We start from the raw sequence: 65180 nt of genomic DNA, 5'->3' as shown, positions 1-65180 counted from the left end.
CAACTCCCAAAAACCCACTCTTTGGGCTCTTTCTACTTTCTGAGTGTAAAATGGGGGGGGGGGGGGGGGGGGGGGGGGGGGAGGAAGCCCTAGAAGTGAAAGCAGTGCTGCCTGCTTTCAAGCCTCTATTGTGGAACAGGGAATGAGAGTGAGACTCTTTCACCAGGACAGTGTGGGGAGGCCCTTCTTGGTATCCTGACTGTGTGACGTCCTGGTATCCCATGGTCCCCCTGTGAGTCGAGGATCCCTGCAAGCCCTGGGGTGGCCCAGAAAAAGGATCCTGAAAGCATTATCTCCTCTCCTCCAGCTCCCATGCTGCATCCGCAGCCTCCCCTCTCATTTGACCCTCTCATCTTTCCTAAGAAGCTGAGCCAAGCTTTCCCACAGACCCAGACAGCTATTAGGGAAATATTATTACCAGATGGTTTGGTTTTTTCCATAAGAACAGAGGCCAACGTTGGTGAGGTAATGGGGAAAAAATTAACCCACCACACACCAGCCTGGGCGCGGGGATGTGGATTTGCTGGTGGAGCTGTGCCATGTCCTGGCTGTGCCAGCATGGAAGTGGCCTGCAGGGTGGGGTGGCAGGGGGACACCTGCACCCCATGTGTGCTGGATGAATGGCAGCTGGAAACCACCTGTTGGAGTGGCGGTGACCCCCGAGGTGGCTTGGGAAGGGAAGAGTGTATCCCCAGACGGTGCTGGGAGGGAGGGAAGGGTCCCCCCAGGCCAACTCGGACTGGTGAGAGCAAAGCCCAGCTGGCAAACAGCAGGGCAGGGGAGTTTGTGCCGGGTCAGCAGTTTGGAGAAGCACCATGTCCTAGCTGTGCTGCCTCTTGTGGGGTCAAAGGAAAGGGGCCACTTAGAGTAGGGATATCAGAGGGTTTGGAAGATGGGCTGTCTCTTCCACTGGGTGTTTTTTGGAGGTGGATGGTTGAGTGCAGGACCCTCCCCTAGTGCTGCCAAGGCACACCCTGTGCCCATGGTGAGCTGCTGGCATGGCAGTACCCACTTGTGCTGGGAGAGGTGATGTTTTCCTGCTCAGAGGGGTTTCTCTGCTGCCTCCTCCTGCAGAGAACTGCTGTGGGAAGCTAAATTATCATGTGCAGAAGCACCACAAGCCACATTCTTTCCAGTGGGGTTTGTAGTTTGCACAGTGCTGGCCTCACACCACAGCTGCCCCTGTGGTGGAGGTCTGAGCATGGAGGTGGGGAGGACAGTGGGCTGGAGGGTGAGCCATGGGGGAGCTGGGCTGTACACCTTGGAGGTCCTACAGCCAGTCTGGGGAGGAGCAGCCCTTGGTAACCAGACACATGGAAACCTCTCCCAGAGAACATCCATCATTCCAAACGTTTCCATCGCTGGGCACTCATGTCCGCAGGAGTGGGGGGAAGGTGACAAAGATGATGCAGGCAGTTGTCAGGAGACCAGCGTGCTTCATGTGGTTACAACCAGGGAAATTTCGGTGCTCCTTAATTGTGGCATTTCCCAACACCATGTGAGAGGACAAAGTAGTCCCAGCTGCAGAAGATGGAGCTGGAAACCTGACATTTGATCCTGCCTTCCAAAGCACCCTTTGGTTATGAGCACGCTGCCAGGTTCAATGCTGGCTTTTACCATGGGAATTCATTTTAGTTCCTTTCCATATTTTCTGTGGAAGCACAGTTTTCCATTTCCAAGTAGACTTGACTAAAGGGAAGGAAAGGTTTCATGAAAGAGTTAATATCAGAAAAACAGAGCAAACTCATTCTTTTCTCAGTCTCTGGGAGGAGAAAAGCAAAAGTTCTGTCCCAAGTGTATGTTCTTTTTTCTGCACCCAGTTTTGTCTGGAATTGGACTAAAAGTTTATTGCAGTGCTGTGGGCTGGGACTTGGGAAGGAGAACAGCCATTCCCTGGGGCACATTGGCACCAAGGAGGGAGCTCCCCTTGCCCATCTGCATGGCACTTTGGAGGGAGGCTGATAGATGGAGGAGGTCCCCTGCTCCTGGGAGGGGCAGAGCCATAGGACTCAGTTTCCCTGGCTTCCTCTGAAGAGGAAGGGAGAGGGAACGTCCTTCACAGGCATGTGTCCTTGGATTTCAAGACATGATGGCATGCTGCTAGTCCCAGTGATTTGGGAATTTTTTTTTTACTGCAAAATTAGCCCACACTTTTCCAAGAAAATGGCTATTTGATGTCCTGGGGATGCTGCTGGCTGTTGGCCGTGGTTTAGCACTACAGAGATCTGGAAAAGGCAAGGATTTAAAACGCTTTTGGAGCTGGACACAGCTCCAATCCCGCTGTCCATTCAGATGCTCCTGGGACATTATGCCTGATAACAGCCCCTGGGGTTTGGTGTGTGGGCTCTGGGCAGAGACTGGGGTCCCCAGTGAGGTGGGAGGAGCTCCCCAGGGCACACAGGGTCTGAGAGGCTGCAGCTGTGGGGAGCCATGTACGGTCAGCAGGCGCCTTACACAGGCCATACCATTATCATTAAGTCTTTGCCGACGCAGCCAACTGGCCTCCAGCTTGCAACAGCTCTGCGGAACTGTTCCTGAGCGGGATGTAGTTTTCTCTTCCTGTAGGGAGAGGGAGATCGGCTCTTCTGCTAGTTGGGATAATTCCCTGTGAGAGAAGGGGAAAGAGGAAGAGAGAAAGCTTAAGAGGAAATGCCTCTGGTGTGCAGGTTCACAGGATGACTCTGCTAAGCTGATGCACGAATACAGGTCCCTTCCCAGCTCCCCCCTTTCTGGGAGCTGCTGGCTGGTTTTCAAAGCCCTGAGTGAGCTCCCTCATGGGAGCCTGAGGAGCTGTGCTGGAGAGCCAAATTAGCATCTGATCCCCCATTAAGCGTCATGTAGCTGGACTTGTCCCTGGGCATGCTTGTTCTCTTGGATAGTATCTTCAGTAGGTTTGAGAGCTCTTGAAAATTTGCCTTGTAGTGTGCTCACCTCCTGGTGCAACCTGTGAGGTTCAGCAAAGCCCACACACCTCAGTGCCTGGGTGGTTCATTACACCAGCCAGGTTCACACTCATACTAAAGCTTTTTAGCTGGGGGAGGAATGCTTTCCTCAGCACAACCAACCCCTTTCTGTTCTGTGGCCAGAATGTCTCTTCCCACCCTCAACAATGCTGCCCAGCCAGCTCCGGGGAGCTGCCCTGTTTTTCTGGTTGCCCCTCAGCCAGAGCACATGGCACCCTGAGACTCTCCAAAGTCCTAGAGAAGCTGTGGGGACAGGTTGCAGGGGTGATCAGGAGTCATCCTGACACCACTGTTTTCTTCTCTTTGCTTTAATATCAGCTTCCACAGATGCACCTAAATTTGTGTTGGAGTGAAAAACGGCACCTGCTTTTTGGGTTCACAAGGTTTCAGTTCAGCACAGTCTGCAGGTTATTTTCCACTGATTTTGGATGTTGTTTATCCAAAGAGTCATTATTTGATGCATCTGCCTCAATAGTGTAGACAAGATCCTCCTCTATTGTAACTTGCAACCCGTGGGGCTACTGGGTTCTTTTGCATTGTCTCAACTTGAGACACATCTGATGTCCAAGCCTGCGATGTTTCCTCCTGCTCATCCACACAAAGGTGCTGTCAGAGTAGTTGTGCTGACAGCTAGGATGACAGAGGTGGCAGCCAGCCCTACGTGGCAGGTCTCCTGCTGCCTTCATTCTACCAGCTTGGGTGCAAGCCATTTGTACTGACTGGATTTGTGCTGTCAACTCTTTGCCCTTTAGAAGCATCCGGAAGCACCCATCAACTTTTTATTTAATGACAGCTTTTGGTCCCCTTCCTGTGCTTTTGGGAGCAGGTTACAGCTGCAGCTGTGAAAAGCTTGAAAGCAGGGTCAACCCTCAGGTATTTCACCTCTACCTTCCCCTAGCAATTAATGCTCCCACTGTGATGAGGGGTTTGGCATAACCTGGTACTTGTCTCTGGTTCTGGCCATGAAGAGCAAATGGTCAATACCACCTTGGGACTCCTTGCTGGGGGGGTCCCCACTACTACAGGTCTTCAGGCTCTCCTGCCATCCTACAGAATGGGAAGATGCTAATTTATGGGTGTCCCTAAGGACTTGTGCTCCTATTTCTACCTCCTAGGCTTGACAGCTTTGAGCCTGTCCCCACTCTCTGCCCTGAGTATGGGCCTGGGGAGAAGGGTTGTTCCCAACCCGGGGTGTGCCTGTGGGTTTCTTCTCAGCTTGCTTCTCATGTTCCTGACTGGGTTGAGCAGAAAACCCTGAAACTCAGGGAAGAAAGTGCTTCTCCAAAAGTGTGGTACCTCCACAGTGCCCCAAATCCCTGTGTGGCCTCGGGACAGCTCCAGCTCTGCCATGTGGTGGGGACTCCCTGGGACAACACAGACCAGCTCTCATGCAGATTGGGATGCGTTGGGAATGCCTGTCCCCCTGTCCCAGCTTTCTTGGCCCAGGAGCTGAGAGGAAGCTGCTGGCAGGTGCCCCAAGCCCCCCTGCCCCAGCGAGCAGGCTGAACCCGGGCAGGATGCTGACCCTGGGCACTGGCTGCACTGGGGCTCCCTGTGTGAGGCTTGTAGAGGTCCTAGGCACTCGTGGCCAGGCTGCTATCGCAGGTACAGTGACATCCATAAAAAGGGTAAGGAGAAATGCTTCATTAGGTTCTGACTCACAGTTGACAGCCCCTGATCCCTCCCTCCGTCCTCGGGCTGGAGAAGTCTCCTCCTCACCCTTACCCTCCTGCCTGCTCTTCCTCCCACGGAAACCAAGGGGAAAGCGGTAAAAAAAATATCTTCAGCGACTCCCGCCTCCGGGCTGTGGCCTCTCTCGGCTGCTGGGTTCTCCTTCCCTGCTTTTTTCTTGGATGCAGCTCGATGGTAATCTGAACGAAGCAACATGAGGCTGCGAGACTTTCTACTCACTTTGCTGCTCCCGGCCGGCTTCCTGGGGGGGGGGTCATACGCTCAGCAGCATGTGAGCCCAATCTCCACACGAGTCTCGAGTGCAGAAGGTAAGCCTGGGATGCTTTCCAGGGTGGTTTTTCTTCACGGGACCAGCAGAGAAGCCTGACTGCTGTTCCCCTCCCGAGTGGATGCCTCCCACTGCTGAACACACCGCAGACCTGTGGGGACGTTTCGGCTTGCTGAGGAGAGCAGCGTAGGATTAGAGAGGATCTGCAGGATGTACCCACTTTTCATGTTTTTTGGCTCTCTTTCCTTGGCTCCGTCTGGTCAGGACTTACCAGTAGCACTGGGATGCAGGAGAGGGGGATAACAGCTGATACCAGTTCAGCTTTCTGAACTATTTAGGATTTGACTCTGGCTGTTAAGGAATGGTTTTGTTATTGCTCTTTCCTAAAATTATATTTTTGACAGGATGTGTCAGAAAATTGGTGGTTTCTCATAGCATGAATTGCTAAAATGTCTTGGTTTAATTTTTTTAAGTGGCTCTTGCAGCTGCATGTTGTTTTTTATAATAAGTAGTATAGGACTTGCAAAGATATCCCTTGAATGGAAATGTGGAAGACAGTATAGGAAAGTGTTAAATGCCACCAATGTTTTCTGAAAATGTAGTCTGCTTACCCTCAATGCCAAAAGGAGTTAGGATGTCAAAGCTTTCCCCTAAGTCCTGATTCTGGGAGGCTGCTCGGAGGAAAACTTTGTGGGCAGCACGGGAAGCCTGGGATGGGGAGGCGACACAACAGGACTGCTGGCCAATTCCTGCCTCTCCACTTCTTTCCAGACTGCCCTGTGGACCTGTTCTTTGTCCTGGACACTTCGGAGAGTGTCGCCCTGAGGGTGAAGCCCTTTGGGGACCTGGTTACCCAAGTGAAAGATTTCACCAACCGGTTCATTGATAAGCTGACCAATAGGTACATCTCCCAGGGGTTTATCTGGGCTGGGTTTATCTGGGCTGGGTTTACCTGGGCTCCATCCTTTAGGAATGGAGCTGACTGGGATGCTGAGACCACCCTGCATGTCTTTCCACAGATGGAGAGGAGGAAAGCAGGAATGCTGGGGAGGGAGATGGGAGCCTCTCCTCCCTCTCCCAGTCCTCAGCTGCCCTCTTTGCTCTCTGTGCTGAGGGCAGCAGTGTGGCTTGAGCAGGGCTGCCTGCACACAGCCTCAGGAAAGAAAGGAATTCCTGGAGTGGCAGACATGGTATCCCAACCCCACCACCTCTGGCTGGCTGTGTGGTTATTCTGCAGTGCCAAAGTAAAGCTGATGCCTGTGCTCAGGCCCAGAACAACCCGGGTGCTTGGGCGGCAGCAGAGCACCTCTGGTGTTTAAACCCAGCAGTCAAGAGCACTCCACAGAGCAAATCCTCCTTTGCAGCTGGTGTACCCCACAACACCCAGCTTTGGGTGCCCTTTATCCACCCCATTGCCCAGCCCTTTATCTGCCACCTCCTCACCTACCTCTGCAGCCACCAATCCTTGTCTGACCATGGCTTTCCCAAGGGGAGGTCATGCAGAGATGCCCAAGAGCACCAAAGCTCTCAGATCCCAGAGGGGGTGATGCTGGGCTTACCTGCTGGCAGGAGATCCAGGGATGCACAGGAGCACCACAAGTCCTGGGGGCACATGGGTCTTCCTGAGCTCCTCGAGACAGCAGGAGATGTGTGCTGGTGCCCAGAGGGGCACCATGGGGATGTTCCAGTGGTGCACCAGCTGGAGGGGCAGTGCCCCATCTCAGGATGGGTAGGAAAGGATTATCAGGTCATCAGCTCATCTGCCCATTTCCCAGGCAGGAGAGCTACATCACAAGGCTTTGAGTGACCAGGAGCCCTGTGCCTGGGAACAACCTGCCAGGCCTCCCTCAATGCAGCATCACTCTCCCCTAAGCAAGGCTCTGGTCTCAGTCCAGAGGCAACTGGCAGCAGTGGGATGGAGGGAACAGCAATGGACAATGTTCAGGTGGCATTGGGAAAGGTGTCCTGCTGGGCAGAGAGAAGATGAGCTTGAGGAAGTAAGGTGTGCAGCACCACCCCTTTGGGATTGGTCCCCACATCCTGAAAAAAAAATCACATCCCTTTAGGATTGATTTCTGGGGCAGTGACCAAAGCACAGGTGGTGCCTCTGTCCCAGGGAGTCACAGGTGTTGGATGTGCTAGCGCACAGGGCAGGGCTTCAACACATACACTCATCCTTCTCTGAATCACATCATCCTTCAGAGGGAGGTATCCCTCTCTGGTTTGAATGCATCTAGCAGTGGAAAACCTCTGTGTGGGGTGTTTCAGTGGTTACCTGCCTTGCACTCACACACTTGGCTGTCTGGCTCAGCATCTCCTGCTCAGCTGCAACCACTGCAGCCTGGCACCTCTTCCAGAAACCTCTCTGCCAAGCTGTTTGATCCTTGCAGATGCCCACCAGGTGCCTCGCTTTGCCCTTCCACCCGCTGGACAAGCTCCCCTGGTCCCTTGCTGTGCTTTGCATGGCAAGCATGTCCCTGCCTTGCAGGAAAGCAGGGAGCCCTGGTAAATCCCTGTTTCGCAGAGCGCTTTCATGTTCCATGGTGGTGCAAGTGAAGTGGAGGTGTCAGTGGATCTGGATGAAGGTGCTGGAGCATGAGTCCTGGTGTGTCCGCACAGGTACTACCGCTGCGACCGCAACCTGGTGTGGAACGCAGGGGCTCTGCACTACAGCGATGAGGTCGTGCTCATCAAGAGCCTCACCCCGATGCCCAGCGGCCAGAGCGAGCTGAAGAACCGCGTCTCGGCAGTGAACTACATCGGGAAGGGCACCTACACCGACTGCGCCATAAAGCGGGGCATCGAGGAGCTGCTCATCAGGTGAGGCAGCAGGGCAGAGAGGGACGTGCTGCTGGCCTGGCTGTGGAGAGTGCAAGCTGGGAGCTTCTGGGTTAGGACATGCCTGTGCATTGTGTAGAGCTGTCCTCAGGTTGGGAAAAGAGGTCACCTGGGCATGGAATGGGCAGAGGGGTGGCAGTGCTCTCGCTTTGCCCTGACCCCAGGATGGGGTGCTACCTGGGGTGAGTGCCCCGAGGTGCCCAAACCACTCCTCCCCAGTGAAATCCTTGCAATGTTAAATCCCATGTTTAAACCCTTTCAGTGGTTCCCATCACAAGGAGAATAAATACCTGATTGTGGTGACTGATGGACATCCCTTGGAAGGTTACAAGGAGCCCTGTGGAGGCCTGGATGATGCTGCCAATGAAGCCAAACATTTGGGGATCAAAGTGTTCTCTGTTGCCATCTCTCCCAATCACCTGGTAGGGACCACATGGCAGGGATGCTCCCTGCAGGGGTCTCAAGCGGGACCATGAGACCCCTAGTGGGGCAAAGGAGGCTCTGAGGGGCACTCCGAAAGGAGAGTGAGGGTTCCCAGGATGATCTCTGGGGACTGACCCTGCACAGGTGCCCACGGGTCTCATTCTTCCCTCCCCACCCCGACCTTAGGACCAGCGGCTCAATATCATCGCCACAGACCACGCTTACCGCCGCAACTTCACCGCCACCAGCCTGAAGCCAACCCGGGAGTTTGATGTGGAGGAAACCATCAACACCATCATCAACATGATTGTGAGCACTGCCTGCCTCCTCCCCACGCCCATCTCCTGCCCAGGCTCACCTGTCTCTCTCAAACACCCTCTCTTTGCTTTCCTGTCTTGCAGAAACTTAACACAGAGCAATCGGTGAGTGTCCCCCTGCGCCTGAGCCTGTCCCCTGTGGGTCACCCACGGCCAAGGGGGGCTCAGTGGCACAACTCTGCCCTGAGGCAACTCCTGCCAGCCAGGGGAACCCCCTCGAACAGGCTGCAGTCTGACCCTGCTGCTTCCCACTGCTCTAATGCTGTTTTCTCCTTCCCTCTGGGCAGTGCTGCTCCTTTGAGTGCCAGGTGAGTCAGACTTCTGAGACCCCTGTTCCCTTTCCTCGCATCCCTGTGGTCCCAGGCTGTGCCTCTCTGGCTGGTCTAATCCATACCTCTCTCCTGCAGCCTCCTCAAGGGCCCCCTGGACCACCTGGTGACCCAGGCCATGAGGTGAGGGACTGGTTGTGGCTGTGCTGTGCGACCTGGGCAGTGGGATGGGCTTACTGGGGATGCTCAGAGACTTAGAATCATTATCAAAGAGTCATTAAGATTGGAAAAGACCTCTAAGATCACCTTTGGGGCATGGGTCCTCAGCATCCTACCACTGCCCCACAGAGAAGTGGATGAGGACCTACACTGTCTTCCCATGTGGCCAGCATCATCTGGTCCCCATATCCTTGGAGCATTGCTGCTTCCATTCTTCCTGCTCTCCTTTCAACAGGTCATTGTTCTATTCCTGGGGGTGATGAGCTAACTGTATTTCTGTCCTGTATTGCAGGGAGAAAGAGGCAAGCCAGGTCTTCCTGGCCAGAAAGGAGAAGCTGGAAGCCCAGTAAGTGAAGGACCAGCCCTGGTGACTCTGCACAGGGGCTATTTTTTGGCTGCTTGTGGCCAGACTTCTCAGGCGCATCCTCACCAGCATCACCCTGTTTCCATGGGGTAGTCATGGCGTGCAGGGGGGTGGCTCCTCCTCTTGCTACAAGGCTTCCTTGTTCCTCACCCAAAATAGCTGTCCCTCCTGAAGGACACGTCTCTGACTCATGTATGCCAGCCCAGGGCTGGACTCTGGGCTCTCTCCTGCATCCTCTGACACAACAAGCACAGCACTGTTACAGGGAAACCTTTGGTAAATAACAGCCTAAAAGCATGAGGGTACTATTTCCCTCCTCCTCCCTTTTTTTTTTTTTTTTTCCTTTACTGGGCACACTTTATTTTTGGGAGGCACATTTCTCCTGCACATGTGAGTGTGCAGTTATCCACCTTGTGCATCCCCAGCTTGGAAACCCCGTGCCGTGCATTTTTCCTTCCCAAGGGTTTTTTGCCCTTCCCTTTCATCCCAAATGATGTGTCCCCAAGTGCCCAGTTTTCCTCACCCCTAGGATGGGCTGGAGATGGTGGAGGTGAAGGCAGGTCCCCTTGACCCTCCACAATGATCCCATGCTCCCAGACCAGGAAAATGAGGAGCAGAGTTATGGGAGAGCCTCTTGTGGGACAATATGGTGGCTGGGCATGAACCCCACATCAAGAGTCTGGGGGGACACTATCCCATGGTGGTGTAACACTATGTTTGTGTCCCCTAGGGCAAGCCAGGGGACATGGGACCTGTTGGCTACCAAGGAATGAAGGTATGTGGGGCTGCAGGGTCACAGCCATGGTTCCTTGGTGGGCCATGGGCTTTGAGCTGCAAGTGTTCTCATTCTTCTGTTTCCCTCTCTCTTTTCCTCTCTAGGGTGACAAAGGAAGCCGAGGAGAAAAGGTGAGGACAGCAGGGATGTTTGGGGAAGATCCCTGTGTCCCCCAGCTTGGTTATCCTGGGCTACCTCTGCAGCTGGATCATGTTGGGGTCTGGTATGTGCCCACGATTCCATGCCTCCTGCCAGCACTGCCTGAGCCAGGAGCAGGGATCCAGTGGGATCTAGTGGTATGCAGAGGAATGGTGAATGCCTGCGTCCTGGGACTGAGCTGGTGTGGGGACTGCAGTGTGGTGGGGGGATGAATCTGCTCGGCACGGGGGTCTGACATCTCTCTTCTTCCCTTTGCAGGGCTCAAGAGGAGCCAAAGGAGTCAAGGTCAGCCTCTGCTTTTGCACCATTTATTCTCTCTGGTTGATGCCTGGAAAGAGAAGCATCTTTGGGAATCTCTTCATGATCCTTATTTTCTGTTTCAGGGTGAGAAAGGCAGACGTGGAATCGATGGCATCGATGGCATGAAGGTAAATCTCTGCTCCAGGGCACTTTGCTAGGCCTGAGGACCCTGTCTTTTGTCCCTTCAAAACCATTGTGGGATCCAAGAATGAAGCTGGTGGGGCAGCGGAGCTCCCCTCCTGCAGAGCCATCCAGCTGCCAGCCAGGGACAGGACTGGAATGTCCTTTCCAGGGTCTGGAATGATGAATGGGGTCTTCCCATGGGTGCCACTCATTGGAGACCCCTACTGTGTCTGCCTGACAGGGTGAAGCTGGATACCCTGGATTACCTGGATGCAAAGGCTCACCTGGATTCGACGTACGTACCCTTTGGGTGCCCCTTGCATGCAAATCAGCAGGTCTTCCATGATGGTGTGTGGAAATGGGGAGCCCCCCAAGACAGGGAGCTGTGGGAGGGAGTTTCTTGGACACATGAAATGCTGGGATACCACACATGACACCCTGGGGATGTCCCCAGGGCAGTCTACCTTATCCTTGCCTGGAAACTGTCCCCCATTGCACGGGTCTGCCTGGGATGCTGCTCTGGAAAACATTATTCTGACATTGTATTTCTACAGTTTTGCTGCTTTTTCCATGCTCTCAGGATGACACATTCGTGGTGGCACCAGTGTCACTGTGGTCCAGCCACAGCAGGCCAACAGCCACCTTTTCTGCCCTTTTGCTCTGAGCTTCAAAAGTGTTTCAGCAATGTGGGCTCAGTGTTGCTTGTTGGCTCCATGGTGTCATGTCCCTCCTGTCCATCCCAGTAGAGAGTTGTGTGCTGGGCTGCTGGGATGCTCAGTCCGTGCCCAGTTTCCTACAGATAGTGTTACCAGCGTGGATTTCAGTGATGCTGCCTTTAACTTCAACAGGGAGCTCAAGGCCCACCTGGACCGAAGGGAGATCCTGGTGCTTATGGACCCAAGGGAGGAAAGGTGAGTTGCAATGCCCAGCCTCATGCAGGAAGGGTGCTGACACCCCTCTTCTGCAAGACGGAGAGGTGGCAATTCCTTGCACTACTTGGGGCAAGCCTATCACAGAATCAGAGTGGTTTGGGTGGGAAGGGACCTTAAAGCCCACCTCGTTCTACCCCCTGCCATGGGCAGGGACACCTTCCACTAGACCAGGTTGCTCCATGCCCCGTCCAACCTGGCCTGGCCTCTACTCTAGAGGATGCCCTCCTTAACCCCCAGTGTTCCCAAGGTTAGTGGGTGCCCACAAGCCTGGAATGAGCATCCCTGAGATATTGGGGGGCTACTGTGAAAAAGTTGGCTTTCACAAGGAGTGGAGTAGGGTGGGATCTGCTGAGGATGGGGAGAGACCACAGCCCTGAAAGAGGCTCGGGGTGCACCGGGGCTCCTGATAATCCCTGTGCTCTGGGATCCAAGATCCACCACTGGGTGCTGAATGCAATCTTGATGGTACCTTGTGTCCTTATGAAGGGGGAGCCTGGGAATGATGGAAAACCTGGCCGACAGGGGATTCCCGGCAGCCCTGGAGAGAAGGTGGGTGAAGAAGTGCCTGTGTGAGAGGGAGAGTTCCCTTCTTCAGCCTGGGCTTTGAAGCAGAGCTTTCCCAAAGCTCTGCAAACATGAAGGGTTTTGATCCAAAACTTAACTTCTCATTTGCACCTCTGTGCCTTGCTCATGCAGGGTGCTAGAGGGAACCAAGGTGAGCCTGGACCAGTAGGAGAGACTGGTGATGAGGTGAGTCCTCTGCCTGTGATGCCCCTGTGCATGATTGCTGGCCATTCCCACTGCCTGACCACCCCTCTTGCTTCTCCACAGGGTGCTCCAGGTGCAGATGGTCCTCCAGGAGAACGGGTAAGTGAGGGCACCTCTTCCAGGCACCCCACCAGGGTATGGGCAGGGGCTGGTACCCTCTAGAAGAGGAGGAGGGGGGCTGTGGCTGAGCCCACTCAGAGGTGGGCAATGAGGGACAGCTTTGCTCCTGCTGGGAGCAGATCCTGATTCTGTGATCCCACCGTCTCTTTGCAGGGCAGCAATGGAGAAAGAGGAGCACCAGGCTTGCCGGGTGACCGTGGGCTGAGAGGAGAGCCGGTAACTGCACCCGCAGGGAGCTTTCAGAATCTGCTTGCAAATGGGGGGATGCTTGGAAGCCAGGCACTGGAAATAGGTGCCCAGGGGCTAACTCCACCAGCCTGTGGGCCAGCAGGCAAGCTCAGTGCCTTTCCTGCCAGTTCGGGAGGGACCTGTCTTTGTCCCCCAGCAATTGCCCCTTTACACTAACAGCTAATCACCAAATAACCAAAATCCAGGCAAGAGTATCCCCAGCAAGCCAAGAGCAGATGAACAGTGGCCAGTTCCTTCCTCACAGCTGGAAAACCAGCTGATGAAGAGAAAAGAGACAAGTGTCCTCCCCAGGTGCTCAGGGACTGGGAACGAGGGCACAGGTACCATCAGCAGCAGGGCAGAGTGAGTGGGTGTGGATGGAATGGGAGCGGGGAATGCTCTTCCCTCCCCTTTTGGGTGGGAGTCACTAGGAAAGTATTTTTCCTGCCTGCCAGGGGTGAGTCAGCGAGAGTGAGTGTGGGAGAGACAGGCAAGAACCATCAGCGGGCCAGGATAAACATGTGGCAAGCGACAGACATGCCACACGCCACAGGGAGAGACGAGGGGTGCTGCTGTGCAGAGTGGGGGTGGTGGGACCCAGGGCACCCCGCAGCAGCATCCGGTATTCTCACTGCTGGGCAACCACCATCGCACCACTCATTCCCTGTCCTTGCAGTGAGGGCAGTGAGGACCCACTACCAGCTTTGAGGGGGGGCAGAGTTTGCCTTGGGGAGGGAGCAGCTCTGGCAGGGGGCTTCTGGCAGCCTCCTCCTTCCTGTTTACTGCTTAGGGAGCATCAGCACTGCCGCACGGGGTGTGCGGGGCAGATGTGCGCGGGACATGAAGGCACGCCAGTGTCCTGGAGTTAAATTGTTCAGCAGATGATGGGCTGCTTCCTTCCAAGTTTTAGTCCAAGTACAAGGCTGTGTAACCTTGCCAGAAACGTCTTGGGGCCTTTTGGAAGTTGTGTTTTGTATTTGCTGTTTGCCTTATCCATCTGGAAGCTTCTAGGTTGCAAACAACAGCTTTAGGTCACCAAGGTTTCAACTGCTTCCCTCAAAGTTCACTCTCCTCTGCCTCCCCAACTTGCTCACTCCTGGCCATGGGTCTGGATGAGGAAGGTGCCACAGAGTCAGCCTGGGTCTGGCAGGCACACTGCCCTTTTGGGATGCAGCTCTGCTGGGCTGGTGGAAGGCTGTTGAGTGAAACTGAGCCCAGTACTGTGGTATTTCCTTTTGTTGGAACGGGTGAGGTGCAAAAACACTGAAAGTCAGGTTTTCTGGGCTCTCCTGGGCTGTCAGTTTTCTGCAAGCAGCCCTAGCCTGGCTCAGGGTGCTAAGTGTTAGCAAAGGAGAGGGGAGAACATTGGTAATGAGAGGTGAGGGTGTCCCTCTTCATCTGCTGGCTCGTTCCCTTAGGAATCACCTTGGCTCCCCAGGTATGGCAGGATGGAGGAAGAGGGGGTGGAGGAAGGATGCTGCTATCCTGGAGGCTCCTCTTCATGCAGATTGCCTAGGGCAGGAGCTGCTCTAGAGGAGCAGCTGTGGTTGCAGAGTGTGGCTGGTTTGAGTTCAGGGCCAGGTCTGTGTATCTGCAGAAGGCTTAGAAGGTGAATCTCTCCAAACATTTATTTTTCTGGCACAAAATGGGCTGAAACATGTCACCTAGAGGAAAACTTCAGAAGGTTTTCCTCTTAGGGCTATCTTCTTGGGTTCAAAGTGGCCGCACTAGCCTGTCTTTATCTCCACACATCTCAGTTTCCTACTCAGCTTCTGAATCTGTCTCAAAACTCTCTCTGTTTGGATGGCTGCTCCCCATTGCACACAGGTCCCTTTGTACCCTACATCTGTCCCTCTTTTTGTTTCTTATGCCCTCTCTCTGTGTTTTCAGGGAGAGCCTGGACCACCTGGTGACCAAGGGCGAGAAGGACCCCTCGGACCACCTGGTGACCAGGTAAGAGCTTGTACTAACCTTCTGGCTCCCAGATGGAAGTGGTTTGGACAGTGGGGAGTGGGGTAGGGTGTTTAACGAATGCCACAGCATCTTGGGGTAACTTCTCAGCATCTTCCAGACCAGGAAGCAAAGCTGTTGAAGAGGGGCAGGAATTTCTACAAGAACCCAGGATATGAACAAGGCTGAAAAAATGGAGACTTGGTTGCTGGGCTGTGGGCAGAGCAACCTCCACAGCATTTCCCAGTTCCATGGAAACAGATGTCAACACATATGACAGAATTGGAAACTGGCAAGTGCAAGCTGCAGCACTGCACAAAATGTTCAGGCCTGGGGCCAGAAGCTGCTCACCTCAGTCAGGGGAGTCAATGACACATCTTGTGTTGGTGAGGATATCCCGACGTGGCCCCAGCAGTGTCCCTGACACCCTTGGCATCTGCAGAGACAACCAAAGCCAGCATTCCTCAAGCCTGCTTGCTGCAGGATGTGGCCCTCCTGCTCTGGGGACTGCTTGTCCTCAAGGAACAGATCTCAGACTTCATGGGCTTTCTGGAGAGCAGAGTTGGCTACCTCCAGCCTGAGGAAGGCTTCTGTCCCCTGCACAGTTAAAGGCTTTTGCTTCCCAAAGGTGTACCTGGGTGATAACTTTGGGTCTGGAGGTATTGCTGGGTCAATCCTCCATGTCAATAGCACAGGTTGTAATGGCTCACAGGGTCTTTGCACCTGAGCAAGCATGCTTTGACATCACCCTTGGAGGGGCTCTGTGCGACAGCTCCCCTTCTACCCATACCATCAGAGTTCTGATGGATCCAAAGACACAGAGATGTATTGAGATAACATTCCCACACTGGTGGAGCAGGACTTCTACTGGATGTGAAGCATGGAAACCAGTGTGCAGACAAAAATGAGAGCTTTTGAACTCCTTTATGGTCAGCCAAGTGTTGAAGAGCCCTTGGAGGAGATCCGGAGTACAGGACAGGCATGAAGGGGTGGCTGTTGCATTCACATTATCCCCAGCATGGGTGACCCCCACAGCAGACCTGCTCCATGCCACAGCCTGGGGAGAGGCTGTGCTTGTGCCAGGATTGTGCTTGCCTGAAGTTGGGCTTCCCTTGAGCCTATCTCATGCTAGTGAGGAGCACCAAATCCTCACAGGAGGATTGTCCAGCTCCTACTGTCCTGATATTGTCCAGATGTCCTATTGTCCAGATCCTGTAGCGGAGCTGAGCTCCTGCCACAACCGAAGAGCATCTGGCAGCATCCAGCTTGCTGGGCATTGCTGAGGTGTCATTTTGAGGGGTGGCCCTGCTGGAAAGGCAGCTCTTTGGATGTGTGTATTGGATCTGCGCTGCAGATAACGCTGGCAAAGGAGGCTAAAGCTGGAGCTGCTCTCCATGTGGTAGAAGGCTCATTCCAGGTTCAAGGCAGGAGGAAGACCATGCAGAAAACAGAAAGTTGGTAGGGAGCCAGGCAGAGATATATCCTTTTTCCAGATAACCTTCACTGTTGGGGAGGAAGAGGAGAAAGAACCATCTCCCTGCTGTCTCAGCCTGTGGGATACCAGTTTTCCCTCTCCACCACTGAACTTGAGTCAAATCCCTGTCAGAGAGAGAGAAGCATTACAAAAGCAGCTCAAATGCCTTCCCGGACCAGCGGTCACCTCAGTGCCTCCACCACTCCAGGGAGATTTGAAAAGTAGTTACAAAGTGAGGATGATTTTTCCATAAGCTGAGGAAGAATGCTTTTTTTTTTTCCAAATTAAAAATAAATGCATAATTGGGCTTGGGTAAGAGTAGGACTTTGGCAAACATGAATATTTTTCAAGCTGTGTTATCTGCAAGCTCTGGATCTTGGAGTGTATTTCTCTTGGCAAGGGGAAAGGGCTCCCGCTAACCTGTGACTCCCTTTCATCCTGTTTCTATCCAAGGGAAGCTAAAGACCAGCATACTCTTTCCCTGATCCTCATGGACAGGTTTGGTGGCCCTTCTCTCTTCCTGGCCATGGTGCCCGTCCCTCCTGTGGTTCTTGTCACACCCAGAAAAGTAGTGGACAAAGATTTCCTCACCCAAAATCCTGCATCATCATGAACTCCTCCAGGGCCATGAGAGATTTGTGCTGTGTGCTGCTACAGTGAGGACATGTATGGCCAGTGCGAGCCAAGGGTACAGCGGCTCCAGCCTTGGCTGGTATGAGGGATCACAAGTTCCTGTCCCTCCTTCCAAGATTTCTCTCTTCTGGGCTTTTGGGCAGAAATAAGGTCACATGCCTTAGAGCAGTTCAGTACTCTGCTCTGTGCAATATTAAGTCTTCTGCACCTTTCCTTGGAAGAAGGGCATGTACGGCATACGTGGATGTTTGGCACCAGCTCTCTGCCTACCTCTGTGCTCTCCATTGCCTGGGGGGCCAACTGTGAACCCAGCTCCATGTGAAATGCTGCCTCACTTGAACATTTGGACCAATGGGCAAGAGCATCCCTGCCCAGTAAATGTCCACCATCATTACCAACCTCCCAGAAAGCAAACCCCACAGAGGGCTGTCAGCACCGAGCAGAAGGTGGACATCTGTGGAGCTCTTGGAGAAAAGAACCCTCCTCCTGCCTCCTCTTGTCTCTTACTGTCTCTGGCCAGCCCTACAACTGATGGAGCAAGTTGCCCACTGCCCAGATGGGATGTGGTATAGTGACAGCTTTGGTCCCTTCCAGCACCAACTGCCAGAGCTCTGCAGCCTCCTGAGGATGGAAACTCCCTGGAGCCACAAAAGGGCCTCTGCCAGCTTGGCTGTGCCCCAGACATGTCTGAGCCTCCAGATATGGGGAGGCTTGTGTCACCTTCAGGATGATGTGCTTGCACCAAGGACCGACCTCTGCCCCAGGGGCACCTCTGTCACAACCACTGTGCAACCCAGCTGTGCTTTGATGCTGGAAAGCACCAGCCCTTCCTCCCCAGTCTTATTCCCACCAGGTCATCTGTTACTGGGGCAACCTGTGGAGGAGAGGGATAGCTTTGGGAGCCTCAGCCACCATTGAAAGCATATGATGTTTAGCCCAGACCTGTAGTGTCACACCTTGCCCTAGAAAGCTTCTTGGTTTGGTTCATGCTCAGCAGGGATCTGCCTTCGACAGGGTTTTGCAGAGAAAATAGCATAAGGAAGCATGGGGAGGCAGGAGGGCACAGGGAGAGCCAGGTACAGCTCCTGAAGCATCTCCCCCTTAGCATTAACCCTTGTCAGTGGGTCCTTCCTTGGGATGGCTGAGTTGGAGGTGACTCACTGGTGGGTGCAAGGCACAAGGCAGGCACACATTATGAAATGAAGGGACCAGCTGCTTCAGTGCAGGAGCAGCACCAAGAGAAAAGCCCTGCTGAGTGAACTCTTCGTGTTTCCCTAGGGTGAACCTGGACCCCCAGGACCCAAAGGCTACAGGGGAGATGACGGCCCCCGTGGCAGCGAGGTTAGTGCTTCTTCATCACCACATCTTCGGGGGGGGGAGGGGATGAAGGGACTACCAGGAGATGCTGTCCCTGAGGGCTTTCCCCATATCCCTTGGATACTGGAAACCTACTGTAGGTACAAACTGCAGTGTTCCTGGCAGACACATTGAGGCATTTCCCACGGGTCCTTAAGGCCATGACTGGCTTTCCCCCCACTTCCCATGGGTCATTTCTTGGAGAGGGTATGGCCACACCATAAACCATGTGGCTTCCCATCACAGATGCTGGGAAAGATGCCCTCTGGGGGCAGCCACCTCAATCTCCCAGCAGGTTTGATCCCCAGGGCAGGGAGCAAACTGAATCCCAAGCCCAGATGATGGCTTTCATAGAAATCATAGAACAGTTTGGGTTGGAAGGCACCTTAAAGTTCATCTTGTTCCAGAGATGGGCAGGGACACCTTCCACTAGCCCACGTTGCTCCAGACCCTGTCCAACCTGGCCTTGAACAATTCCAGTGATGGGGCAGCCACAGCTTCTCTGGGGAACCTGTGCCAGGGTCTCACCACCCTCTGAGTAAAGAACTTCTTCATAACATCTAATCTAAATCTTCACATTGTTCTTGTATAATCTCCTATGCGGGCTCATGTTGGTAGCTGGTTACCTCAGCTGGTTACCTCATCATCTTCCCAGCTGAAATTATGTGCAATGTATGACTGCTCCTTGTGCTCCCTCCAGGGCCCAAAGGGATCACCTGGAGCACCTGGGCTGCCTGGAGAACCTGGTCTGATGGGAGAAAGGGTGAGTGGTACTGCTGTGGAGATACTCGGTCTGAGGAAAGCAGGATCCTGCTGCCATGCTATCTGAGGGGTCTGCTTTTCTTTATCTCACCTATGTCTCTCTTCCTTTCCAGGGAGAGGATGGCCCTCCTGGGAATGGCACAATTGGATTCATAGGTGCCCCAGTAAGTTTTTTGTGTTGCCTTGAAACTGTAAAACCATTATTTGTCCTTGTCCAACCTAACGTGCTTCCTTTTTTTCATCCCCAGGGGCAACCAGGAGACAGAGGTGACCCTGGCATTAATGTAAGTGTGCTCCTTCCTCATACACCCAGAATTTACCCTTGGTTAGGCACTTAGAGCCTCTCCATCAGCTGCATGGTAGAATGGGCTCCATGAAGCAGCCTGCTCCTCCAAGGCCCTCTTTTCCTTCTGCCGACCTCTCCCTACAGTGGATACTTCTGGTGGAAGTGTCCTGCCTTAGTAGTGACACCCAAGGGCAGCAGCCTGGGCTGGGTGCTCTCTGATGCAGTCCTAGAGCCAGAATTTGGGGGTGGGAATGCCAACCAGGGGGAACTAGACGATGCTCTGGTGGGGACATGACTTAGTGATGGACTTGGCAGTGCTGGTTTAACAGTTGGACTCGATCTTAGTGTCCACGCTAAATGATTCCATCATTCTATAGCACGGAAAACTGCCTAAGAAGCTCTCTCTCCTTCAAGAGCACTGAAATTTGGTGCTAGGGACACCTTACACTGCTCTCCACCCCCTCCCAAGCCAGCTCTCACAAGGTCACCACATGCCAGCACCAACTTCACCACGCTAACCACAACCATCCATGCAGGAGTCTTCTCTGTATTGTTTTTCAGGGAACAAAAGGCTATGTTGGACTTAAAGGTGATGAAGGAGAAGCTGGAGATCCTGGCAACGATGTGAGTATTCTATGTAATGGTGAATCCTCTTTCCCTGTGAGCACAGTGCAGGAGCTTTGGGCTGGATCTCTTACACTGATGGGTCAGAGCCCATCAGACTTTGTAAATCTTCACACTTTGCTGCTGAGCAGTGTCTGAGGGATGGCAAGAGGAGCTCTCTCCAGGTGTTCATTTTGCGTCCTAGAGGTGACAAACCTCCAGATTTGTTAGCCTGAGGTCGGCATCACCTCTGCAAGACTTTGTAAGCTTCCAGGTAGCACTGATGGTTGCACCTGTGCTGCACCACTGTCCCATGGAGGGAGATTTTCCCAGTGTCCATCCTGACCCTTCCAAATCCTGGTTTGGTTGGGTACAACAACCTCAGATAACATTTCTGTGGTGAAACAGGGCTCATCAGGCACTGGAGGTGAAGGTACTGCCCCCTGACACACGCAGATTTGTGGGATTTGTTTTTGCTTTCATTCCAGAACCCAAACCCTGGCCCCAGGGGCATCAAAGGAGCGAAGGGCTACAGGGGACCCGAAGGTCTCCCGGTAAGTAAGGACCCTGGCAGGATTTGCACTGACAGCATCCATCCATCCATCCATCCCCTGGGTGCTCTGGGGGCAACACTGAGCCATGACACACACACTGTGTGTGTGCTTGCTGCCTTCCTACCTCAGTGTGCCTGGCACATGTGGAAGTGGGTCTCTTCCCCCACCTCCGTGAAGCACCAGGGCATCATGCAAACAAGCTGATGTATCTGATCCAAGCCCAGTGCAGGGGCCAGCAACTGGGAAGTCAAAAGGCTTTTCCCAGCTCTGCATTGCTTATCAAGGTATCAGCAGACAACGCCGCTGATAGGGCATGACTGCTCTTGTAACTCCTCTCTCCTATGCTTCTGTTTGACAGGGACCACCAGGACCTGTGGGGCCTCCGGGACCAGATGTGAGTGGGACAGGACTGGGGTGCTGCTTGCTGGCCTGGTCTGTGCTCCCCCTGGCTCCTGGGAGGGGGGACACTGCTGTGGGAGCCTCCTGCTCCTGGGCTCAGTGGTGGCTGTCCCCCATTACTGTCCCAGCAAGTCTCAATGGCCAGGTTTTCTTCATGCCAGTCCATCACTAGCCAGACCCCACTTGCACAGCGCTCATTTCCAGATCAAGACTTTTTTTGGGCACACAGAGCAACAGCAGGGGTGGTGGGTAGAAAGGAAACTGCCTTTGTTATTAATCAAACATTTCTTTTCCTCTGTTTTCAGGAATGTGAAATCTTGGACATCATCATGAAGATGTGCTGTGAGTATCCCTGTACCTCTCCTCCCACCCTGCTTGGTGCCTTGCTAAGTGGGAAATATCAGTGGCAGCTGATATTTCACTGGCCCCTCCAGCAAGAAGAACCATCCCCAGGCAGGGGAGTGCCATCCATGGGCACCGCTCCCCTTCCATGAGGCACAATTAAGTCCCCTTGATCCAGGGATCTCCAACTCCACCTCTGGAGTAGCTCACACAGCTGTGTCTCACTTGTACATGCTGTAGACTGGCTCTGTACAAGGAAAATATGAGCAAAGTTGTGTAAAATCCTTGAGTGGCCCATTTTACCTTGTTTTTTTGTTTGTTTGTTTGTTTTAATATATCAGGGTCTAATTTTCCCCCCGGGAAAGGGAGGTCTCTTTTGGGGTGTCCTGCCATGGGGAGAAGCAGCACACATGTGCTGCAGAGGGTTTCTGGCCCATGACCAGTAATGAAATGCTGGAAGGACACAGGGTACTTGAGGAACCGAGTTTGAGCTCTGTGCTCTGGTGACTTACTTAATCCCTTCAGGATTAGCTTTTATTTTCATTTAAATAACACATAAGCACGTGCAGAAACAACTCTGCTGCATGTGGTGCTCCAGGGCAGGGCATCCCAGCCTGAAGCAGGCAGGATATCTGGGTGTTTCAAATGGGAGGGAAACCTGCAGGAGCTTGGATTGGGCTGGGCCAGTTGGCTCTGGGTTTGCAGAAGCAGAAACCTGCAGTCTGGATTAAGGTGTGAAAAAACCCTTTGTCAAGCATTTTAACGTTCTCTCTTTCCCTTCTCCTCTAGCTTGCTGTGGTGAGTATTACTTGGCAAAGTCACTCTGCAAACATTTGCTAGTCCTTCTCCTTGCTTGCACCCCTCCCTTTCCCTGCTCCTTGCCCTCTGCTGTGGAAGGGAGGACCCCACAAGGGAGGACCAGGCATGAGCCAGGCAGGGGAGGGCAGTAAGCAATCCCTGAGGGTGCCACATGGATTCAGAGGCTGATGTGGCTGAGTTGTACAACTGGAAAACTGTTGTCAAGGTGCCCTGTGCCAGCAGGGTGGATTTTCTCCACCCTTTTTGCAGTTGGGATGTCTGCTCAGAGCATACTGTGGATCCAGCTCTGCCCTCTTCCTTCCAAATCCTGTGCTGGTCAGCAGAGTAATGCGCTGGGTTTTTTCCCCTGCTGCTGTCCCAATAAGTTGAGGTTACAGTCCAAAAGCTTGAAAGAAAAGCTAAGGGCACATGATGTCCTGCAGCTATGGGAAATAGGGGAGCAAGCTGAGTCAGCCTCCTCCCGCCCACCAGTGTCACCTCTGTCCTCCTGGGCCGGGTGAATGGAAGAAGTGGGAAGGCTTATGAGGAAATGGGTTGTGGAATAATTACTGGGTGGTTTAAGGGTAGTCACAACCTGGAAATGCCATATGTATTATAAGGGAGCAAATGCAAATAGAAAAATTCATAAACTGCCTCCCAAGTCTGCTATGCAGCTATTTTGCTGCATTATTTTACCCTGGGCTTTGTGGGTGGGTAGGGCATCGGGAGGCTGATTCCTTTGGGGGTGCCTCCCTTCAAAACATGTCCCTCCACTCCTGTGCCTTGCTGCAGAGTGCACCTGTGGTCCCGTCGACCTCCTCTTTGTGTTGGACAGCTCGGAGAGCATTGGCCTGCAGAACTTCCAGATTGCCAAGGACTTCATCATCAAAGTCATTGACCGCCTGAGCAAGGACGAGCAGGTCAAGGTGAGATTTGCACCGAGTGCTGCAATACACTTGTGTGCACTCACATTTTTATGCTGCAAGCAGGAAAATGGGGAGATGCCTCCACTCCAGAAAGCCTCCATGAGGCTTGGCTTCAAGCTGGGGCTGGGTCTTGATTCCTCCCAAATTCATAAAGCAAAGGAGATTGGACAGCAGTTTGTTGTCCCAAAATATAGACATCTCACTCTTCCTGGGCAAAGGGACTCTGCCTGCTGTGGCTGGGAACAATTTGTCTATGTCCCAGAGCAGATGGCTCATCAAGCATTCAGTCAGCTTGATTAGTCTCTGATCAATCAGTGTCTCAGTCTCTTCCCTGTCCCAATGAGCATTCCAGGTATCTGGAGTAGAGGTGTGTTGGAAGTCTCTGATGTCTAGCCCCCTAGGCACCCTTGTTTGCCCCCCACACTTGGGTTTAGGTTACCAGTTAAGCACACTACTTAAAAATTACCTTTGCAGTCCAAAACCAGCAATACCATCTCCTGTAGTGAGTCTTTCAGTCTGAAAAGGGACACACAATTGCTTGCTCTCCTAACTCTTCTCTGGTAACCTGCTGTGTATGGAAATTTCATTTACCTCAGTAATTTTGAAGGGGTATTTGAGATTCAGAGTTTCCCTAAGATATAACCCGCCACATCTAAAACACACAGTCTGTAAAGACACCACAACTTGTTGCTGAATACTTGTGTGGGCATACATGGGATTTTTGGATGGCAAAAAGCAGAAAGGCTGGATCTGGGCAGTAAAACCACTACATTGGAAGAAAACCAGAAGTTTTGAAAACAGACCTTCTCATAGAACCATAGAATCTCCTGAGCTGGAAGGGACCCACAAGGATCATCAAGTCCAACTCCTAACTGCACATAGGACAACCCCAAGAATCTTGCCATGTGCCTGAGAGTCCAATGGCTTATGTTGAGACCACTGAACCAAGAGACCTAAATTTGGGTCTTGTTTCACTGACTGTCTCACCAAATTGGTCCCCATGTACATCCACTCCTATTGGGGTTCTGTCTACCTGGAATAAAGCAGAGGAGAAACATCAGAGCCTGGCATGAAGGCATTTAGGACAATTAGCAGGATTCTGAGACTCAGGGATCCCCTGAGGTATCAGACCCTTACTGGCTTCTGTTTTGTCCAACAGTTTGAACCTGGGGAGTCCCGTGTGGGTGTTGTGCAGTACAGCCATGACAACACGCAGGAGCTGGTGGCCATGGGGGATGCCAACATAGACAACATCGGGGCGCTCAAACAGTGAGTCTGTGGGGTCTTGGCACATCACACAGGGATCTGATCCAGGGACACCTACTCACCTCCCATCCCCCACCTGCAGGCCAGCAGCTCCTGCAACTGCAATGGTACTAAATGTTCTTTAGTGGAAGGTAGTGATTGATGGCATCGTAGGAGCTCCTGAGGCCAAGGAGCTTGCCAGTTTTCCACCCAAATCTCCATGCAGGGTGTTACCTTGGTGGCAAGCTTGTCAGAGATATTGTGTTCTGTCCCCTCCAGTACCCACAGCTTGCAGGCTCACTTGTGTCTGTCCTTACAGGGCGGTCAAGAACCTGAACTGGATAGCTGGGGGGACCTACACTGGAGAAGCCCTGCAGTTCACCAAGGACAACCTCCTGCGGAGATTCACCTCTGACAAGCGCGTTGCCATTGTCATCACAGACGGACGCTCCGACACACTGCGGGACCCCACCCCACTCAACTCCCTGTGCGATGTCACCCCGGTAAGGGCACGGGGGACCTGCCACACAGCAGCTGTGCATCATAGCAAAGGCTCTCCGGGCATCTCCCTGTATTGGCTACCCCAGGATAGGGTGGGGGACACAACTGTCGCTATAAGCACTCTCACAAAGTGACAGGCATTTGCAGTTGCAAATGCATCAGATGATGAATGCATCCAGTGATGGAGTCTAACTTCCCTGCAGGTGGTTTCCCTTGGGATAGGTGACATTTTCCGGAACCCTCCAAATCCAGATCACCTGAATGACATTGCTTGTTTAAGCAGACCAACCAGGCCAGGACTGTCCATTCAAAGGGACAATTATGCTGAGCTCCTGGATGACACCTTCCTGCAGAACATCACCTCATACGTCTGCCAAGGTGGGTGAAAGGTGGTGGCTGGAGGCAATGAGGAAGGCAGTGAGGCTTACCTCAGCCAAGGGATGAGGGATACAGGATGCCCTCCCTTGCATTCCCCCCGTCATGCTCTTTAGCAGATGTTGAGGGAAGAAAACAGAGATCAAATTTAGTTAAAGAAGGGACAGGGATATCTCGTGTCTCAGAACACTTTGCAGTCAGGTCCACGTCCTCACCTGGTGCAGGACTTCTCTGTCCACAGCATTTTTAAAGCACATTTATAGCCTTTGCTCAGGGTCTTGCACAAGTGAGCAAGGTGAGTGTCTGTCCCTCCTGTGGCTGGTTCGAACAAGTGGTTTTCATGGATGAGTTGGTGACACTAATCTCTCTAATTTTCTTAACAGAGAAGAAATGTCCTGACTACACCTGCCCAAGTGAGTATTGACTCCTCGTGCCACACTGAAAGGTTGTGGGTGCTGTGGTGGGGGAAGTGGGAGTTCAGGGGGATGCATGGCTTGGACACCTCTTGCAATGAGGAGGCTTCTGGCGTGGAGAAGTGAGCAAAATCTGTCAGACACTCTCAGGGTCTCTCACACACATGCCAGCCCAAAGCACCTGGGGGAAAGCCTAGATGATTGCTTCTCTGACACCTCAAACCTAGAGAGGAGGCTGTTGAAGATTGTAACCCTCCCAGGCTTTAGTGGATGCAGGTAATGAGGTCAGTTGGGAGAATGAGGAAAAATCATGGCAGGGATATTGGAGAAAGCTGCTTGAAGAGTACAGGGAGGATTTTAATGGAGTACACCTCCAAATCAGAAGCGTTTACAGTCCTCAGACTTTCCATGGAAAGAAGTAAGGCGAAGGAGATGAAGTGGTTCCCCAGACATGCAAGGAGAGCCACTGCATTTAAACAAGAGTCACTAGATTATCTAAGCCAAACGAACACCTGGGAATGCCGCCTGTCCTAAACCAAATAAAAGAAGGAATGAAAGGGTAAAAGGACAAGTGTAGGACAGCACTGAGGGAGGAGAAACAAAGCTAGCAAGGGTAGGGATTTCCCGAGTCTGACAAGGCAGAAAGCCTATGAGACAGCCAGTGACCTCATCGGCTTTCCGTGGAAGAGGCAGGAGGAGAAGCGCAGCATAACAAGCTGTGGACATTTCCCCTTGCAGTCACCTTCACCAGTCCAGCAGACATCACACTGCTGGTGGACAGCTCCACCAGCGTGGGAAGCAAGAACTTCGAGACCACCAAGAAGTTCGTGAAGCGGCTGGCAGAGCGGTTCCTGGAGGCTGGCAAGCCCACCGATGACTCCGTGCGCGTCTCAGTGGTGCAGTACAGCAACAGCAACCAGCAGAGAGTGGAAGCTCAGTTCCAACACAACTACACGGTCATTGCCAAAGCCATTGACAACATGGAGTTCATGAATGACGCCACAGACGTCAATGCTGCTCTGCAGTACATCACGCTGATGTACCAGCGGTCTGCCCGTGCCGGGGCCAAGAAGAGAGTGCTGGTGTTTTCTGACGGACACTCCCAAGGGATCACTGCGAGTGCCATTGAGAGAGCTGTGCAGGAAGCCCAGCGGGCTGGCATTGAGATCTACGTGCTGGCAGTGGGCAGCCAAGCCAACGAGCCCAACATCCGTGTCCTGGTCACGGGGAAGAGCGCAGATTACGACGTGGTCTATGGGGAGCGCCACCTCTTCCGTGTGCCCAACTATAGCTCTCTGCTGCGTGGCGTCTTCTACCAAACTGTCTCCAGGAAGATAGCTGTTGACTGAGCATCTGGGTGGGTTTCTACCAAGGCCATAGTGTCTTCTGTCTTGCCTAAAAAAGGAAAACCAAAAAAAACCAAACCAAAACAATACAAAAAAAATTTAACAGTGTTTTTGACCAACATGAGGAATTTGCATCTATGCAGATAACCATAATGCCACAGCCTGGCTCTACGTAGTCCCCTTCCTTCTCCCCCTGCTTCATCACCTCTGTCTCTTCTCTGTTAGCCTAAAATTTCCCTCACTGCCCATGATTGCCTTCCCTCCCCACAAGTACACCTAGCAATAAGCCATCAGAAAACAAATACCAACCTCATCCCACTGTGTCAAGAAAGAACCAAGATGAGGAATTTGTACCACTAAGAACTAGCCTGGTCTCTTGAGGCTTATTATGCTCTTTTCACATACTTTTTTTTTTAAATTGTTTTAATTTCCTTCTCTGTTTCATACATCAGTTGAGCCATTGCCCAGCTCACAATGATCCTAACTAATGCTGTGCTTCAAGTGAATTATTTACACTTAGCAAGCTTTGAGAGGGGATCGTTGTCACAGTTGGCAAGTTTGGTTTGTATCTCCCATGCCTGGGGAGGAGGGAGGGGTGGACTGCATTACCCAAGCTGTGTGGAAGCATCTCTGGCCTCCAGTGCCATGGAACGGGACACTGACTTCCCAGGGCTGGAGTAGAGGTGGGTGGTGGAGCATTCCTTGGCACTGACACTCCTAGTCATGGCAGGGAGTCTGGGCACCGACCAAAGGAAGGATGGGCAGCAGCCACTGGGGAGGGGGAAACCCCAAAAGAAGCTACATAACTGCACAGAACTGATCTCATGGTTCTACAGTGAAACCAGGAACCTCATGAATAACCTGATGACTTGTGTAATGGTTCAAGCTCCATTCTGGAAAATCTCTCTGAGCCCAGTTAGTGGGATATTTTTTTAATTTTTTTTTTCCCCCAAAAGAGCCAAGCTGACTGACTCCCAGCGAGCATTCAGAGAGTACTGTTTCTATAGGACCATCTAGGAGTTACGCACCTGGGCCTTAGGGAAACCCACTAACTGTATTATATATTGAATTAAGACCTCATCCTCAGCCCAGCAAAGTTACGGGAAAGGCTGCCATCATCTCCCAGGGTCTTTGATTCACACCCTACAGATATACTGACAAAGGTGCTATCACTTATGTGGGTGATGTGGGCCCTTGGTTTTTACACAGTTGTTTCTAGGACCACACTTTAGATGTGGTTTGGCTGGGTGAGATTTTGTTTCAGTGCTTCCATTGGTGCTCTTGCTATGAATTCATGCACTTCCAAGAAATCAACAGTGATTGCCAGGTATCAGCACCCCAAACTCTTTACTTTGTATCCAAACCCCCATTGTACGAGTTAGTTTTATTTTATGCCTGTGTTTTACGAAAATTGTCCACTTGGGAAATTTGTCAAATAAATTGTTTTCCACAGTGTCATTGGAAGTTTGTCTGACTTGAATTTCAAGGGCTCCAAATGTTCAAAAAAAATCACTTGGTAAAATAGAGGTTGCTGGGATTTGGCAGGACTCCAGCAAAATTTCTCACATAAAACTGAAGGGTAGAAGCAAAGAGATCGATTGTTTTTTTCATCACGTCTGGCTGTTATTGAATACCATGGGTTTGAAATATACTGTGAATCCTCTTCCCCTATTAAATAGTGCATAAAAATTTATGAGAAGAGCACTGAGCTCTCAAAGAATGGGAAATGCTTGCCCAGCTTCTGTTTGCCTTCCGGTTGCAAAAAACCCCAAACCCCACACAACTGCATTTGCTTTTTTCTTATGTGCAGCATCTCTCCTTAATACTTCATTTCCCCGGGCAGGTAAGGATGCTGCTCTGGAAACAGGGCTAGTGCTGGACGTATCTTTAGGAATAGTTGTGCTTTCAGAAGAATTTGTAATGGGAAAGCTAGAAGCTCATTTTCTCTTAGGAAGCCTGCAAAGTGCCTTCTCAAGAGGGTTGGATTATTTTTTTTCCCCCTTCTGCAGTCCAGAGGGGGTTGCAGAGAGAGCTGTGTTATCTCTCCCTCTGGAGAGAGATAACCCTAACAAACATGAACAGAGGCCTTGGGAAGGCAGCAGAGAAACAGAGAGGATACTAAAGGCCCCAGAGAGGGCAGGAACATGCCTTTTTCTCCCTGGGGCCTGGTGCTTAAATAGCACTGTCAGGTATGTGTTTCTCGTGTTCTAAACAAGCTTTTGAATTCTTTCCACTTCCTTGGCCTTTCTGGGGATACCTGCATATCTTACTTCACAGTATCAAACATCTCATCCAGCTTTGCCAAGCTCAGTGCTCCCCAAATGTTGGTTTCACATACTAAGACAGCTCTGAAAGGTCTTTGGGGAAGCTCCTAGACCACACCGGTATGTGCCAGGGGCTTGCCGCAGCCTTTCACTGGGGATTCACACGAAGTCACTTGTTGCCCAGACAGTGGGGACATTCAACAGGAAAATGGTGTCCTCTTTCTGTAACAGGGAGGCACTGCCTTGCTCCTGCCTTGTCTCATGTCCTTCTCTTAGTCATGCTGTCTCCTGGATGTCTCAGCTGAGATGCTTGTTGGGCTCCCTGCAGCGCTGGGGACACCTCACTCACAGCTGGAAAGTCTGAGGAGCATCCCTAGGGAGGCTCTGCATGTGGCTGGTGCCTGTATCAGATATCCTGCTCTCCTCTCCATGGAAAGGTAGGAAAAAATGCCTTCACATCTGCCCTAAGAAGGGTGCTTATTGTTACAGCTCAGGAAATGCCTATTAATGGCTTGCAACAGTCCTTGGCATGAGTCGAGGACTGTGATAGGGACAAGCCCCTGGGCTACACACTCATGGCAAGGGCTGCCCAGCCAGCAGGATGTGCTGCTGCCAGCAAGAAGGGGTGGGAAAAGGGGGCTTCTACCTGTTCCCAGCTGGGCCACATCCAACACAGGGATGTAAAAGGCACCTGGGGAAAGATCTCTCTGTCTGTGGGCTGATTTACAGCTCTTTGCTAGAAAAGGTAGGTGACAGGAGGGATCTTTCCTGCTTCCATTCATTTTCCCCCTCCACTCCCTAACCGTGCCCTAGCATTTTACCCCTGCAGAAAGGAAAAGAAAATCCCAAACCAGCAAAAAGTGTCTGTTTCCAAGCCTCAGTTCTGGAGTGTTTGTCAGTTTTCCCCATGAGGAAAAAACCCAAATGTTCACTTCAAATTCCAGTTTGCCCAGAATAAACAATTTTAACCAGAACTGGGTGGCAAGCTGGCTTTCCCAGAAGACAGGGACCTGCAGGAATCTTTCAGCAGTGCCCAGCACCTTGTGTTTAGGACTGTTGCCTTTGTCTCTCCCCACTCCTGTGCACTCTTCAGGCAGGACTGCAGGAGCCCTTGTCGGGTATTTGGGCCAAGGTCGGCCCCAGTCATTTTGTCTTCCATTTCTTATTATATTCACTCCCCTCTTTTCAATCTCAATTTTTGTGCTTCCATTACAGGGAAGGTCAAAAATGCCTCTGCCTGCGGGCCTGCTTTGTTAAACTTCAGATGTTCTCCAGATGTTCAGCAAGGGGGGGTTATGTAACAACAACACAATTTGGACCACATTTCTCTGTTTTTCTCTGACTAAATGCTCCTTGTTTGAGGCAACGCTGATTCACAGCCCTTCATGGGAAGGTGATGGCTGGGGAAGGAGATCACTTAGGCCACTTTACCAGTGTGGTAGGACTCCTAAAACGCATACCCAGATCATCTGGAATGATTTTGAACTATGTATTTAAGAGCCTTTCTTGTGCCTACGATTATCCCAAGAGCAGAGGTCCTTGCCTCTCATAGCTGTGACAGCCAAATAACTGAGTGTTCAAATGGCTCTTGCTCTCCTGTGGTTTGGGGTTTGCTTTAGCTCTTATTCCCAAGTGCGTTTCAGTTTACACTTTGCATTATTTTGTCTAATTGCATGGCTTTTCCCCTTAAAAGAAGTGATATTGTATAAGGAGAAAGAATCGTGGTGTACATAAGCTTATGGACAAGCAGCAGAGGAAAGACTGTAACCTATTAAGAAATACAGAAATATGGGGTTGACACACAGAATTAATTCTGAGCAAACTCGAGAGAGTGAAGGAAGACCATTCTCCCCCTGCCCCCAGCACACACTGTCATCATCCTCCTCCTTCTCCAGGGAAAGGATTTAGGAAGCTGATGGCCTCCCATAATGGTTCATGGGACGAGGGAGCATCACCAAAGCAAGGTGCAGCTCTGGGAGACTTGCATTTAAGAGTTTTAGGTTTTGCTAATTCCCATCCATAGTTTGATCATTTAGATTCTAGGAACTTATATAACAATGAGATTAAATAAGTTGTTATGGTCTGACCAGGATGAGAAGACTTTAATTAGACAAACAATTCATTTTTTCTATCTACCCTTTACATGGCTTCTTGGTTGTCCATAGCTAAGCCCATGGGCAAACAACGCTCTACCAGGGTCTTGCCCCTCAAAATTTCTCCTCACTATCTATTGGGAGTTCAGACTGGGTCCACAGGGTCTGTTTTCCGTGGTTTTCCACAGAAAGCATATATTGCATCAGCCCAGCCTCTGGGACCTGTAGCAACAGAGAGATCTGGAGGACATATGGCAGGAGGGTGGCTGCAGCCAGCTGGGCCAGCAGTTGCCTCACAAGAAGGTGAGATGTACTTCTGAACACAGTAATGGGTACTGTTTAATTTCTATTTCTTTACCTTTCCTGTTTCTTTTAGTTTCTTATGGATGTGGTCATCCCTGTCACATGTGGTGACTACAGAGGTGCTCACAGGAGCACCCTGAGGCAATGACATGGTCCTTCCAGTGAGGACTGGGAATGCACAGAGTGACTTATCGCCCTGAAATACTGCTGCAACCCTTCCTCCTGCCCTTGACCTCACCAGAGTAGCGCTCCCAGTCCCATCCATCGCTGCAGACACCAGCAGGAAACACTTCCCAGCTTTGTCATCCCTGTGTAAATTTTGGAGTACAATATCCAAGCTGCTGAACCAAAAAGAAACGCAGCTGGGGCATCTCTTCTTGATGGTAATATATTAAAAAGGGAAAAGAGAAAGAAATAGCAGAAGCTGGAGGCAAAGCAGACATTTCCTACCCCTTACCTCATGCATTTGGAGAAAATTTTTTTTCTCTTTTTCTTCACTTCTGGTTATGGCACCTTATAAAATCATCGAATCATAGAATGGTTTAGGTTGGAAGGGACCTTAAAGATCATTTTGTTCCACCCCCTGCCATGGGCAGGGACACCTTCCACTTAGACCAGGTTGCTCCAAGCCTCATCCAACCTGGACTTGAATGCTTCCAGGAATGGGGCATCAACAACTCTTCTTCTTCTTTGTTCTGGGTGCCTCCAGAGGTCTTGAGAGATAAACTGTTTCTTGAGAAGAATTTTCTAGTGGAGAAAAAACATGCAAGAAGCTTTGGGGGCCATCTATTGTTGCAACGTCATCTGATTCGACTGCACAAAGCCGTAGCAGTCCTGGTACAACCACAGACTTCAGCCCCTGCCTAAAAACTTTTTTTTTTTTTTTCCACAATCTGTTGGCCACATAAAAGATGCTGCCTCATCAAACTCAGGTTTCTTTAGTCACTGAAGCACTAGGAATAAGGAATGACGATGTCATTAAGCCCATTTTCTACCTTAAAGGTATATTTTACCCCACACAAGAGATCATGTTCCTCCTTCCCTTACAGAGTCATTTATCAGCTGAGATGTCTTACTCGTGTTTTCTTTTTTCTCCCATGACCTGAAGACCCAGTTCTTGTTCACAGGGTCAGAAGTCTGTGGGAGCACTCCAAGGTAACGGCAAAAAGTCCAGAGGCCTGTTCGCAGCCATGGCACCTATGGAGAAGGTCCTCATAGCAGACAGGCTCACCACAGCAGCAATCTGGAAAAACTCCAAACTCGTAAGGGGTCTGAGGGCAGCGGAGGTCCCCTTACTCCTTGGTTCTGGGTGTGTTTGGGAATGGTTTTGTATGTCATCAGACAGCCTGTATGGCCAACCTTTCTTTTCTCTTAGTTACACAATTATTATTTAATTTTGAGACCTCTACCCACCGTGAAGGTATTGTAGGGACATGGCAAAGCCATTCTGTGGGGCAGATTAATAACCGAAACTAGACTTCTGGCAAGAGAACCTGGAGATGTTTGCTTTGAACAGTTGTCCTCAAGAGTAGGAAAGGATTAAGGCACAAATTGTCTGTACACAGGCAGCTTTGAAACAAACTTTGAGGAAGGCAACCCCTGCTTTACATGTGGATCAGTAGGATACAGTTGGAGTTATCCTCCAGCTTATACCAGCCAGCAGCAAATAATTTTTGAAGCTGAAATTTGAAATCTAACCTGTTATCCTGGAAAATATGAGCTTCAGAGAGCTCCCAGCCACAGAGGTGATGTCAGGGGATACTTGACAAGAGGAAATAAATAGCATCCTTCCGCAGAATCAAGCTGTGGCAGAGAGACAGCCTGCCAAGCCTCATGGTACCCACATCCCTCAGATGTGCACTGTGATGTGCCCTTCCTGGAAGAGATTGGAGCAACCTGACCTGTGGAAGTTCCTGGTCTCAGGAACTGCATGAGCTTTAAGGTCTCTTCCAACTCAAACCATTCTGCAATTTCATGAAAAGCCAGTCCTTTCTCAGGATGATCTCAGGATCAGCCCTGCACCTGCTTCATTTTTTCCTTTTGATGAGGATGCTCCCTCTTGGCTGCCAGACTGAAAATCACTAGAAGTAGGTGGCTTCATTGTTAGTCCCTCCTTGCCCCATGCATGGGGATGTAGTGGCTCTTTGATGTTCTTCCAGCTTTCCAGAAACAAGCTTTTCTTGTGTTAGAACTGGGGGGATTAACACCTGCAGGCGTAATAAACCTCGGATGCTGGTGTACACCAGAAAGGGAATTCTGCCCTTCATTTTGCATTTCATGTCAGAAATGCATCTCTTGCAGTCAGGTTGAACCAAATCACACAGCAGGTGCCCAGCCCAACTGCATGACCCCGTACTGCATTGAAGGCATGTCAAGGCCAGCCTTTGCAGCCGAGGTCCTTGGAGGGCAGCCAGCAGTTTCAAGACCTGTCCTACAATATATATTTGCAATCTATAAAAGATCCCTTCACCTCTGATGCTACTGCCCTGGTCCTGGCCTGAGGCAGCTGCTGGGGAGAGGAAGTGGAAGGACAGGCTGCAGGCAGTGTGGGTCTTAGCACCCCATCTTGGAAGCAGGCTTTGCCACATGGCACAAACCTGGTGTAATGAGACCTTAAAGACCCTTACACGTGATTCTAAAGTTGCCCCTGAAGTTTTCCTCTGTCTCTCTTCTCTTCTGTCCCAACAATCAAATCCCATTCCCCTCAACTAGCATTTCTTGTGGCTTAAGAGAAAGCAAGCAGGGCAGGAACAAGCAGGAATAACCTAGATCCCACATTTTTTCACTGCTTCAAAGGCACAGGGAAAAGGCATATCTGCCAGACCCTGGATGGTGTTTCATTCCTGGCTCAGCTCTAGAAAGCAGTTCAAACCTTCATAAACATGGATATTAACTCAAAGCACTTGCCTATAGCTTCTGAAATCCCTGCAAATCCCTCTCTTGCCCTAAAAGAATCCAAACCCTCAGGAGCCACAAAGTGTTTACTCCTTCATCTGAGTCGTGCTTATTTATGCATAAATGGGAAATTCAGCATGGATTCTTTCTCTGGATTTCTGGTGATAAAACTATCCCTTCATATAAAATTATGTTTTGGTTAATGTGAGAGCTAAACACAGTTACATATGGTATTTGCCACGGGACTTGAAGTACTTGAGATTTTTCAAAGGCAGCTTGTAAAGCCAGAATGCTGCTTTTCTAGGGCAAGCCCATCCTGGATAAATCCCAGGTCATGAGCAGCAGACTGCAGTTTTTTCTGGCTCCAAGAGCCGAGTGGGGAAGCACTGGGCACGTACCAAACAAGACACAGCCGAGGGCGGCTGGATGAGTCCCATCTGGAGCTCCACAGCTCCTTTGAAAAGTGTGTCAAAAGGGGTCTGGCATGCAGGGGAAATGAGAACATGTGGCAGATTACTGTGCCTGAAACTGGCTGTCCCAACAGTAGCCTGGGATGTGACTCGAGGTGCCACAGCGTCCTGCTGGAAGTGCCATTTACCGCTAGGCAGGAACAGACTGGCCTTGCACAGATTTCCTTCTGCACCATCCCTGGTCTCACAGTGACTGGAGAATGTGCAAAGAAGGGCCACCATCAGGAGGATGGTGGAGGGTCTGGAGGGGAAGCCATATGAGGAGCAGCTGAGGGCACTTGGGTCATTTAGCTTGGAGAAGAGGAGACTGAGGGGAGACTCATGGAGGGGTAGGACTGATCTCTTCTCTGTGTGACCCCTGACAGGACCGGAGGGAACAGCTGGAGCAGGGTCAGGGGAGGTTTAGGTTGGATATTAGGAGAAGGCTCTTCCCCCAGAGGGTGGCTGGGCACTGAACAGTCTCCCCAGGGAAGTGGTCACAGCCCCAAGATTGAAAGAGCTCAAGAAGCATTTGGACAACACTCTCAGGCACAGGGTGGGATTGTTGGGGTGTCCTGTGCAGGGTCAGGAGTTGGACTCGATGATCCTTGTGGATCTCTTCCAACTCTGGATACTCTGTGATTCTATGACTCTATGATTCTGTCAAACCCAAACTGATTGGCTCTACACCTCATCACCACAAGGGGATTTGGGATTTCCTGAAAATTCAGAGTTCCTTGGTTTCACAGTCTATGTTTTTTGCAGGGCCTGGGAAGCCCCTTATTGATGTAGCAAGACATGGCCAAAAACCACTCTGATGGTAGATGCTCCATGACTGAATGGTGAGTCAATGATGGCATTCCTTATGCAGAATTCAGGCATTGCCACATCCCAGGAGCTGTCTCATATACTTTAAACATGGCGGTTGACAAAGATGTTTGAGTAATATTTCTTTTTTTAATGTCTGGCAGGTTATTAGGTAAAGACAAGAGCTGGAAAAATATTTTGGGAGCTATTTAGTTGGTGATGTATTGCAAAACAAAGAAATTAAGAGTTTGTCTGAGCCCAAAACTGGAGGAAATGTGGGAAATGAACCTCTATCCCTTCATTCCTGTGTGAAAGAGATTCTGTGAAAACCCTCTTTATAGCAGGGACAAGAGGTGAACATGTCTGAAGTAAAGTTATCCCCAACTGTATCAGAGAGGTCAGAAGGTGACAAACTGGTCCATACAAGTCACGTTTCTCTTCAGTTATAAAGGGCGTCATCGTGGCTGTTTCAGTGGCTCCTTGTGATCCAAGGAGTACACACCACCCTTCAGCTCCTGTAGAGCATTATGTATTAGGAAGAAATATTCAGAAGAACTTCTTTCCTGTGAGGGTGGGGAGGCCCTGGCACAGGTTGCCCAGAGAAGCTGTGACTGCCCCATCCCTGGAAGTATCCAAGGCCGGCTTGGACGGGGCTTGGAGTAACCTGGGCTAGTGGAAGGTGTTCCTGCCCATGGCAGGGGGTGGAACGAGATGATCTTCAAGGTCCCTCCCAACCCAAACCATTCTGAGATGCCACGATTCTATGATTTTTATGCAATTTTTTCATGAACTTGCATAGTTGAATCAAGCCTGTGACCACTTTGCCCCTGGTTTTTTTTCAGTCCCATGATTTTGATAGCCAAATTAGAAGCACGTGTTCACTGTGCAGTTACTGAGACTGAAATGCTCAGTTGACCCACAAACACTGGGCTTTTTTGTTGCACTTAAATTAATGACTGCTTGTTCAACACTGGATAGGACACACGTGCTGCATTAGTAAAAACAAATTTATTACTATGCACATTTTTCCCAGGAAATTTGCATCAAAATGGCCCAAAAAGACCCTTGAATTCTATTAAAACATTTGAAATGTAGTCTTAAATGTTAATCATTCAATGAATAGGAGCCTCATAGGTTTTACTGTACCTTAAGAGAAATTTAGTAATCAAGTGATTTTAACAGGATAAGAGGTAACAGGCATAAACTGAAACACACGAAATTCCACCTGAACACAAGGAAGCACTTTTTTTTCCCAGTGAGGATGGTCAGACCCTGGAACTGGTTGCCCAGAGATGTTGTGTGACCTCCAGCTGTGGAGATACTCAAAACCAGACAGGGTACTGTCCTGTGCAGCCTGTTCTGGCTGGCCCTGCTCAAGCCAGGGGTTTGGACTGGATGGTGCCTGCCAGCCTCAACCATTCAGCAGTGATTCTGCTGGTCCCCATGTCAACAGAGGCAACAGAAAGTCCTCTCTTCAGAGCCCTGGGTTAGTCAGGGTTTCAGAGGAAAGCAGTCTGCAATCCCAAGGCACTCACTACATGAGGCAGAGGAAAATTAAAGAGAGATCTTCTTGCCTCTTGAGCACATCACCTTGGCTCAGAAAGGATTTGGAAAATGTGGGGTAAGGTTTATAAACTCAGAAATGGTTCCTGACTTCTTATTTCAAGGTAATCCTGCTGGATTTGGGACCACCCCTGCTTCAGAGCGCCCAGAGCCAGGCTTCAGGAGCTGGGCACCCCCTTGCCTGCTATCTCTAGTGCCTTTGTGGTTGTCTTTGTGTTTCTGATCACCAAGCTCTACCTGGGGATAGTGGAGCAGTTGCAGGGGTTGGGAAGGGCATCTGCATTGCTTTTGTCTGTGTGAAAGAGCAGCAGTTACAGAAAGGGCAGAATCTTGTGCCGATTCTGCTGCTTAGTCATCCTGCAGTAACTGTGACTTGGCAGCTGGTCTTACTCAGTTCCTTACAAATGTTTCCATTTATGGCTGGGATTTTTTATTTCCCTTTGCCTCCAATCACCACACAGCTGGAAAGCCTCCAAAAGGGAGAAGCCATGAGTTTACATCAGGAGAAACCAGCTGTGTATATTCATACCTTACATTTCAAGTCAATCTTATAGGAACACACCACCCAGGATGCTCCAGGGATGGCTTATGGATCATTCTGGCCAGAAACAGGTGCTGTGCCTGTCCGGTGGCAGGAGCACAGATGTCATTGTAGTTGTCAATATTTTCCTTGTCCAGGGCCCAGATATGCTGTGAAGGAGAAAGCTGCAGCCATATGACCTGGCTGTCCTTGTGAGCAGCTGGGTGCTGTGCCTGGTCATGCCAGGGACACTGGAGAAGGGATGGCAACGAAAGCAGATGCTGGAGACCCTCAGGGCTGTGTCCATCCTCTCTCCAGAGCTGTAGCTCCTGAATGCTCCTTTCTGTCCCCTGGGAAGAGAAGATCTGGTCACAGAGACCCAGCATGTGGGATCCAGGTTCCCTCTATGCATTACAAATGTGCAGGTTTACGATGTGCTCTGCTCCGGCAAGCTGATGGAAAAAAGCATTCCTGGCTTATGAAGAGCTTTAGGGCAGATAAAGCAGAGTCATGACCCAAGCTGGAAAAGGGATGTGCCTGCTGCAAGCTTATTGCTGTGGCTAGAGCTGGAGCCTCTGGGGGAACAGCACTAGGATGCTGCCCCCCCCCCATCCTGCTCTCACAACTTGTCTTGTGCCCCTTTCCCATGTCCTGCTCACATGGAGAACACGGAACAGTCAGCTGAGAACAACCATGCAGGACACTAGATTGATAAAATAACTGATCTTTCATCTCAAGCCAGATTCCAGTAAGACACTGAAAACCCTGCGCTTTTTGCTCCTGCTCCATGTATTTTTGTGGTAGTTTGGTGTGTGGCTCAGTGAAACCTGGACTGACCAGCCAGAGGTGGCTGCAGATGGACCCCCCTCCCATCCCCTCTCTTTTTAGAGAAAGAGTGCAAAGACGGGAGTACTGACCTGGCAGCCTCCTTTTCAGCAGGTCACGGATAACCTCACCGTGTCTGAATTGTTTCCTTTCAACCCTTTGGCTGGGTTCTGGATATTCTGTAGAAACCTGGGGTTTCTGGAGAAACCTTCTGAAAACAGAGCATTGGTTTTTCCAGCAAAAAGGGCCTCATCTCTGCCAGAGCTGATTCCTTCACAATTAAAGCATTCAGCTCCTATGAACAGGGAGTCTCCGTGGGAAGAACAAACGTGTTGTTATTACCAGGACCTGCTGAGAAAGTTCTGCCTACAGCTCTTATTATGACAAGGGCTCAAGAAAAAAGATGGGAGCCATTTAAAACCATTACCTCACAGCATAGCATCCCTCACGCCATGTCTCAGGATGCAGAGATGTGAGCTATCCATTTCCCTAGAGCTTGAGTGCTACCCAGTCCTTTCTACACCCACGCAGGGAGAAGAAAAGGAGAAGAAGCTCTGAGAGGTGTGAGACCCCACAGCTCTCTCCCCAGCTGAGAAGCTGGACTGGGATAGGTTCTGCTCCAGGAGAAACTTCTGTCACCTGTCCTGATGGTCTGAATATGGGACCTGGATCTGGGACCCTGTCCTGATGACCTAGATCTGGGACCTTCGTCGCCCAGGGATGGAAAGTCCAACTGACAACTTAGGGTGTCCAAGGAGCTGCTGATGGGGCACTAACGGAAGCTCCTGGTTGGAAGGCAGCACTGAAGCTGCCCCTAGAGCTGCTGCAGAAGCAGATGGAGAGAGGGGAGTGACCTCTCATCACCAGAGGGGGACCCCAACACTTGGTATAGGAAAATGGGGATATGCTCCTGTGGTGGCTACAGTGGAGATGGAAGACTGGAGCTGATGGGATGCAGCTGATGGCTCAGGCGAGCAGGCTGCTGGGGCACCTGCTGTCCTGTGCAGGGCAGAAAACCTTGGGGACAAGTGGAGGGATATATGGAGCAGTGGGTCAATCTTGCTGTTTTGAGAGACAGCCCCATGGAGTGACAGGGCACGGAGTGCCACTCAAGTAGTGGATGTGTTCTGGGATGTCTGGTCTGCATAGGGAAGGGATGGAGGTTATTACAGTGTAAATCCTGTACAGGGCCTCCATAGGAGCATGGGGTGCAGATTGTCACCTATGTGTGTTTGAACTTGTGACACCTTCTTAAATTTGGTGTTTTATAGGATGAGGAGGTTATCACGTCCCACCCAAATCGTCTGTGAGGAAAGGTAGCACCTACAGAACATAACTGTTAAGGTTGTGATGATGTTAAAAGACTTTATAATGAACGTATTTGAACCTGTATCAAATGTCAGCTCTTAAATACACGTTCTCCTGAAATAGGGACTTTGGGCTGCATGAAAGCAACTCCTATCTCTGGCAACAGACTCTTAAGTCAGCATGATGCTGTTGAAACTGGGGCTGGGGCTGCTAATGGGTGTCAGCAGCTCAGAAGCAGCAAACTCAGGCTGTGATCTTTACTGGCATTTCTGGTTCAGGTCCTCTCTGGTGTGCTCCAGCCAGCAGGCAGGCAGCCCAAGTGGATTTTCTTGGTGGCTGCAGCACATATACTCAAGGCTGCTGGGGGACAAATACAGACCTGGTACCTCCCATGCTCCCACACCTCTTCCCAAAAGTTTAAAGAGCAAAACCTAAGACCAGAGGCAAGCTTGCTGTTTGCTCCCAGGGACAATTCAGGACAGAGGCTTTGCCAAAACCAGCTGCTGACTCCTGCTGCCAGTCCTCAGTCCTCCCCAAGGAGATGTCTCTCCCCTGTGGTCTCTCAATGGGATCCATGTGTTCTTGATGAGAGGCCTGGAGGACTTAATCATCCCTGGTCTGGGGTTTTCTATCTAGCACTCCTACAGCCTTCAATTATCTGGATTCCCCAAAAGGGATGTGGGAGGCTGATTTTCCCACAAGTCTTCCAGTGGCTCCTGTAAGTCCTTCCTTCCCCAATCCCTGTTCCAGCATCACAGAATCAGAGAATATGCCAAGTTGGAATGGACCCACAAGGATCATCCAGTCCAACTCCTGGCTTTGCACAGGACCATCCCCAAGAGTCACACCACATGCCTGAGATTATCATCCAAGCACTTCTTGAGCTCTGTCAGCCTTGGTGCTGTGCCCACTGTCCTGGGGAGCATGTTTAGTGCCCAACCACTCTCTGGGTGAAGAACCTTCTTCTAATATCCAACCTAAACCTTCCCTGGCACAATTTCAGGCCATTCCCTCAGGTCCTGTCACTGGTAACCACAGAGCAGAGCTCAGTGCCTGCCCCTCCTCTTCCCCTCATGAGGAATTTGCAACTGCAATGAGGTCTCCCCTCAGCCTCCTCTTCCTTCATCCTTTCTCACTGAGTTTGTCCTTGTGTCTCTGCAAGGGTGGGCTCCACTAGATCATCTCTCAATCACAGATTCACCTTTTATTTCTTTGTGTCTGACAGAGATGTGCTGAGTAGACAGGATGGGATTCTACCTTGTGAGGCGTGCAAAGGCGAGCGGGCTGCTTTCAGGGATGCTCACATTTGCTTGAGCTCATGCATGCTTCAGCTATTAAGCCTTGAAGCTTCTCCTGTGAGCAAGTGAGCCTGCCACAATCACTACTACAGTTTTAGGGGAGGTACAAATTATTTATTTCATGATTTCATGGCAGGGCATGTTTTTAATGCAGCTTTTCTAGTTATGCTGCTGTGTGAAGAGGCACTCGGGTAGGTAACACCAAACCTTTTGAGACCCTTTAGACTGCCAGAGTGATGCAGAGGAAATCTCAATGTAAAATGAAACCTTGGTATCTGTGCCTAAGAAAGTAATTACTAAAGAAATAAATAATGCCTGATTTCTTACTCATTTCTATGTCTCTCTTAGTATTTTACCTTTGTAGATGGAGGCTGTCAGAGCCTGAATGGAAGAGGAACACAAAGGAAGGTGAAGAACTACACGTAAAAGAACTGTGGGTAAAAAGAGGAACTGGAGGTAAAAGAAGAACTATGGGTAGCAGAAGGACTGTATGTGAAAGAATCATATGTAAAAGAACGGTATGTAAAAGACAGTGAGTACATGCTTTACTTTCCCCTCCCCACTCTTCATTTTGTTTATCACACACTGAAGCTGGAAAATCTCAAGCCTCTTTGGACTGGAGATAAGCATTCCAGTTCCACTGGCAGCCTTAAGGAAAATGAGTATAAACACAAGATGTTATTTATTGTGTGTATGTGATCAAAATGCTTTCCTTTGGTGTTGGAGGTTGGGCTCACATTAACGCTTAAATGAAGAGCACAGACATTCAGTTACCCTGGTAAAAGGGGATGTTGCATCTCTGGCAAAAATATTTTAACTTCCTCGTGACCCTGATGTCTCATCTTGATTTAAGGTACCATCAAAAAGGAATCCAAGGAAGGATGGAATATAGCTCTCCTAACTTGCCCTGCAGAGTATTTACTTTGTCTCAGGGGAATACCAGTTTAATAATGCAACATTGTTTTTTTTTTAATAGGGTTGGGGTTTTTTTGTTTTACTTTTTAGTAAGACCTTTGAAACTAACTCAGATAAGAATCTTTTTCTAACCACTTATTACATATCTAATTATATTGCATTTCATACATGCCCAAAACTGCTATTCAAACTTTTATGACAATTGGTGCAAATACCATTTTCCTTCTCAGTTCACCTGACAGTAGAGGGGAATTTTATTGCCGTGTTGTACTTGGCCAGGAGGACAATTCATTATGGAATTATACATTTCTTCAGTATCAATACAACCACAAATGGGATGAGGACCTTGTTTTGTGTTGAAGCAAGAATTCCAGCATGTGTGTAAGGGAAGGGGAGGTGTTAAGTGTCGTGCCAAAAGCACAAGCAACACTCTGCTCTACGTGACCTGGGAGCTGAGCCGAAGAGCTGCACAGGGTTCCCTGGATTCACATCAAATACGTGAGAAGCAGCAGCCCTGGAGCAGTGGAATAGCTCAGCAATCCGAGGAACAGCAGCTGGGTGGCTGCCCACTATCCTCCCCAAACAGGGGTGCCTGAAGAGCTCCCTGCAGCCTCCACCCCAATGGAGGGAAGCAAGTCCTGGAGGGGCTCAGCACATAAAAATCAGTCCAAGGAGGGCTGGAAGGAGCGTTGGGATTTTGCTTCCTGACTTGATGATTGAGGTGGACGCAGATTTCAGAGGCCTTTGTCACTCAGAGGCACATCTGTGTGCCTGTGGCATACACTGTTATCAAGACTTGAATCAGCTGCAAAATTTGGGTTTCTCAAGTTATTTTGCAAATCACTGCGATTACAAAACTGTGCAAAAATTTTGCAAATTATTATTAGTTTGACCTGTGAAAAATTTGGCCCCGTGTTCAGGTCATGAAAGGGCCGGCAATGGAATCCCTTGCTCCAGGACTGCACTGGTCTTCCAGAGAGTTTGGGATGATGTTGTTTGCCAGCAGACAAACACAGCTCCCTACCACTGCAGAAGCTCAGCTCTGAGCCCTCCCACTCCTGAGGGGTCGTGAGGATTAGGGGTTTTCAAAACCTCAATTTAATGCTTTGTCTTGATGAGCATCTTTAGTTACCAGGTGCAGCCTTGAAGTCACAGATTTTCATTTAGGACCTGAATCACAGGTCCCTAAAGCCAGTAAAACCCCTCCCTTTGTTTTCAGTGTTGGTTTTTTTTACATGTTTCCTTTCTAATTCCTTTTCACAGGTCCCACTGAAATGGAATTACACATAATCTGCCCTAAGGATTTAGCTCAATTCAAGGGTTGATGTTGGAAACATTCCTGTAAGACCCGAAGGCAGAATAGCATGGTTACAGAGGCAAAGCTGGGATTAAAGACACAATTAACATTTCAAATAAATCAGCTCAGTTACTGAACCCTGAGGTGTCCTTGCCAGGCCACCAGACTCCTGAGGGAAGTTACTGGAACCGCGGCCAGCCTCCTTCCAGCCCAACAGCCCACACTGCTATACCCCCACATTCAGAGAAAAAGCCTTTTTTTTCCTATCTGCTCCCTTTCAGCCCCCTCTTTTCCCAGGAAAAGGCACTAATTAATTCCTTACCTTTCTATTTATACCCATTAGTCATTGCAAAAGTGTCCCCCAGTAGATTTACGGTTAAACATAATGCATATGTCTCGAGGGAATATTATTCATGCAGTTAGCTGAAACCTAACAGAGAAAGTCTCTATTTTATTTGTAACCTTAGCCAGAGTAGTCATTTCGGGAGGGGGTGGCAAGGGTGTGCAGTACCTCCAGGCTCCAGCAAATATTTAGATAGGAAGGAAAATGAAATTTCTTTCTTAGGTCTGTACATGGCGTTAAGGACCATGGGTGGGGTGGGATGTGACTAAGTTCAAAAATGTACTTTTTTTTTTTTGAACCATCACTAGTATAAAGTTAGGGAGGGGAATGAGGTTTCCTCTATAAACTATGTGGGTTTTTTATTTTAATTTCATGGAAACACCACTGCAAATTTTTCCTTCTTGTTTCTCTGGTGACAAGAAAATAAAACAAATGCAGCTGTGTCGTTGTGCTCTCGCTCTATTGCACTGCAAAGCCCCAAAGACACAAACTGTCTGTTTTAAGTCTTTTCCCTATCCAGGGCTGCGAGACTAAAGGTGTTTTGAAATCTCCACAAAGATACTCCAGACCACGGAGGCATCAGACACCACTCTGAGGTCCTGCCCTGCCAGGGAGCTGGAACGCAGTTGCTTCACTATGCAAAGGCTCTTCTCAATGAGTCAACAAGTTTTGGGACTCAACTGCCTTGACCTGCTGCCTGGAAAAAATGTGCTGCAAGAGGTGAAAGCATCAAAAAGTATGGATTGAGAAACTGGTAAAAGGGGAAGTATTCTGGGAGAAAGGGTTCCAGCCCATGCTTTCCTCACTCTCTCTGCTCTCTTTCACCCATTCTTCATAGAATCACAGAATATCCTGAGCTGGAAGGGACCCACAAGGGACTCACAAGTCCAACTCCTGGCCCTGCACAGGACGCCCGAACAATCCCACCACATCCCTGGTTTTGCTGTCCAAACACTCCCTGAGCTCTGTCAGCCTTGGGGCCATGACCACTGCCCTGGGGAGCCTGTTCAGTGCCCAGCCATGCTCTGGGGGAAGAATCTTCTCCTAATATTCAACCTAAACCTAAATTTTTTGCTTGTTGTGTTCACATATGGTCTTGTGTTGGTGCTACCTGGCACCTCTGGGAGAGCCTTGGGCAGCCTCACTTCCCCTGATATTGAAATGCCTGACACAGCTCTTCCAACCAATGCATGGTGGTAAGGAGACCAGGAAATGGTCTGCTGGAAGCCCTGGGAATTCAGCCTGTCAGGAGAAATCAGCTGCAGGAGAGGTGAGCCACCATAGAAAAGCTGACTCTAGACAATAAGCTTGGACTGAGCACCTGAAGGTAAAATACTAATAGGTTCATAAATATGGCCTTAATTACTTCAAAGACCCAAAAAAATTGTGCAGCTTGGCACAGAAGCCCTGGAGCATCCTCAAGCCAGTATCCCCAAACCCTGAGAAGGGAAATCTCAAGCAGAGGGGAAATAAATCTTCGAGCAAGGGTCTCCACACTAGTGGGATCTAAACAACTGTTTCAGGAGGATTATTAGAAATTATGGAGAAGTAGGCTTTCTCACAACCGTATCTAAACAACACAGAGCCCTGGGATGTTTCATCCTCTAAGGATCTTGAGCTCCAGGGAAAAAACACACACAATGGGCCTGTGCCTGGCAAGGCTTCAAAAGTGCTGTAGGCTGGGGAAACCTTGGGGCTGCTTATAATAAAATTCTAGAAACTCCAAACAGTCCTCCCTTATGCGTTAGCAAACAACAGTTTACGAGCATGAGAATACTGTGTATAAAAACTGGGTGCTAAGTAAATAAGAACTGCATGAGCATGGGGGACTTAAAAGTTAACACCGGGATATTAAAATACAAAAAAGTATGCAAAGCCTCAGATTGCACTTATGTGTTCATGAGGACTCTCTAAACATCCTGGAGCACTTGGCTTTAATGGCCTAAATCCCAGGAAATGCTGCTAAAATATGGTATCAAAACATTTACTTTTTTCTTCAGAAAGATTCCCCTTTGTGCCTCATTTTACTGCAATTCGAGAATGTCAGACTCAGTGGGGGCTGTTACTCATGTGCGTGACCTGGGTTATTCTAAAAAAATAAGTTCATTTTCTTTTTCTTTTTTTTTTTTTTTTAATATTTTTTTAATAGATGTCTTCTCCTGGGCACTGGCAAGGATGAGCAAGACCTGACTTGGATGCCTCAGGGTCCGCCAAGTCTGCGCTCAGAGGATGGCCCAACACAGGGTATGTTGTAGTAGGAGTCTGATGGAGATCACCTGACAAAGGAGAGGAGGTGGATGAAGTTTACTTCAGGCACTCAGAGAAATCCTCACAGCCATAGGCCTGAGAGAGCAGAGTGGCTGGGCATGACCACCCCAAGAGATTTCTTGAATGGTTTGAAGGCAGTTTCCTGATGGAGGTGCTGAATAAACCAAGTAAGAGAGAGGATCTTTTGGACCCACTGCACGAACACAGAGAGGAACTGGCTGAAAATGGGAAGGATGGACTTGAAGCAAACTGGTCTAGTGGAAGGTGTCCCTGGGGGGTGGAATGAGTTGAGCTTTAAGGTCCCTTCTGACCCAAACTGTTCCTTGGTTCTGTGATTAGGACGCTAGAATTTCAGAAAATGGCAACTATAAAAGGGCGTAAAATCCATCCTTCTGTTTGTCATCAGTGAAAATGCTGAGAATCTCAGCCACATACTTACAAACACTTGAAAACCAGCAGTCATTGTTTTCACTAAGCATTTAACAATCTTGGCCTCATTTTTGGTTCTCTGCTCACATTTAGAAAACGAGACCTTTGGAAACGACTGCACAATGTCAGAACCCCATGAAGGGTGGAGGCAGTTGCAGACAGACACAAAGAAACTACAGTAGCTCTTTTGCAGAGAACCCATAAAGCTGTTTCAGATGTACGCACGTGGTTTAAAACAAGGAGATCACATTTTATTTGGGGTTACAAGTCAGATGTGAAAGAAAAAAAAAAAAGGAGGAGATACACAGTTCACAAAAGAACAACCAAACATACCATAAATCACATTTAAGTTTACAGGAGGAGATAAATGAACTAGTAGCCATCTGTGTCTTACTTCAAACTCTATACAGTCATAGAGGAGAGCAGACAGTCCAGCATCTTTCTTTCTATTCTTCATCTTCTTCCATTTTCTCTCTCTCCATTTAAAATGTAATGGGATGCTAAATATCTGTTCAGTATCTGGTTTGTTCTGTGAGCAGCAATAATAATTTGTGGGTCAGATAGACGCCCACCAAAGGGGGTGAGCAACTAATCCATATCCATGCACATTCTCTGCAAAAATCTTTACATGAAATTTACAGTTCCACTGAAGAGAGAAAAAAAGAAAGGTAATTTATTTGAGGATTAGGAAGAGGAGCTAAAGAGAGGACAGAGATAGTGAATGGAGCTCCCATAAGTGAAGGGGAGTGACTGCTCACCTGGACAGACCTCCATAAACATATATATATATGCGATACATAGGTATATGAGAGAGAGAGAGAGAGAGAGAGAGATAGATAGATAGATAGATAGATAGATAGATAGATAGATAGATAGATATGAGGTATATAGGTATATTTTATACATATATAAATATATACATATTTATATGTATAAAAGAGGATCACTGCACACAGAAAGATTTGTCTTTGCTCATCTCAATTTCCTTTACTAAGAAGAAAGAAGACATTAGATAAAATTTTGGTACTGTCTCAAAAAGTTCCTGCCCCAACATCCATTTTCCTCCAGAGCTTCCTACGTTCTAAGCCCATTTTTAAGAAAAAACTTCAATTACAGAGAACTAGTTCAGACCTTTAATGCCACCAGTTATAAAAGAAGATTGTAAAGAAGCCCAACTTATCCAGAAAAAAGAAGCAGCATGTTCTGAGGTTATTTTGTCCTAGTTTGTGTGTAAACAAGACAAACTGCTGCCTCACCACCTCTGCCCCAGCATAAGACATGAATCTGCCAGATGACAATGGTGTGAAGATTATGATATTCCTACAACTGTCATGAAAATGGATACCCAGCTAGGGGAGAAAGACCAAGTTTGCCTTTTTTACAGAGGGAAAATATGCAGTAGGGGGTTGTTCCATTAACTATACAGGAATTGTCACAAGGACAATGCATTATGTCATGTCAAGCTGCAAGGAAAGGTTTTGATTTGACATGAGAAAGTTCAACAAGCACACATAGAAAGCTGAAAGTCTTGTTCACTCAAGAAACTGCAGGGAAAAGACAATGCTCACCTGTCTGGGAGGAGGAAGAGGGAGATATGGAGGTGTGGGTCCATGCTCTGCTCCTTCCCACACCTTGGGCGCTCACCAGCAATGCAAGAGAAAGATGTGCTTTACAGTTGGTTGTGACAAGGCTTTCTGCTGGAAAAACAGCTTCTGCAGGGGCAGATCTACCTAGAAATAGCTGTACTGAAGGTGGGTTAGCAGCGTTGATTGGTACTCATGAACGTAACAGAGCTTGGACACTGCAGTAAAGCAAGCAGAAGAAATGGCTTGGAAGGTGACATGTTCACTGGATTACTGGAAGGTGGATGGTTTCAGAGATTGATGGTTGGAGATTAGACTTCTCATGTACTGTCTGGTAAATCACCGCCATCAGAAGATGGACCCCCCCCTTTTCACTGATGATGCTCCTGAGGAAAAGGGACCATCCCATTTAGAGCTGCAGGAGAGTCCCTGGAAAGCAGCAGCCCCACAAAATCATTCTTTTGTTCTTCCAAGGAATCATTGAGAAATTCCTTGTTTCTTAGGTATGTTTATTCTTCACTGACACTTGCTCCAGAATTAGTTCTGATTCTGTCACAGTGCTTTGAGATGAACAGGAAACAGGCCCATAAAATTCTGGCTTACAGCTGCGGTTTCCATAGGTGCTGCTCGAGCATCACAGAATCATAGAATCATTGAGGTAGGAGAAGACCTGTATGATCATCAAGTCTAACTATAAACCCAACACTGCCAGTTACACCAGAGAACTCTTGGTGAAGATGCTGACACAGGATACTCTAGAAATGCACCTTTGTAAGCACTGGAAATGAAACAGAATTGTGTTTATTATTTTCACCTGGTAGTTTAGGTGTTTTTGCAAACACCAAGAGCCTGAGCAATGTGTTCCTGTCCATCAGGACTGTTGGGTTAGCAGCTTACTCTGAGATATTTTGAGACACATCCTTTGTTTTTGTCACTACTTGGCAGTCAGTAGAGTGAAATAAGAGTTAAATTGTGTTTCCTCATTGCAATTGCCTTGTCTGTGGCAGCTGTGGCCTGATCCTGGTACCTTCACGCTGTCCATTTACACAGAAGTTTGGAGAAAAAGTCATAGCTCAAGGGATAACAGGTCGTGTTCCTGAAAGTATTCAACTGTGCAGGGCCAGGAGCTGGACTCAACGGTTTTTGTGGGCCCCTTCCATCTCTGGATATTCTATGATTCCATGATTCTATGAACCCAAACCCAGAAAAGAATCAATAGAAACAGGCAATACTCAGACTTGGATGACTCTGACCAAGACTTGGATATTTGCAAAGGCAATGATTCTGTGATTCTATGCAAGCTGCTCTTTTTTGAAATGCTCTTGTTTTTCATTTGTTCCAGTCAAGACACATTACTAGGATGGAAAGAGCAGGAGGACGGCAGGAGGGAAGAAAGAGAAACACTATTTGATGGTATAAATATGTGGGGCAGCAATGCCAACCACGAAAAGGGGCCTCTCATCATGGAAAAATGAGACTTCTAGTTTATGTAAAACAAAGATGCCTTCAGCTCCAGAGGGGACAACCTCGCCCCAGCCCAGCCCGAGCTGGGGACGGGCGGGGAGGGGGGAGGGGAAGCAGATGGGAGGGGATCCTCCCAGGTCTCGGTAGACCCACAGTGACTCTCCGTGGATGTCTGGAGCTACTGCAAATGAGACTCTGCCTGATTTTGGAGGAGGAGGAACTCAGAGGGCAGTTCCAGACGGCCAGGGAATAGCGGGACTGGGCTGGAGACGCCTCCGCTGCTCCTCCCGCTCCTTCACCCCGCACATCCCGGCACCCAGAGCCCGGAGGCACCCTACAGCCGGGGATGCGGGAGTCTTTCTGACACCAGCCACTCCACAAAGTCTTTATTCCTTACGTTTCGGAGGGGTTTTGGAGGAGAAGTTTTGATGACCCCATTTTCCAGGTAGGCAGAATTTTTCTCTCCTCGTACAGCAGTCATCCAGCTACTTACTGACAGATGCCCAACTGGGAATAACATAAATCCCTCTGAAATTCCATCCTGTGCCTGCTGCTGTTCGCTGGCTCTCCAGCAAGGTGCCCACTTCGGGCACATCGTGTTTAGACAGTACCTGCTATAAAAGAATATATATTTTTCCTTTACTTTCAGCTCTTGGCTACTTTGAGCGTTTTTCCAAGAGTTTGGGTTTTTTTCAGGTGCAAGCAGTGTGGGCCACAAGCTAGCATCTGCCAGGGCCAGAGGTGTAGAAAATCCCTCGGGGGGAAGGGCTGGGTTTATTGAACCAAAGTCTTCTCTGGGGTAACTGATCTGAGTTCAGCAGCGACACTGAAATGATGGCAGCAGGGGTAGCAGGGCAGAGCAACTGATCTGCTGTGTGATTCCCCTTTGATTTTGGGGATTTTGGAAGATATGATTTAGACTAACCTGTGACCCATGCCTCCTAGTTGTGCTGAATTACATCAGCGCAGGCTCCTCTGCTTTGGGAGGTAACAACACATTCAGGAATTTTTGCGAGCTCATTGCACTTGGTGGCAGGGTTTTCCTCCCCCCAGCCTTCCTGCAGCCCAGGCTCTCCCTGGCTCTAATCCCAGGACAGTTACATTAGGAGACATGGAGAATATCTGGGATCCCTGTAGCTGTTGGGGAACCTTCCCTCTGGGTGCTCTGCCCAGGGACTAAAATTACAGGGCACATCTGGGTAGTGACAGCAACTAACACTGAAATTCCCTCCTTGTGCAGTGTGCAAACCATGGACACACAAACAAGGAGGAAGAGGAGGTGCATTCATAAGGGTTTTGTTCCAAATGGGACATATTTTTCTTTTCCAGTTTTATTTAGCAAACATTTGAGTGGAAAAAATGCTGCATACACAAGTGAATGGCACCACAGGCAGTGCCTGCTGGGCATGGCCATGGAAAACATTGGGCTTGAGCAGCAGGGAGATTTCAAACTTTATTCTGCATATTTTAGCTGTAGCCAGCATAATTCTTCTTTCATGAGAGTAAGCTGTTTGTGTGGCTTTTAATTTGTGTGACTTTAAATAAGCTTCTTGAAGGCAGAGTTAGCTTAGAGAGCAGAGCATCTAAATTTTTGTGAATTTGGGATCAATTTGCTCAGGTGTTCTGGTGTTGGAGGAGAAATACACAGTGCACTAGGAAGAACTTCAGAAATATCAGTCAGATGATGGCTCTGCCTTGCCAGGTACATGAGGTGACCTTTCTACTGCTTTAGAATCTGCTTTATCTGATAATCAGGTGTGAGACTGCAAATAAACCAGATATAATTGGCACATTTCAGTCATTACAAGTAATTTGTCTGCCATAATATTACATTTGGTTCAGTTGCTCAGGGTGGGAAGAGAACTAAGCAGAGAACTCAGGTCCTCCTGCAAGGCTGCTTTTTCTTGCGGTCTCTGTCCAGATAAATCCATGTGTTTTTCAGTTATGTGTGTAACAGCCAGGTCACCTGGGATCTGAGTGTGGGAACAGCAAAGGCCATGCATTTTTCGGCTGAGCACCTGAGCATACACCCTGATACAGGGAGGATGGTGCAAAGTAGTGCCTTCAAAATCCATTCAGAGGACCCACTTCTTGAGATTCCCTGTTGTTTTTTCTCTCGTGTGCATCTCATGGGGAAAGAAATTAATCAGTCAAAAATACAAATACTGAGAGACGGCCTTGTAGGAACAATATCCTGCTGTGGCAGAGAGAGAAAGGTCAAGGAAGAACAAGATGGGCAGACCCAAGTATTCAGACACAATTAGTCAGCTCCCAGTTTGCTCTTTCTATTAGTTTTTTGGACTGCGTGTTTTCAAAAATTGCCTTCAACATCCAGAAAAAAAGTTAGTCTGAAATACTGTTGAAATCTGAGGTTTCCATCTCAGCGTTTTGCAGCAGCAAGTGAGACTTTAAGTCAAATGTCAAATGTTACGAGATTTGCAACAGCATCACAGCAGCTGAGGATAACAAAATAGGCACCATTGCCCACCCTAGACTTGGAGAGCCATTAGTGGGCAGAGGAGTTCCCAGCAGCTGCCCCACTGTGTATGCACCGAGGTTATTACCAGGAGGGATGCTGGTAGGGCAGAAGACTAATGTAGCTCAAGGTGCAGAGTGGAATAGAGGAGACTGTGCAAGAGGACCACAGAAAAGTGAGTTGTATCTTGTGTTTTGAGGTGTCGTGTTCCTGCCTCTCCATTCTGACCATGCAGAGCCCAAGGTCATGGTGTTTCACTGACCCAGACCCAAGCCCCGAGGGCTGCAGGCAGGGGCCATCCTGTGCCAGAGCTGGCCCTGGTTACCCGTTCAGGTTAACTGCTTGCCACGACTCTGCCTGGAGAGCAGCTCTGCCGTACGGCGCCTTCCCACCCACACACACAGAGGGAGGGAAGGAGAGAGGGAGGTGATTAAACCCGGGTCGGGATGATGAGTCAGACACTTGGCCAAAGCCTTCAGCACTCCCAACCTCTCCAAAAGTTATTGTCTCCATCTTCCTCAGCTAAAGGCTGGCTCTAAAATGGTGCTGTCTGAAGGCACTAAGCTGTCGTGCCCTCCAGAAGACTGGGATCTCCTGCAGCTCTGTTTTATGGAGGGCAAACAAGACAAGGAAAGCCCACAGTAAGTTTAGAGGGATGAAGTCTTGATCTTAACTAAAACACCCCTTTAGCATTAAAGTATTTTATCCTTACAATACCCCTTCTGTTCTCTGCAGCACAACAAAACTTATGACCTATGCAGAGACTTAACAGAATCACAGAATGATTTGGGTTGGAAGGGACCTTAAAGCCCATCCAGTCCCACCCCCTGCCATGGGCAGGGACACCTTCCATGGACCAGGTTGCTCCAGGCCCTGTCCAACCTGGCCTTGAACACTTCTAGGGATGGGGCAACCACAGCTTCTCTGGGCAACCTGGGCTAGGGCCTCACCACCCTCACAGGGAAGAATTTCTTCCCAATGTCCCATCTAACCCTGTTCTGTGGCAGTGTGAAGCCATTCCCTCTTGTTCTGTCACTCCAGGTCATTGTCCAAAGAAGTCCCTTTCCAGCTCTCTTGGAGTCCCTTTAGGCACTGGCAGGTGCTATAAGGTCACCCCAGAGCTTGCTCTTTTCTAGTCTGAACAATCCCAATTCTTTCAGCCTTTCCCCATAGAAGAGATGTTCCTTCATGAGGCCACAGTCATGTCTCTTTACAAACAGCTTTGCAGCCACTCTGAGTTGGAGGGGGAGGAAAAGGACACATGAACTACTCATTGTGGACATTTGGGTGCTGAGATGGAGACATGTGAGAGACCCTTGATGTCAGAGGGCTTTGCTGAACCCTGTCAAGCACCTTAAGCTGGTGTTCCCAAAGCTTTGGGTTTCTTGTCCCACTGTGGTGGTCAAAAACTAAACGATCCCAGGTTGGGGGTAGAAACTGGAATCTTTATTGAACACGTGACTTGCAATATAAGGGTCTTGGAGGCAGGACATGTTAATGAAGAGGACGGGTTATGCTAAGTAGGGGATGGATTATGCTAACTAGAGGATTACACAATTCTCTGCTACAATTACACATAGTGGTTAATATTTCCCAAAGTGAGGAACCATGGGGGAGAGAGAACAAAAGGGTTTCTGCATCGTCTAAGAATATCTCCATAAGGTCTTTCCATATCTTGCTGAAGGAGACAAGATAATCAAACATAGTTGAATGTTAACAAGTCTTGTAATGAGACTTCTCAGAGTAAGGAGTTTCTCCCAGCTCCTGCTGTCCATAATAATCCCATCAACTCCTCTGCTGATAGCCGAGCCCCAGATCCCAACATCCCACCCACCCAGGAGATCTCCAAAGAGCAGCAGCATTTCTTCTTGCCCCAGTTAAGATCTGACCTAAGAGGAAGAAGGCTGTTGCTGTTGTGGGGGTATCAGCAGCACTGACACCACTGACCTTTCCAGCATAAACCAGTTTGCAGAACCCTGTGGTGCACAGCAGCTGGCAGTGTAAACTGGGACGGGACATGTCCCACCAGGCAATAGCTTGTCACCATGTGAAGAGAGGTCTCAAGAGAAGCAGGGAGGGCCCAGCTGCCTATATTCTTCAGGTAGTTTATTTTCTCATGCAACCGAGGCAGCAAGCCAGCTGCATTACTTGCCCTCCCCCTGCACTGCCCGTGCCACCAAATGCACTCTTAGTGTCCCTTCAAGCCTTGGACTCTTCCAGAAGTTACGAAAAAAACCATTCAAGAAACAAGCCCTCTTTGTTGACTGGATTTAGGTCTTTTTTTCATAACAGACATTCCTCTTTTTGTTTTGTGTTGATTTGACCTCCATGCAGAGAAGCATCTATGGACCACCAAGGGGCCATGCTGTTTAGTTCTAGTGTCCTCTAGACATAAAGCTGAGCATCACCTCTTCCTCCATATGCTGGTGACAAGTGTCACTTGAGCGTTGCCTGTGAATGTCCTTTCAAAGTTTGGTTCCTTTGAACACATACATACATTCCCAAGAACTTTTCAGGCTAGATCTCTTAACTCTTCTGCTGCTTTAAGTTATCATAACCCTACACGAAATGCACTCCCATGTGCAGCTGGACCTTGAACACTAAAGATGGTCATTTTTTGAAGTGGTTGTTTATTTGGCCCTTCACTCCATGGGTTGTGAGGGCTACAAAGCAGTGCTGTCAAGCAAAGACTTTTGTACCCTTTCTGTATACATGGGCATCACCACCCACACGGTGACCTGGAGGTGGAAAGGACCTGCTGCATGCACATACACTGGTGGTCTGACCAGGCAGGTGAAGAGAGAGGAACATGGATGTGTGCATCTATGTGGATCAGGGGTGATGGAGCCAGCACAGGCATGGGGTGGTCAGGCACACACCTGGAGAGAAAGCATGGAATTGGAAGGTCCTGATGCACTCTCCATAGTTCCACCACATAATCCCTCCCTGGCAGAGAAGCTAAAGCAGTTTTAAATAATTCATGCTCCAGTAAAGGAAAGCTTTCAAGTCAGTATAAAAATCTACATTAATGGCCCAGTGATGTGTCCCAGTGAAAGAGAAGTCTTCTTTGTCACAGACAGGGTTTACAAGGAGCATTGACTGGCTTCTGTCATCCCAACAGAGTTAGGAGGTTGTGCATCATGTTTAACATGTAACTTGTGTTTTCCCACAGGCATCTGAATACCCTGAGGGACTGCTGAGATGTTCCGACAAGCCTTGTTTTCCACTCTCCTTTGCGTGGCTTTAGTTCCTCTACACGCTCAGCTTGATGTGGACAATGGAGATGTCAGTCCTATTGCCTGTGCAGGTATTAACCCAAATAATTTGGGTCACCTTTATGGGCAGCAATTTTAACAAAAGCAGTGGCCATGATGAGTTGTAGGACCTGCTTGCAAGGAACTGACAGTGGGGCATTCCGCCTCTCCTGCCCTTTTGCACTCCTGTGGTAACAATCCATCTGTAGAGAACACTGTCCTCCACTCAAAATCACAATTCTGGGTTTTCATTGGACTGCAGAGAGGTAGAGACGGAAGAGCTGGGGTCTTCCAGTGGAGATGGAAGAGCTGGGTGGGGTCTGCCAGTGGTGGGCTCTCCCAGCAGATACAGTGACAAACACCAGTTCAGTCTCCAGCACTCAACTCTCTGTCTGATGCCATAAAATTGTTCGCTTTAGATGTGATGATTTCATCGCTTTTCAGTTGCAATGCAGAGGTGATTTACTTGTCCAACCTGACTGCTACAAAAAATAGCAAGATTTTCAAGATTGATTCAGTACTGAGCAGTGCTGTGTTAATGGTTGGAGTCTATGATCTTAGAGGTTTTTTCCAACCTTAAGGATTTTGTGGTTCTGTAGCAGATCTTATAATTTAGAAGTCCTGGTCACTGGGGAGCCACCTAACCCAAACACAGATGTCAGTTCTAGACCTAGGTGGGACTTGTGCTTTTTCCAGGACTGCACTTGGTCCAGGGGGACAGTGCAGGGGGGTGCATGAAGTGCTCTGACATGGTCTGAATAATTGTCTCCATGCAGAAAAGAGGAACTGCCCCATCAATGTCTACTTCATCATTGACACCTCAGAGAGCGTTGCTCTGCAGACTGTGCCCATCCAGAGCCTTGTGGACCAAATAAAGCGGTTCATCCCTGTGTTCATCGACAAACTGGAGAGCGAGCTCTACCAGAACCAAGTCTACATCACCTGGCAGTTTGGTGGGCTCCATTACTCAGATGTGGTGGAAATTTACAGCCCTTTAACAAGTAGCAAAGACATTTACCTGCCCAGGCTGTCCGCTATCAACTACCTTGGCCGGGGCACCTTCACGGACTGCGCGATCTCCAACATGACGCAGCAGATCCAGACCCAGATGGCCACCGGTGTGAACTTTGCTGTGGTCATCACCGACGGCCACGTCACCGGCAGCCCCTGTGGGGGGATGAAGGTGCAGGCCGAGAGGGCACGGGACATGGGGATCAGGCTCTTCGCAGTGGCCCCCAGCGAGAAAGTCTACGAGCAGGGGCTGCGGGAGATCGCCAACCTGCCGCACGAGCTGTACCGCAACAACTACGCCATCACGCAGAGGGACACACTGGACATCGACGTCAACACCATCGACAGGATCATCCAAGCTATGGTATGGGCAGGCGGGGGGGACAAGAGAAGCAGTGCCTGGACATGCGTATCATTTACCCCTGTGCTGGGTTTTTGGCAGGGCTCTAGAGAGCACCTCTAGCAGGGAAAATGGAGTCTTTTTCTGGTACTTAACCAGGACTCCTTGGTTTGTGCCTCTTGTTTCCTGGCACATCTGGGCAGGCTGCCATCCTGGTCCTGGCTCTTGCTGAAGACCAGACCCATACCCCATCCTGCTCCAAATCCAGGGGCACATGGAAGAGTGTGCCACACTGAGACCCATGCTCACCATCATCGTGGTCTCTGAGACCCCACACATGAGGCACTGTTAATGGGGGGCTCTGCTGAGAACATCTTTGCAGCCATGGGGCCTTTACCACCTTGCCTACCTCACCATCACACAGCCCTTTGAGGAGAGGTGGGATGCTGTCTTTCCCTTGGGGCTGACCACCTTAACTAATTCTCTTCATCCTGTTCTCTCCTTTGCAGAAACACGAAGCCTACGGCGAGGTGAGTGAGCAGCATCTTTATGCCGGTGCCACACAACATAGGTTTAAGTTGCCTCAATTAGAGAAGACCAGGTTGTACCCCAAAACAGCATGGACCTCTGTGGGATGAGTCTCTGCCCATCTGTGGATCAGTGCAGAGTCTGGGGGCACATTCCCTTATCCAGTGGTTATAATGCCACACTGGACTCGCTCCCTGCCTCCCCCTCACCTGTAATGAGTTCAGGTCCATGGTATAGACTCGTCTCATCAGTTTGGAACCACGTTCCTGTTCTGTAGGTGCTGCGCAAGCTGAAGCTCCTGCCCTGCTGGTACCACAGGGACAGGGTTTGGCATACAGAGGGAGGAGTATGCAGGTGATGGTCCAAAGGGCATGCCTGTGCCCTGAGGACCCCAGTGAGCAAGCCCCCCCCCCACCTCTGATGCTTGGCAGTCCTGTTCTTCCTGTCTGGGCCCAGAGCCAAACTGTAATGAACCTGCTCATGGAAACTTTCTGCTTTTAATTGATGGGCAGCACTTCTCGGGGTGCTTGGTGCTGCCTCAGCCCTGGCACAGCTGGAGCCACAATAAATTTTAGCCCTGAGTTCATGAGAAGAGGTGTGTGGAAAGCTACGGGTGCAGAGATGAGCTGGGTTTTGGATGCACATGAAGCAGTGGCACACTGTTTAATTAAACACCTCCTGTTTAATTCCTTGTATTTCAGTGCTACAAGATGAGCTGCCTGGAGATTGCTGGTCCACCTGGTCCCAAGGGATACCGAGGGCAGAAGGTAAGTTGCTCTAAGCTGTGGGAAAGACAATAATGCCCGTGCCTGCCACAACCACTGCAGCATGCCCTAGACCCCAGCTCAGCTGCCTTCTCAGGTCGCCCTCAGGTGGTAAATAACTCACCAGCATCTGTCTTGGCCCTGAGAGACACAGTAACACACAGCCAGCACTGGTGTGCCCATGTCTGTGCCAAGGCTGCCAGCAGTGCAGAGGGACATCCGAGCATCTGCTGTGCACCTCCAGCACCCAAGGACAGCAGGAGCGAGGCAGCAGCTGTCCCTGAGCTTCCCACTCTCAGGAGCAGAGCTCTCACATGCACAGTGTCCCACTGTCCTGCCCCAACTCTGTGTGCTTCCGTCCCCATACAGTCTTTCCCTGACTTCCCCAGAATGAAGGACATCCTGCTAGGTTCGAGCAGCTGCAGGGAGCAGGATGCTCCCAGAAACTGCCATTTTCTCAGTCATCACTGAGGCTGGACTTACATTCATTTTTTCTTTCCTTAGGGTGCAAAGGGGAACATGGGTGAGCCAGGATCCCCTGGGCTGAAGGGACGACAGGTGAGTTGTGGGAAAATCCTCCCCTCCCTTTGCTGGGGCTACATCTCTGATGACGTCAAGCTAACTCTCCGTGTCTTCCTCCCTGAAGGGCGACCCAGGTATTGAAGGTCCCATCGGATATCCTGGTCCCAAGGTAAGAATCCCATAGCACACGGCTGAGATCTTTGCATGGTAAAGAAGGGGGAGCTTTGCTTCTCCCTCTTACGTGCCCATTTCCCAACCCAGATCCCTTCACGCTGCTGCCTCTCTTCCTGGTGTTTTCCCAGGCGCTAACACAGCAATTTTCTTCTTTTTTGTTTGTTTGTTTGTTTGTTTGTTTTTTCTTTGTCTAGGGTGTCCCAGGGCTGAAAGGAGAGAAGGTGAGAAAGAAGAGACAGAATGGTTGGCTGGGCACTTGGCAGAGGCTGTGCTCCTTTCTGATGCAAAGAGATTAGCTGTAATGGGGAAGGACCACAACCCTGTGACACCATAATTGCAGCCATGGGGAGGGATTTCCAAGGGCATCCCAAAGCCTGTCTCCTCCTTCAGGCATTGCTCACCGTGCGGTAAAGTGGTGATGATTCAAGGATGCAGATGGGTGGGGGGTGTAGGCAGTGCCTCACTTCCTGTCCTGTTTTTCTCCCAGGGAGAAATCGGATCCGACGGACGGAGGGTAAGAAAAGACATTTTCTAACTTGCATGTTGTTCCAGCTACCAACCCTTGGAGTGTGTGTTAAAAAATCCCTCTTTTTTTTTCCCCTCTGATCCCAGGGTGCCCCTGGTTTGTCAGGCAGGAACGGCACTGATGGACAGAAGGTAACCGGGAGCACTGGCAGCAACCCCATAGTGTCGCTGCTGCTGTTTCATTTCTTTATCCTCTCTCAACCCCACGGGCTGTTTAGTTCCTCCTATGCCACACGCTGGCTTTCTGTTCTGACAGAGGTTTCTGTGACCTTATTTGCACACTATTCTGCATGTCCTGTAGAAATACACGAAATAATTCAGATTGCAGAAGTGAATCATAGATTATCCTGAGTTAGAAGACACCCACAAGGATCATCGAGTCCAACTCCTGGCCCTGCACAGGACACCCTGGGGAGCCTGTGCAAGTGCCTAACCTCCCTTTTGGGGGAAGAACCTTTCCATAATATCCAACCTAATCCCTTCCAACACAGCTTCATGCAGTTAAGTGTTGCCCCTCTGTCAGCAAGCTCTCTGCAGAACCTGGATGTGTAACCTGCTCTGTGCTCAGGCTGAGGAGGTGATACGGTTGGATAACTTGTGTGTAGATTCCTTACCTTGATGTTAGTGACCCCTACAGGACATGAACACAGAAAGCTTTGCAGAAATTTGCTTTTCAAGGCAGTTCGTCACAGAATCTGAAATTTCATCTCTTAACTACTGCTTTTTCTTAGTCTTAAAGCCCTGAAGCCAAGTTCAGGGGCCTCACAACAAAGTCCCTGGCTTTGTCCACTGGCCATCACATGCTGGCTTTGCTCTGCACCATCTCATATACCCAGCCCAATATACCTGTGAGGTAATAGCAGTTCTTCCCATTCCTCAAATGCCTGCTGAAGCTCAAAAACAACCTTCAGTCCCCTCCACTCTCCAAACACTAAAGCCCTTCAGTCTCCCCCATTCTCTATCTGGGACAAGCTGTCTCAACACTGATGACAAAGCTGTTTTGGGGCAGGGAGCACGGCAGTCCCTCTCTCACGGCATCCCTCAGGCAGTATGGTTGCTGCACACCTGAGCTGCTCTGACATGAGATGCATGGGAGAGGACAACCATGGACATGAGTGACCACCAAATCCAACCTCAGGGGATGTTTCCATCACCCAGGGCACGTGTGCAGGATGAGCATGCCTGAATTCCCACTGCCACTCAGGGCTTTACACTGCTCTCTCCTTCTCCGCTTGTCTCTGCACAGCCCACTTCTGTTTAAGGAATACACTTGCTATTTATTATCTAGCTGATGACAGGCAAGGTCAGTAGATGATGCTAAAAGTTATTAACTGTTAACCAGAAAAACTGTGTTTTCCTTCAGACACCTACAGCTTCTCAGTCTTTTTCTTTTGAATGCAATCTCTCCAGGGCAAGCTGGGGAGAATTGGACCACCAGGATGCAAGGGTGACCCTGGCGACAAGGTAGGAACCCATCAAACTCATCAGCACATCAGTTGTGTAGCTGCTGAGCGAGTTACATATGTAGAGAGATGGCCAATGAGAGGTTACTGGCCTGTTTTCCTGCCAGTTGATCTGATTCCAGAGCTGGGATCCCTGGAATGGGGAGCACAGCCGGATTTTTCTGTGCCTCCTTTCCATGTATAAGTAAGCTCGGAGCCCCCAGTGTCCCTCCCCTCCACAGAGAGAGGAGGAGCTGCCCCTTTCATCAACACTGCAACAAGCAAAAATTGCTTTGGTCTCTAGAGCAACTTTCTAAGCACTGGCTTATAAAATTTGTTTTATTCGAAATTTTATTTATTTTGCAGGGAAAGTGTTCCCACTGTGAAATGTGTGGTTCTTTGTCATTTCCGTCCACAGGGGCCTGATGGCTACCCAGGAGATGCAGGAGACCAAGGTGAAAGAGGAGATGCAGGCATAAAGGTACAACTGCTCTGGACAGACAGCTGCGTGTGGGCAGAGGCCACCAGTGGGGACAGCTAAACACCATTCCCTCTATTTACTCCTAAATCCTACACTGCTCATGGAGCCCCTAGGCCTTGGGGTCTGGATCCCATCACCAGGCACAGGAGCTGAGGGAAGAGCCTTGCTGGCCCTGCTCCTTGGGCTGCTCATGGTGCAGCATGCTGCTGAGGCAGGCAATGACCATTGCTTTCTGCCTTTTTCAGGGAGATCCTGGCCGGCCTGGTCGCAGTGGACCCACTGGACCTCCAGGAGAAAAAGGAAGCCCGGTAGGTTCATGCAGCGTTCAAATGCCTCCAGTGTGTCTTTCTGTGGTCTGCTCCATGTGGCACGGAGCTGGAGCAGAATCAACTGCATGACCATGCTCAAAGGTGGCTGCGTGCTGGGGCATTCTGATGATCCTGCTTAGCCCACCAGCACGGAGAATGCACAAGCCCCCAGGTGGTCGAGGGAGCTCTCCCACCACATGTGTCCCCAATGGTACAATGGGAAATGGGAGAGGGGACCACACAACGCTCCTGCAGCTGCCCAGAGCAAAACAAGGATGGGTCTTGAGCGTTCATCCAGAGTAGAGAAAAGCAGACAAATTTGGAATGGTTTATCTTCCTGTCTGATCCATTCGTAGAATCATGGGATGGTTTGGGTTGGAAGGAACCTTAAAGGTCATCCAGTTCCAACTGCCCTGAATCTGGCCTTGAACACTTCCAGTCATGGGGCTGAGATAGCCCCTCTGGCCTTGGGCAGGGCAGGATGGATGAAGGAACAGATGACAAGCCTGGTTTCAGCTGATGAAGGGAAGGTGATAGAGCATCACACTACTCCAAGGCTGGAGCCCATGCTCGTGGCAGTGATATTTGGGCATGTAGGGTGTGTGGAAGCAGAAGCTGGGTGCTCATACACACCTCTGCTCAAGGTGGACTGCTTGACACAACAAAAGGAGGGGTGTGCACCTTGACTTCTCTTCCAACAAACTGTATTTCGTTTTTTCTCCAAGGGACTTCCAGGCAATACTGGAGCTCAAGGGCCTGCTGGAAATAAGGGAACGAAAGGTGAAGCAGGATCCCCTGGACCCAAAGGAGAGCCTGTAAGTGTCTGAATAGGTCCCTGGACAGTGGGCACACCACGGGAACCTGATGCAGTTCCATGGATGAGCACTGAGAAACTCCCCTGTTCAGCTTGCATGCCCTGCCGTGTACATGCCAAAAGATATGCAGATGCTGATCTCCTCTTGTCTCTCCCATCATAGAGCAGTACTCCCATAATACTAACCATTTGTTAACCATTTCAACCATTTCAATGGTTAACCATGTTAACCATTTCACCTTAGAGAAGCATCCTGTGTTCCCACAAAGGTCTGGCCTTTTTTCTCCAGCAAGTTGTTCTCTAGCAAGTTCCCCAAACCTCTGGCTTCTCGCAGGAGCTCACAGAGTCAAGATCTGGTGGCCATTATGGTAGAGCTCTCTGAAAAGGGCAGTGTCACAATATCACTGGTGCCACGCAGACCAAAGTTAATATAATGGGGCACTGCAAATTTTGGGGAGTGGTCTGGAGACGATGTTCCCTGGCACAACTCCACCAGCACCACGGGACAAGAGCCCAGCCAGCTTGTGTCCTTGTGGAGAAAGCAACCTTGGATGAGCTGGAAGTAAATCAAAGTCTTTAACCCTGAGGGAATGAAGCAGGAGTGTTTGTGGTCACTGTGGTGACCACCTCCCTGAAAGAACAGTGTGGTTGTGTCTTCCCAAAAGGAAGCATGGGCATCCCTGCTCCCCTGCTGCCAGGCACACACTCGCTAAGGGGGCAAGCATACATCCCCCAGGCCCAGGGGGAGGAGGTTGAGCAGCCAGGTGTCACTGTGCAGGTAACATCCATCTTCTCACTCCATTTATGTGACTTCCTGTATCTGCTAAGGGTCGACGTGGAGATCCAGGGACAAAAGGCAGCAAAGGCACTCCTGGGGGCGCAGGAGAAAGGGTGAGTAAAGCAACTGCCCAGACCATTGCAAAAGAGCCCGAGATGGGTGGGACTGGTGTGTGTGATGTGCTACTGCTCAGCCATGCAGTGTCCATCACCAGAGCTGGGAATCAGAGATCCCACTGTGCTGTGCTCCCACTGTGCCCACTGCCTGCCATGCTGGCATCTGGCACAGCCTCTTCCAGGGTTTGGTCCAGAAGGGGGGTGAAGGGCACTGAAGCTCAAGGTTAAGAGACACATTCAGAGGGCCCGCTGCCCTGACACTGTTTCAAGCCAAGAACCACCAGATTTGAGAAGGGCATCAGGCCTTCTCACTCCATATAGCACTGGAGATAGACAGCATTGGAGACATCCCTGACCAGGAATATCTTTACCCTCTTCACAGGGAGATCCTGGTCCAGAGGGTCCTCGTGGTCTGCCTGGTGAGGTTGGAAACAAAGGAGCAAGGGTAAGCATGGGGCAGGGATTGGTGACAGCCAGAAGGAAGGGGAGCACTGCTGCCATCAGGGGCAGCTTGCCAGATTTCCCTCCTTATACACATCTGCCTCTGTATGTTCTTGTGTCTTTCTTTGCTGTACAGGGAGACCAAGGACTGCCGGGACCTCGAGGTCCTCCAGGTGCTGTGGGAGAGCCAGGCAGGATAGTAAGTCATGCTTGGGCATCTGTGTGACCTTGTCCTCCCTCTGCAGTGAGAGCTTGCTCTACTGGCATAAACTGCCTGCACTGACCCTCCTGCACTGACCTGCATGACTTTTTCTCAGGAAGGCTCAAAAATTAGCCCAGAGGCCCCTGAATAGCCTCTAGTGCAAGGAGAAGTCGCAAGACCCAGGAGTCACTGCTTCTCCATCACTCTTGGTCCCAGGTGTTTCTATGACAATATGGAAAGGACCCTCAGGGTGGGTCACTGGGGGGGAGAGGGAAGATAGGACTCTGCAAGCATCCATTTGTCCTGGACCTGTGGTTAGTCCAGCACCCCACTGTGACAGTACTGCTGTGACATCCATGTGGCTCTACAGGACATGGGAACACAAGTGCTGAGACAGTCACTATCACAGTAAACTCATCAGGAAGGGAGATGGTCCTGCAGCACCGTCTCAAGAGCTGGGTTCTCCAGCACAGTCACCTGGGTGGCTGAGAGAAGAGATATGGTCCCTCAGGGAACATCCTCACCAACTCCCCCTGCTCTCCCCAAAACTATCCTGCAGGGATCACGTGGAGACCCTGGTGACCTGGGCCCAAGAGGTGATGCTGGACCACCAGGACCAAAGGTAAAGTTCATGAACAAAACTCTGTATTTGAAAGGGTGGTGTTCCTATTTATTTATTTATTTATTTATGGGGGAGGGGAAGGCAGTTTCCACTGCAGAAACTTGTGTGCCTTGGAAACAGAATTAGACCTGAACCTCCCTATGGGGCAGAGATGTCGCTCTTGCTCTAGCCAAGGCAGCTCTGATTACCCCCCTCACTCTGCAGAGATTCAGGGGCACCCCCCACATGTGACATCCCCAAGACCCTGCAAATCCTTGCTCCACGCAGCCATTCCCAATACTTCAGGACCAGCTGTAGAAGTCTTGGCTCCTGGTGGTATCTGGCCCAGAGAGAAGACAAAAATGGCTGTAACTGTCACACCAGGCTTCACAACGTCAGAAAGGCTGGGTTTGGTATCTCATGGGTCTTTTTTTTTTCCTACCAAAGGGTGACAGAGGCAGACCTGGCTTTAGCTACCCTGGACCCAGAGGGCCACAGGTATGTACTCCTCATTCATCACACAAGGAAGTCTGTCCTGATGGATGTTGCCGGTGGAGCTCAGCAGCCTGAAAGAAGTGGGAAAAGGAAGGAAAATGATCAGGGAGTGGTGCCTGTGATAAGGAGAAAGGGGGTTGAACACCAGGATTAAACCTAGCCACAGCTCCATCAGTCTCATGGCAGAGGTGCTGGGGACCTCAGCCTCCCTCATGGAGGTGAGGAGGTGGCTGTGCCCACCACCCCAACCACCAGCCTGAAGCTACACCTGTTCTTCAGCTTCTTATCCCTCAGCGCAGGCTTTGGGTGTGCCCATTGCAAGACCAGTACTGGTCGGAGGCTGACCTCTCCCTCCTCTTCCTTTGCAGGGTGACAAGGGTGAGAAAGGGCTACCAGGACCCAAGGTGAGTGTGTTTCTCTCCATCACCTGTTTTTTTTTGTACTGACTGAAATGCCAAGGAGTTGTCTCCCACCCCTCTGGGTTAATGGCTGAGGAGCCTGTCCTGCCAGCAGCCGCAGAGCCTGGTTATATCTCCCAAGCCCATCTCCATTTGAAACCATCT

At 49.9% G+C, this 65180-nt stretch overlaps 2 protein-coding genes across 3 annotated transcripts in view; both read left to right on the top strand.

Annotated features, from left to right (window-relative positions):
- Positions 1-4653: 4653 nt before the first annotated feature.
- Positions 4654-28166, top strand: COL6A1 (collagen type VI alpha 1 chain). Its single transcript, XM_027666188.1, has 35 exons — positions 4654-4963; positions 5695-5824; positions 7543-7743; positions 8024-8183; positions 8371-8493; positions 8586-8606; positions 8789-8809; positions 8909-8953; positions 9282-9335; positions 10084-10128; positions 10233-10259; positions 10546-10572; positions 10671-10715; positions 10952-11005; positions 11559-11621; positions 12129-12191; positions 12339-12392; positions 12474-12509; positions 12684-12746; positions 14649-14711; positions 18094-18156; positions 18872-18934; positions 19047-19097; positions 19182-19217; positions 19781-19843; positions 20311-20376; positions 20735-20770; positions 21081-21117; positions 21907-21915; positions 22708-22841; positions 24001-24110; positions 24406-24589; positions 24791-24965; positions 25346-25375; positions 26114-28166. Exons 1-35 carry the CDS (start codon positions 4849-4851, stop codon positions 26722-26724), a joined length of 3078 nt encoding a protein of 1025 aa, XP_027521989.1. The 5' UTR covers positions 4654-4848; the 3' UTR covers positions 26725-28166.
- Positions 28167-49512: 21346 nt separating this feature from the next.
- Positions 49513-65180, top strand: part of COL6A2 (collagen type VI alpha 2 chain) — a 42462-nt gene continuing 26794 nt past the window's right edge. For both annotated transcript variants that reach the window (XM_027666189.1, XM_027666190.1), the window contains exons 1-20: positions 49513-49790; positions 54994-55128; positions 55852-56450; positions 56936-56956; positions 57656-57721; positions 58223-58276; positions 58365-58409; positions 58609-58635; positions 58902-58928; positions 59027-59071; positions 60350-60403; positions 60800-60862; positions 61108-61170; positions 61896-61985; positions 62813-62875; positions 63261-63323; positions 63456-63518; positions 64081-64143; positions 64570-64620; positions 64986-65021. In XM_027666189.1, coding sequence (XP_027521990.1) covers positions 55023-55128; positions 55852-56450; positions 56936-56956; positions 57656-57721; positions 58223-58276; positions 58365-58409; positions 58609-58635; positions 58902-58928; positions 59027-59071; positions 60350-60403; positions 60800-60862; positions 61108-61170; positions 61896-61985; positions 62813-62875; positions 63261-63323; positions 63456-63518; positions 64081-64143; positions 64570-64620; positions 64986-65021 — 1599 coding nt within the window. In that variant the 5' untranslated portion in view covers positions 49513-49790; positions 54994-55022. The remainder of the gene's footprint in view (positions 49791-54993; positions 55129-55851; positions 56451-56935; positions 56957-57655; positions 57722-58222; positions 58277-58364; positions 58410-58608; positions 58636-58901; positions 58929-59026; positions 59072-60349; positions 60404-60799; positions 60863-61107; positions 61171-61895; positions 61986-62812; positions 62876-63260; positions 63324-63455; positions 63519-64080; positions 64144-64569; positions 64621-64985; positions 65022-65180) is intronic.

The sequence above is a fragment of the Corapipo altera genome, unplaced genomic scaffold, assembly GCF_003945725.1.
Source record: "Corapipo altera isolate COAL_440 unplaced genomic scaffold, ASM394572v1 81, whole genome shotgun sequence".
In the NCBI taxonomy this organism is placed as follows: Eukaryota; Metazoa; Chordata; class Aves; order Passeriformes; family Pipridae; genus Corapipo; species Corapipo altera.
This window is presented reverse-complemented; position numbering and strand designations above follow the sequence as displayed.

What these genes read in the sequence shown, in the direction of transcription:
- COL6A1 (XM_027666188.1), top strand. Translation starts at nt 4,849, where the DNA reads ATGAGGCTGCGAGACTTTCTACTCACTTTGCTGCTCCCGGCCGGCTTC. An exon ending in ACACCATCATCAACATGATT is followed by an intron (nt 8,494 to 8,585) that starts GTGAGCACTGCC and finishes CCTGTCTTGCAG; the next exon opens with AAACTTAACACAGAGCAATC. An exon ending in AACATCGGGGCGCTCAAACA is followed by an intron (nt 24,111 to 24,405) that starts GTGAGTCTGTGG and finishes CTGTCCTTACAG; the next exon opens with GGCGGTCAAGAACCTGAACT.